The sequence below is a fragment of the Apostichopus japonicus genome, chromosome 3 (assembly GCF_037975245.1).
Source record: "Apostichopus japonicus isolate 1M-3 chromosome 3, ASM3797524v1, whole genome shotgun sequence".
NCBI lineage: Eukaryota > Metazoa > Echinodermata > Holothuroidea > Aspidochirotida > Stichopodidae > Apostichopus > Apostichopus japonicus.
Genome location: NC_092563.1, coordinates 25,507,047 through 25,568,003, shown reverse-complemented (window position 1 = coordinate 25,568,003; position 60,957 = coordinate 25,507,047). Strand labels below are relative to the sequence as shown.

General features: G+C 36.7%; 2 protein-coding genes, 1 long non-coding RNA gene and 1 pseudogene across 6 annotated transcripts in view; 3 read left to right on the top strand and 1 right to left on the bottom strand.

The window, feature by feature from the left end:
* The first annotated feature begins 638 nt into the window (after positions 1 to 638).
* Positions 639 to 36,816, top strand: LOC139965616 (glyoxylate reductase/hydroxypyruvate reductase-like). Of its 4 annotated transcripts, XM_071968165.1 has the most exons (6): positions 639 to 1,775; positions 10,936 to 10,963; positions 15,065 to 15,473; positions 16,492 to 16,666; positions 34,527 to 34,705; positions 36,317 to 36,816. In XM_071968165.1, exons 2-6 carry the CDS (start codon positions 10,961 to 10,963, stop codon positions 36,568 to 36,570), a joined length of 1,020 nt encoding a protein of 339 aa, XP_071824266.1. In that variant the 5' UTR covers positions 639 to 1,775; positions 10,936 to 10,960; the 3' UTR covers positions 36,571 to 36,816. The 4 variants fall into 4 exon arrangements, with proteins under 4 accessions (XP_071824266.1, XP_071824267.1, XP_071824265.1 ...); XM_071968166.1 differs by lacking the exon at positions 10,936 to 10,963 and having other exon boundaries at positions 639 to 1,808; XM_071968164.1 differs by lacking the exon at positions 639 to 1,775 and having other exon boundaries at positions 10,831 to 10,963.
* On the top strand, positions 651 to 864 carry LOC139965863 (U2 spliceosomal RNA; annotated as a pseudogene).
* Positions 20,404 to 25,500, bottom strand: LOC139965617 (uncharacterized). Its single transcript, XR_011792351.1, has 3 exons — positions 25,242 to 25,500; positions 22,275 to 22,390; positions 20,404 to 21,384 (listed from the first exon to the last, which is right to left on the bottom strand). It is a non-coding gene; the product is annotated as an uncharacterized lncRNA (long non-coding RNA).
* A 14,748-nt stretch (positions 36,817 to 51,564) lies between the features above and the next one.
* LOC139965613 (probable 2-ketogluconate reductase) overlaps positions 51,565 to 60,957 on the top strand; it is a 14,471-nt gene continuing 5,078 nt past the window's right edge. The window contains exons 1-3 of the mRNA XM_071968155.1: positions 51,565 to 51,951; positions 56,881 to 57,286; positions 58,324 to 58,498. Of these exons, the coding sequence (XP_071824256.1) occupies positions 51,949 to 51,951; positions 56,881 to 57,286; positions 58,324 to 58,498 (584 nt within the window). The 5' untranslated portion in view covers positions 51,565 to 51,948. The remainder of the gene's footprint in view (positions 51,952 to 56,880; positions 57,287 to 58,323; positions 58,499 to 60,957) is intronic.

Genomic DNA, 60,957 nt, shown 5'->3' with positions numbered 1-60,957 from the left:
TTTTTTCATCTAAATCTCTTTCATGTACAACAAATTCCTCTCCACATATGATTCGCCCAGGATCACAAATTACTTTACCCATATATAGCAGCTTCATTTGAATAAATAATTTTTACTTTCAACCACAACTTTTTACCGTGTATACAAACTGTTATTTGGTAAATTAACGGAAACATTCTGTCTAGAAACGAAAAAAGTTCGACCAATATACAAAGGGTATTTTGAATGTTACATCACTTTTTCCATGTTGCCACATAAAATTCTACCTGAATAAATAGAAGTGAATCTGTTTCTACACAAACCGTAGTTGTGCATTTACAGTTGCTGTTGTACACTGATGAAAAAACAGATGGAAACTAATTGACAGCTTTTCTTTTGTAAATATACAGAGAAATTTTTTACAGTGTATATAGATACGGGAAATAGCTTTGTGAAAAAGAAAGGTTCACTATATAGGCTGTTCATACTAGGGTCTTAACAAGACTAGTGCAGAACATGCTACCCGCATAACTCCGAACCAATCAAATATGCATGCTGCCAAACAATGTTTAGTAGAAAGTCATAGCTTGAGATAGGAATACACAAGAGAGCTTCCCATAGCCTTTTTTTTTAGTACAGAAAACAGTCTGCATCAACTAACCACCTTTCCCAGAGCTTCTCGGCCTTTTGGCTAAGATCATGTGTAGTATCTGTTCCCTTCGGGAATGGTGATACACACCTGACGATGATCACACAGTCACAGTCCCGATGCAAGGGGACTGGGGCTGAGAGCGGATCAGTCGTTTGGTAGTTTGGTTTTCGTGCCCAGGTTCTTTCCTGGGTGACTTTTTCTTAAAAAGTACCACCTTTCCCAGAGGAGTTCATGTAGACTTGTATTGTCTTCAAAAATTTGTTATCATTCAAAAGTGGTCGTTTTTTGACATTTTGGCCCTTTTGTTTTCAAAAAAACATCGTGAGATCAGTAAGTGCCGTCAATCAACTTTACCTTTATCAGGAGCCTCAAGGACATGCATTGATTGGTAGCTCTGTAATTGGGGGAAATATCTCTGAGAATAGCCTGGTATTTCACCGGTTAATTAGCAATGAAGACAGGAGATACAAAATCTGAGATTACTATTTGACGTACAAAATTCAATAGTAGATAGTATTTAAAACCAACTTTATAGAAAAGCAAAATGTCAATTAAAGACAGGTATATCGACGATACTCGATAGGATGTAGTTGTCTTACTACGTGGGGTGATTTGCTTTCTCATTATATGATGTATGCCATAATGTGTTAACTTGCCGACAGTGCCAGCTTGACAAAGTAGCCGGATTCTCGTTTATGTAGTTCTATAGCTTATGCTCGTGCAGCACTTCACTGATTTTTGTATCTACTATATATATATATATATGTATGGTTAGATTCTTCCAACACTGCAGCGTACGGAAACGTTGTACTCAAAGCCGAAGCCAAAGTGAATTCAGCAGGTCACACATCCTGAGTCTATGTATGCTGTATACGATTTCGTACTGTAGCTTCAAATATCCCCCTATATAAGGGGATAGTTTCAAAAATAATTTCTCTGTGATTATAATTCTTCAATCAAAAATAGTTCGAAGACATGACGTGATGGTCCACAAAATGCAGTGGTGTGTAATGTCATTGTTATGTCTCTTCTACGCTTCCGTACTTAAAGACTTGTAATAATCATCGTAGTAATTTTTCTTGATTAGTTTTGGTCGGACGCACAATTGGGATCGCAACCTATTTTCCAACTCAACTCAACTCAACTCAATGCTACATCGTTTGGAAGCAATAATATGGTAAGTATGGTATGGTATCTAGGCTAAAGATAACAATTAGGGTATCACGTTTCATTACTGTCTGCATTTTGTAGCGACACAAACAAAATGTCACTTTCAAGCAACAGAAAGTTAACTTTTTCAGCTGACCGCACGCGGTTTGGGGCGAGTCTTCAATGCCTTTAAAGGGTGTGAAGACTCTCCCAAAAAGAAACATCTAATGCCGGTAATCTGACCTAGTTTCGAATATGGTGTAACATAAGTGTTAGATATCACCATCGATCCCAGAAAATACACACACAGCTTGCTTCCGTCGGTAATAAGACACTTGTGTACAGTCAGTACATACATCTTCGTTCAATATACACATCGAGTGTATAAAGGATATACAGCGATGGACATCTCAGGTCCATCTAAAGATAACAAAGTATCACGTTTCATTACTGTCTGCATTTTGTAGCAACACGAACAAAACTTCACTTGCAAACAACAGAAAGTTCACTTTTTCAGATGGCCGCACGCTGTTTGGGGCGAGTGTTCAATGCCTTCAAGTTAGACTGGTACTACTTGGATAGGCTTCATAATTATCGCACTTTCGTAATTGAAGCACCTTCAAATATTACTAGCAACGATACAGCAGTTACATCTTTCATGCGTTTGCATCCATATCAGGCATGTGCTGGACAAATTGTGGTTTGGCCATCCTCCCCTCAGTTTTGCACGTATTTTTGACATTTGGAAATCTTACTTGTTTAATACAGTGCACTTGTATATCCGTTTGGGATTAATTTGGATCTCATTCATTACTTTCACCGGATTCAACCTTATCAACCTTAACTGACTGGTGTAAACATCTTTCATGAGTTTGCATCCATATCAGGCATGTGCTGTACAAATTGTGGTTTTACCACAATATATATAAATAAATATATATATATATATGGCTACGAGAACATAAACAAATACTGAGAAGCGTTGGACAACAGAACGTTGTTTAATTTTGAATACTTAATATAGTGTTTCACACGAAACTACTCTTAATATTGTTGTAAAACCAACATTTTCTATGTATGAGGTATCACTTAGCTTTTCTAGGATAAACGAACCGCTGGGGTATTGAGTAAGCGTGGCAGTGTAAAACAAAATGTATGTAGAAACACTTGTTAATCTTGTGCAAATGGTTTCAACGTTGCGTATTACCTGAACTACATGCTATAACCTGGTTAATATTTAAATCAAAGGTATTGATAATTTAGCCGTATACACATATTAATTAAAGGAAGACGAAACTTTGTGTAACTTTGAAGAATTACATTTATTATCAAGCTTATACTTGAATGTGTTGTTGAATTTCTTGTACTGTGTCTTTATATTGGTAGGATAGCCTCTATTCAAACATGCCAAATTGTACCCTGCTCTTGCAAGTGACACCCTAAACATAACCAAAATTACCTCAACATGATACCTCTACTCTCTGGGACCTGACCTGTCTGAGTTTGAAAGTTCAGAGCATAGCAAACAGCATCCAGAGTCAATACTTACTCTTAACTTATCGACAAATGTGTCAATTTCGGGGGGTATGAAAGAACTTGACACAGCAAACATTTTGTGATCAAATTCTGCTCAATTGTACTTTGCTAGTCACAGAAACAATAAATATCTAGAGATCATTACATTTCTGAGGAACTACACATCTGAAAAACGCATACTGTTGAGTGATTTGGATTTTTCCTTGATAAACATTCATGTTGATCAAATCCTTAAAGGTTGTGAAGACTTGCTCAAGGCCTAAACACTGATGCTTTGTTCAAGAATGGTACTCAAATAGTCATGTTTCTTTTACTTCATTATTTAGAAACAGGCATTCTTTTTGTGAAGAATTTCTGGGCATTGTTACAGCTTTGGGAAGGATCATGGATAGTACATGAAATCAAGATACAATTCCGGGACACTATTTATCTAATTTCCTAATTAACCAAGCTAACGATGAAAATTTGTGCGCATATATATTTTTAGCAATTTAAGTCCTTTTATAAACCATCCTATTATACTCTGTATACCATAATGTAAATGTAAACTTGGTTAGGTAAACATGTGCAGAGTAAAGCTTCTACCCACATCTTTATAATCTAGCCAATTGGCTTGATCAGACATGATAGAATGTGAATATATTGTTTGCCCTTAATTTAATCACTTGTGGCCCCAATATTTGTGCTTGCTTTAACTGGTTTCAAAGTGACTGATACTGGTGAAATTAACACCAAATTGAACATATAGCATCTGATGTATGGTGTAGTTCAGCATGAAGTGATGTGTATCTTGAACTGGTATACTAAATTTCTCTTTAACTTTCATCTACTTCTTGGTGTTAAAAAGGTGACTCTGCTGGAAATTAGACGGGAAATTTCCTTCTATAGTCAACAAAACTTGTAAGCCATATTTGTTTTTGGTCTCTGATATATTTAAGATCACGATTACTTCATTATTTAGAAACAGGCATTCTTTTTGTGAAGCTTTTCTGGGCGTTGTTACAGATTTGGAAGGATCATGGATAGTACATGAAATCAAGGTACAATTCCGGGACACTATTAATCTAATTTCTTCATTAGCCAAGCTAACGATGCACTGGTTAGGAAGGCTTATAAAGAAGGCATTCTTGTTGAATCAAAATATATTCCTAGAGCTGCAACTAATGTTCAATTGCTGCAGTGAAACAAGGAAACATTGATTTTGTATTTTGAGGCATTTTCATGAATTGTTCCACCCATTGTTTGGAATTATAAGTAAATTTTAGGTTCCCGGACAATTTCCCCCTGGACGATTTCCCCCCGGACTATTACCCCCCGGACGATTCCCCCTCGGACAATTCCCGCCCGGACAATTCCCAACCCTGACATTTGCCCCCCGGACAATTCCCACCCGGACAATTGCCAACCCTGACAATTGCCCCCCCGGACAATTCCCACCCGGACAATTGCCAACCCTGACAATTGCCCCCCGGACAATTCCCACTCCGGACAATTCCCACCCATGACAATTGCCCCCAGGACAATTTCTCCCCGGACAATTTCCCCCCGGACAATCCCCTTCCTCGGAAATTTCGACGATTGATTGACAGCCGATGTAGGCGGGGCTAAGGAGATTTCAGTTTTGGTTTCGATGGCAATCGTAACAATTCCTGTTGCCTCTGGCAAGGCATAAAAAAGATTCAAATAAAAGCCTCTACCCGGAAACAAATGCAGCTAAAGTGCGCGCGAAGTGCGCAGAAAATGTTAAGATTATCTAGCTAACATACATGTGCAAGGAGTAATTAATTCTCACAGCATCAATGCAGCTTGTGCGCGCGAAGCGTACCAAATCTCTTTTTTCCAAAAATTTACCAAATTGACGCCCAAAATATTATCATTGTGTCAGTTAAGCTATAGTATACACAATGCACGCGAAACAAGAAAGTGTTTTGGTACTTTGTCCCTAAACTACAGTCGTTTTGCTATTTAAGCTTTTCAATTCAACTGTGGTCGTATGTTTTCTACATTGCAAAATTATTACATTGGTAGCGTGACAGGACGGAAGTGGTTATTCAGATCTCTATGTAAGTAGACCAAAGTAAACCCATATCTCACTCCTTTATGTTGAAAAAAATTAAGCGAAAGTCAGTCTCTACAGGGCAGACATGGTTTACACACAGAAAGCGGAAATAAATAAATATATCACTAATGCACGAGAATCTCGCACAAAGGTACGCGTTGTTCGTATCTTTAACTTCGTGAATATTTTTTCTCAAGTGAGTTGGACCTGTTGGTTATGCTAATATAAAATAATATCGTTCACACGCACAGTTTTTATTGGTACTTAGCGTTATAAAATCGTCCCAATTGGGTGCTCCCGATTGACAATTTTCTTTGGGCTATTGTCAGGGGGAAATTGTCCGGGGGGGGGGGGGGAGAATAGTCCGGGGGGAAATTGTCCGGGAGGGTTATTGACCGGGGGGTAATTGTCCGGGGGGAAGTCGTCCGTGATGGGAATTGTCCGGGGGGGAATTGTCTGGGGTGGGAACTGTCCGGGGTGGGAATTGTCTGGGTGGGAATTGTCCGGGGGGTAATTGTCCAGGGGGGAGTTGTCTGGGGGGTAATTGTCCGGGGGGTAATTGTCCAGGGGGGAGTTGTCCGGTCACCAAATTTTAATGTATGTACAAAGTAATGGGGCTAACAAACTTGTATTTCAATCTATCGGATACTGAATCGAATCAAACCATCAATGAACCTACATAGATGAAGAATAGAACTAACTAAGGGAGATATTGACTAAAGCTGTCATTTAAAAGAAAATTTTTGCGCATATATTTTTAGCAATTAAAGTCCGTTTATTAACCATCCTATCATACACATGTATACCATAATGTAAATGTTGAAACAGGGTTAGGTAAACATGTGCAGAGTATAGCTTCTACACACATCTTTTTAATCTAGCCTTGGCTAGATAAGACATGACAGAATTTGAATATATTGCTTGCCCTTAATTTAATCACTTGTGACTGATACTGGTGAAATTAACACCAAATTGATCATATAGCATCTGATGTATGGTGTAGTTCAGCATGGGAAGAGATGTGTACCTTGAACTGGTATACTAAATTTCTCTATAACTTTCATCTACTTCTTGGCCTTAAAAAGGTGACTCTGTTGTAAATTAGACGGAAACTTGCCTTCTATAGTCACCATAACTTGTTAGCCATAATTGTGTTTGGAATCTGATATATTTAAGATCACGATTACTTCATTATTTAGAAACAGGCATTCTTTTTGTGAATATTTTCTGGGCATTGTTACAGCTTTGGGAAGGATCATGGATAGTGCATTAAAGCAAGGTACAATTCCGGGACACTATTAATCTAATTTCCCAATTAACCAAGCTAACGATGAAAATTTGTGCGCATATATATTTTTAGCAATTTAAGTCCTTTCATAAACCATCCTATTATACTCTGTATACCATAATGTAAATGCAAATTTGGTTAGGTAAACATGTGCAGAGTAAAGCTTCTACCCACATCTTTATAATCTAGCCAATTGGCTTGATCAGACATGAAAGAATGTGAATATATTGTTTGCCCTTAATTTAATCACTTGTGGCCCCAATATTTGTGCTTGCTTTAACTGGTTTCAAAGTGACTGATACTGGTGAAATTAACACCAAATTGATCATATAGCATCTGATGTATGGTGTAGTTCAGCATGGGAAGAGATGTGTATCTTGAACTGGTATACTAAATTTCTCTATAACTTTCATCCACTTATTGGCCTTAAAAAGGTGACTCTGCTGGAAATTAGACGGGAACTTTCCTTTTATAGTCAACAAAACTTGTAAGCCATATTTGTTTTTGGTCTCTGATATATTTAAGATCACGATTACTTCATTATTTAGAAACAGGCATTCTTTTTGTGAATATTTTCTGGGCATTGTTACAGCTTTGGGAAGGATCATGGATAGTGCATTAAAGCAAGGTACAATTCCGGGACACTATTAATCTAATTTCCCAATTAACCAAGCAAACGATGAAAATTTGTGCGCATATATATTTTTAGCAATTTAAGTCCTTTTATAAACCATCCTATTATACTCTGTATACCATAATGTAAATGTAAACTTGGTTAGGTAAACATGTGCAGAGTAAAGCTTCTACCCATATCTTTATAATCTAGCCAATTGGCTAGATTATAAAGACGTGGGTAGAACAAGACTAGTGCAGAACATACTACCCGCATAACTCCGAACCAATCAAATATGCATGCTGCCAAACAATGTTTTGTAGAAAGTCATAGCTAGAGATAGGAATACACAAGAGAGCTTCCCATAGCTTTTTTTTTTAGTACAGAAAACAGTCTGCATCAACTAACCACCGTTTCCAGAGGAGTTCATGTAGACTTGTATTGTCTTCAAAAATTTGTTATCATTCAAAAGTGATCGTTTTTTGACATTTTGACCCTTTTGTTTTCAAAAAAACATCGTGAGACCAGTAAGTGCCGTCAATCAACTTTACCTTTATCAGGAGCCTCAAGGACATACATTGATTGGTAGCTCTGTAATTGGGGGAAATATCTCTGAGAATAGCCTGGTATTTCAGTGGTTAATTAGCTATGAAGACGGGAGATTAAAAATCTGAGATTACTATTTGACGTACAAAATTCAATAGTAGATAGTATTTAAAACCAACTTTATAGCAAAGCAAAATGTCAATTAAAGACAGGTATATCGACGATACTCGATAGGCTGTAGTTGTCTTAGTACGTGGGGTGATTTTGATGCCATTCTAATATGCTAACTTGCCGACAGTGCCAGCTTGACAAAGTAGCCGGACTCTCGTTTATGTAGTTCTATAGCTTATGCTCGTGCAGCACTTCACTGGTTTTTATCTACTATATATATGGTTAGATTCTTCCAACACTGCAGCGTACGGAAACGTTGTACTCAAAGCCGAAGCCAAAGTGAATTCAGCAGGTCACACATCCGGAGTCTTTGTATGCTGTCAGGGCGTAGCAAGGATTTTCAAAGTTGTAGGCACGACTATCTGAGCGGATCGCCACCATCAGTTGGCACGGAGCGTAAAAGAAAATTTTTGGTTTTACAAACCCCCCTGATGACCGGAAACGGCCCTTCCCGAGTGTTCATTTTGGTTCCCTGGCCTCTTATAAAGTAACTTGAGACACATCATTCAATATCACTTTAACCCCCCCCCCCCCAAAAAAAGAGTTAAAAAAGTACTTAATTCAATACTACATAATGTATTTAAAATTAGCAAGGTATATGTACAGAGTAAGCCAGTAACAACAGTGCTGCAGCTCTATAAAGTCTGTTAATCAACGATAAGCTTATTTGATTGTGGAATGTTTCTCAACTGAAATATTATCTGCGTAAACGGGTTCTAACTAGATTAACTAGTTACAAATCTGACAAGATCAGATCCTAGTCTTTTTCAGCGGGTAGAGTGTTGATTAAAACGGTACGCGATAGAAATGACAGCCTAGATGACAGAGAATAGGTCACCTAATTTAGCCATATTCTTGCTACGTTCATTTCAATAGTTTTTCCTGTCTAGGCTCTAAAACTCGTCCAGCAAGCTTATGGATTTGAGTTATGGATGTTTAAAAAAAAAGTAAACTTGGCTAAAAAAAGTGTAGGCCCGGGCCTACAGTGCTACATACTGGCTACGCCCCTGGAGCCTGTATATGATTCTTTCATAAGTTCGTCCTAAGTATTTCCGGGACACATTTCGTACTGTAGCTTCAAATATCCCCCTATATAATGGGACAATTTCAAAAATAATTTCTCAATGATTATAATTATCCAATCAAAAATTGTTCGAAGACATGAAGTGATGGTCCACAAAATGCAGTGGTGTGTAATGTCATTGTTATGTCTCTTCTACGCTTCCGTACTTAAAGACTTGTAATAATCATCGTAGTAATTTTTCTTGATTTTAAAGACTCTAGGCCTACATGCAGCCAGGGACGTCGCTAGAGGGGGGTGTGGGGGTGTCTCCCCCCCAATCTTGGTAAAAATGACGATAGTTGGAAAATTTGAGTGCGACAGTCGGAATTTCCGACTGTCGCCAGCTTCAATTCGGAATTTCCGACTGTCGCGCTCTAATTTTTCTGACTGTCGCACTCTTATTTTCATATGTTCTTGTAATTTGTGAGTGACATAAAATTTTCGATCAAAATTGACCTCAAAAGGGGGGGGGGGAGCGACTGCTCCCCCCCTTTTGAGTGTCGAAAAAAATGTTTAAAAACTGTTGTTTTTTAGCATGGTATTTTGTCAGTGCTCTTTTGATCTTGAATACTCGTCAACTCCGTTAACTCGATTATAATCGTAATAACATGCAGGCCTACTGATCCAACTACTTACTTAGTTTGGCAGATGCAATTAGATAAATTTAGCCTATAGCCTATTTCAAACCTACAGTTGGACACTGCGTAATAAAATACATATTGCCTACCTAACCTCACTCGATGGAATGTCACGAACCGTATGCACAACGACGACGACAAGTTCGTTCTCATCCGTTCTATGATTCGTCCTAAGTTGTTGCACGAACAGCATGTTATAAAGCTAAGCTAGCAATCGTACGTGATACGCACTTCCTATAAACAATTATTACACTGTTAATACACGGAGATAACGATATTTTTTTAGGCCACTGCAAATCTGGCTGTCTTACAAAATATGAAAGTTTATATTGTCCATCAATTAAGTTCGTCAAATGTATTTAAGTCCAGACATTGGACAATAAACAAGAATCATCCTTCTGGAAAAATTGTAAAAGAGCACTATGTTTGTCTTTCTGATATATTATGTAAAAGAACATGTAAAAGAATTCAAACAGGAAACAAAATCTGCTGATAATATGATATCATATGATAATGATGAAACTGGCAACAAATTGCACCAGATCGGATCTAAGAACCTTCAATTGTTCAAAAAAAATCTCGGACACCCCCTCCCCTTAGACCCCTCCCCCATATCAATCGCAAAAAGTGCTTCCCCTTTCAAATTCCTGGCTACGACGTTGGTATATACATTGTCTCTATGGTATACAATTAAAACACTAAATGCTAATCTACGGAAGTTTAAAAGTACCATCAACATAAGCAAAAACTTTGCCCCATAAGGTACAAATGTATTGAAAAAGTTCGAAACAAAAGTGCAGTCGCTAAAGATGGGGTGTCTGACTGACACTGACCGTATCGTTGACGATGAGTGCGGGGGGGGGGGGGGGGTTACAAGGCAGCAGTCGGAATTTTCTGACTCCAAAACCCATCCAGTTGGAATTTCAGCCACTACACCCCCAATCATCAGGCCTTAGCTACGTCCCTGCATGCAGCCCCATATTAGCCTCCAGTGGGGTCTTTGAATCGTCTGTTACAGCTCCCTGGTCATATATGTAGGTGACTGAAAAGATGAATTTCTCCGAACGGTCGGACGCACAATTGGGATCGCGACCTATTTCCCAGAGATGACAGACTCACACTTGACCTTTGTTAACCACGATGCGCTATGTGCACGCAGGGGAACATTTTTTAGCCTAACTTGTTTTGCAATGGTAATGAGCAATGTACTTCGAAATGTGAACTTGCTGATTTCAACTCAATGCTACATCGTTTGGAAGCAATAATATGGTAAGTATGGTATGGTATCTAGGCTAGATCGCTCGCTGTATTGTCCTTGGATCAGATTTACGTAAACGTACCCAAACCTGGCCAATACTAATTACTTGTATTACTCACATAGTCTCAAACTGTTCAAAGTGTGGTAGCTTCATAGAGTCTATGGGTAGCTTATACTTTATACCAGCCTATTTACGTAGAGCTAGTACTAGTAACTAGTAGTAGTAGCAAGGTGGGCTCATAATTGACGCACTTAATTTTAATGGGTGTGAAGATTTGCGCAAACAGAAACGACTAATGCCGGTAATTTGACCTAGTTTCGAATGAGGTGTAACAGAAGTGTTAAACACCACCATCGATCCCAGAAAATGCACACACAGCTTGCTACCGTCTGTAATTAGACACTAGTGTACAGTCAGTACAGCTCTGCTGTCAATACCCACAGCACAGTATACAAACTATATAGGGATGGACATCTCAGGTCCAGCTAAAGATAACAATTAAGGTATCACGTTTCATTACTCTCTGCATTTTGTAGCGACACAAGCAAAACGTTTCTTTTTGCGCAAGTCTAATTCACACCTTTTAAGGATTTGATCAACCATGTTTATCAAGGAAAAATCCAAATCACTCAACAGTATGCATTTTCAGATGTGTAGTTCCTCAGAAATGTAATGATCTCGAGATATTTATTGTTCTTGTGAAGCTTATCCTAGTTTGTTATGGTTATTATGACGTCACCCATGGCTCGCGCATTGGTGGTTTGCGCTGTGGTGTGGCGGGATATGAATCTCGCGCTATTAGAAGCGTATGTTTGTTTTAAATGATTCGGGGTTGGAAGACAGCCAAACTGGTTCAAATTGGTTGAGTGCCCATTTGCATGTGCTCATCTGCATATCAGGTTGGCACTCAACCAATCAAGAGTTTGGTGAGGGGTGAGTTATAAGTTTAGACCAATCGGGTTCAAGGGCAGAGCGTGTGCCCTGTGCATCGCGTCGTAATTTGTTATTTTGGAATCAGGGATTTAAGTGTCTCATAAAGACATATCGGGGAGTTTAAGTTTATCATCCAAAGTCTACGGACGTAGAACAGTAGGCTCCCTAATTATATTTACGTCTGTAGACTTCGGGCTCTGTACATTTTAATTATCCAAAGTATAGTTTTATTCAGAATCAATCAAAGAAGATATATATTTATCAAGTACCCGCTTTTCCCTTATTATTTCCTGTTTCACACTCGGTTAGACGTTATCAGTGTAAGGCCCGGCTTACCGTTCCCGAACTACCTAAATAAGCCTTACATTCTGTGCCTAGCAAAGTACAATTGAGTAGAATTTGATCACAAAATTTTTGCTATGTCAAGTTCTTTCATACCCCGAAATTGACACATTTGTCGATAAGTTAAGAGTAAGTATTGACTCTGGATGCTGTTTGCTATGCTCTGAGCTTTGAAGCTCAGACAGGTCAGGTCCCAGAGAGTAGAGGTATCATGTTGAGGTAATGTTGGTTATGTTTAGTGTGTCACTTACAAGAGTAGGGTACAATTTGGCGTGTTCGAATAGAGGCTGTCCCACCAATATAAAGACACAGAACAAGAAATTCAACAACACATTCAAGCTTGATAATAAATGTAATTCTTCAAAGTTTCGCCTTCCTTTAATAAGTATGTGTATAAGGCTAAATTATCAGTACCTTTGATTTAAAATATTAACCAGGTTATAGCATGTAGTTCAGGTAATACGCAACGTTGTTCAAACCATTTGCACAAGATTAACAAGTGTTTCTACATACATTTTGTTTTACACGGTAACGCTTACTCAATACCCCAGCGGTTCGTTTATCCTAGAAAAGCTAAGTGATACCTCATACATAGAAAATGTTGGTTTAACAACAATATTAAGAGTAGCTTCTTGTGAACACTATATTAAGTATTCAACGAGGTTCCGTTGTCCAACGCTTTATACAACAGTATTTGTTTATGTTCTCGTAGCCATATAGATGTTTACACCAGTCAGTTAAGGTTGATAAGGTTGAATCCGGTGAAAGTAATGAATGAGATCCAAATTAATCCCAAACGGATATACAAGTTGCACTGTATTAAACAAGTTAGATTTCCAAATGCCAAAAATACGTGCAAAACTGAGGGGAGGATGGCAAAACCACAATTTGTACAGCACATGCCTGATATGGATGCAAACTCATGAAAGATGTAACTGCTATATCGTTGCTAGTAATATTTGAAGGTGCGTCAATTACGAAAGTGAGACAATTATGAAGCCTATATTCTAGTAGTACCAGTCTAACTTAATGGAATTGAAGACTCGCCCCAAACAGCGTGCGGTCATCTGAAAAAGTGAACTTTCTGTTGTTTGCAAGTGAAGTTTTGTTTGTGTCGCTACAAAATGCAGACAGTTATGAAACATGATACCTTAATTGTTATCTTTAGCTTGACCTGACTGAGATGTCCATCGCTGTATCGTTAGTACACTGTGATGTGGGTATTGACCGCAGATGTATGTACTGACTGTACACTAGTGTCTAAGTATAGACATACAGACACGCAGACAATTTTCACACTATTATTTCCACATGTTAGAAATCCAATTCAAAAATTTTCAATTTTTCTTCCTAGAATATTTGATATGAAACATACTAACATAACATGAACACAGTGTCTATCTCAGGCAGTGAGTATAAGTGGTTAAAGACTGTTGTAGGCTGCCTATATGCAACAGATGGAGTGAAATTGAAACTGAGGTAAGAGGCTGAATCCTGGAAGGATCAAGAATATAATAGAGAGCCTAACTAATACAGAAGGAACATAAGCTAGGAAGGGCAATGCATGGGTTAGGCAGGGGGTACAAGTGGAACCAGGATTTAAGTTCAAGTTCAAGTTTATTTGTACCATCATCATTAATTTATATTTTATAACATGATTATTAGTAAATTAATATACTTATATAATAAATGATTTGCAATAATCAGTATATATATATACATATGATGGGTAGAGGAGTCAGAATGAGCAAAGCTTTTCGAGTCTGACCCCTACAACAAAGAAAGGAAAAGAAATAAAGAAAATAATTAGCAATGTGCTAATTACAAAAGAATAACAGCAACATTAAAGCTTGGTCTAAATTTGCATACATATGATGTCGACATCAATTTTTTCCTCAACCTTTTTTTAAAAGTATATAAAGTAATATTAAATTCAGTGATATTAGATGTGAATTCCAGAGAGTAACACCACTTGAAAGAATCTGGGACTGTCTAAATCTAGTTCTTGAATATGGAATGTTTAGAGAATGCATCGATCTAGTGTTGTAATGATGCATATTATATCTATAATGAAAATATGAGTTGTAAATAGGAGGAAGATTTCCATTATTAAACTTAAACATAAAAATACCTCGCTGATAATTAAATAAATCAAATATAGTTAAGACTATTTTAAGACTAAGATTAGTTATATTGATGGGAATGTTAGTAGTATCATGTAATTTATTGTCGAATATAAGAATATTAGTTTTTAATAAATTCAGAGACAACTTATTTGCATTAAGCCAGAACATATGAGTAAACTCTTTTTCGGCTTCTAGAATTGCATCAGTTATATTATCCTTCTGAAATAAGATTGTAGTGTAATCAGCAAATAGAACAAAGTTTCCCTTATTAGAAGAATGAGAAATATTATTAATGTATATAAGAGAAAGAAGTGGGCCTAAAATAGAACCCTTTGGAACACCAACATTAAAAATGGAATAAATGCAGATGTAACTCTGTTATAATAAACATAGTTTATACGATTACTTAGATAACTTTGAAACCAGTTATAGGAAATTCCACGTACTCCATAAGTAAGAAGCTTTTTTAATAAAATAGAATGATCAATGGTATCAAAAGCCTTTGATAAATCAATAAAAATACCAACAGTAGACATCATATTATCAGGCTAAGCCACATGATATACTATCAATTAAGTCGATAGCTGCAAGATAAGTTGAATAGTTTTTCCGAAAACCATACTGATGTTCATTAAAGGATGCAATGGTAGTAAAGCCAATTATTATCAAACAATTTTTTCAAATCTTCTCTATTCTTATATTATCAACAGGGTGACCATAAAGAGTCTCAGCAGCTACCCCGGTCTGAAACTGACAAGCAATGTGTCCTCCTGCCACTCCAGGAAGCTTTTCCAACATTTTACATCAAGAAGTTAGCAGCTCATTTCAACTTGATCTCCTTTAAAAAGTTTGACAGTGATCGCGAGAAGTATGGAAAAGACATTGTGGGATTTATTTTTTTATTTCCTGTCATGCCTATTGTGATCAATAGAGAGCTGCTTATGTCTATGCCAAACCTCAAGGTTATCACCTTATTATCTGTTGGATATGAAGCTCTTGACTTAGAAATGCTTAAAGAACGTGGAATCAGGGCGTCATATCTTCCAGATGTGCAGTCAGATGCCTGTGCTGATGCAGCGATTGCATTGTTGCTAGCTGTCTCCAGGAGAATAGTGGAAGGTTTGGTTGTTAAACTTAATGCTGCTTTACAATACTGATGCCACACTGAAGGCAAACTGGGGATGTAGGTGATGGTGAGGGCATGCGTGCATGGGTGGGTGCGTGTGTATGAGTGATATGTGAAACCTCTGTTGCAATTGCGCAGTACATAGCTTACATTGTCCAGTGTGCATAAACTCCTAACTTGGTACACACATATAGATGGCCCTTAGTGATTTCTCAGCTGCTGTTCTCATTGATGGTCCAGGGTTTTAGACGTCACAAATGGCCAAAACCTGACAACCTTACAAGCACACTTGCTCAGCAAGTAGGTACAGTATTGGTGATCTCAAAGTCAGGAGGGATGTGTTAATGAGCAGTACGCCTTAGAGTAGGATTGATTGGTGGAGACAAAATATGGAAAGTCCAGCTTGTTTTGAATCTCATATACATGGTATGTTGATGCTTTTCACTGGTTGTTGGAAGCAACTGTGTTTGATGTGGACAAAGTTGTCATACTTATTGTGAAGGTCTTGTTGGCTAAACTTCTTGTTATGTTTGGTGGAGGCCAAAGGTCATTTGTAAGTAATATTCAGAATCTATACATCATAGGCTGTGGCTTACTCATTGAGTTCCACTTTCTTGAATCTCTTACTTGGTTGTAGGTGCTTATTAATGACTTATCAGTCGCCATCATATCATTGGTGGGGATGAAAGGTCATTTTCAAAGAATTTTTGCCCAAAAGATACACATAGATTAAATACCCTGCCATCACTCTAATACTGAGAGTTGTGTTGGTTACGTATAAATCTACGCATAGATTAAATACCCTGCCATCACTCCAAAGCTGAGAGAGTTGCATTGGAACCTACACATAGATTAAATACACTGCCTTCACTCCAATACTGAGAGTTGCGTTGGTTACCTATAAATCTAAGAATAGATTAAATACCCTGCCATCACTCCAATACTGAGAGAGCTCTGTTCTGTTAGGATTTAGATTATAACATGATTGTTGTTGTTGGTGTTCTCCTACAGCTGCCGTTCAGTACAAAGACAATGTTGATATCATATCTGAGCCATCACGTTTCGTGGGTAGAGAAGTCACTGGCTCAACCATAGGCATTTTTGGACTTGGAAGCATTGGAATTCAAGTTGCTGAACGAGCTAAGGGATTTAGAATGAAAATTTTGTACCATAACAGGAGGAAAAGGTGAGTTATGTACATTAGGATTTTGTTTGATATGAAATATAACATGTCAGTAATGATTCCAGTAATGGTTATCACTGCTTCTTTGTAGTCAGAACATCATCCATTCTTATCAGCAACTCAAAAAGTTCATGGTGGATTAACTTCATACTGTACGTGGTGTGTGGATCGGTCTTATTGAGTTAAAAGATCAAAAAGTACATCTTTGTTGAACTTCATACTTAGTATGTAGAACTAACATAGCGAGTGCAAGACCATTTCAAAATTGTTAGAGGTCAAAGGTCACATAAGGTCAACATCTGTCAAAGTACGTAACCCTTGTAAACATGTTAACTCCAAACTTAACGCTGCAATTAAATCTGTGAGTCCTACCATGCTATGATTTTCTTTTGGTGAATATAGTATCATCAATTTCAGTTCAGTTTAGTAATGGCGCCCAATATAAATAGATCTCAAGAGATCTTCAGCTATGCATGATATATAGCCATCTAGGAAGTGAAATCCCCTTCAAATAGTTCATACTCTTTGTGTTGGATGCAATGGTCAGAGTGGGACAAGCCTGAGCTTCAAGGGGTCAACAGGTCATCTCAAATTGGCTTAAAATTGGCTGAAAGGGTCAACAGGTTGTCCCAAATGGTCTCCTAATTGGCCTTATTTCTCTTGTGATTTTATTCTAGATGAGTTTTGCTTTGGCAGTGAGTTGTGAACATATTCACAGTGTATGAACAATGTGATGTAACTTCCATTCATTAGTTACAACTATTAAAGGGATGGTTGGTGCAGGTCTGATTTTATAGCTCAAAATGAGAAAATGTAATTTTGCTCATACATCTATATATGTGTCAATATTTCACCTAGGAAGACTGTTCTTTCTGGATAATGAAACATTTTGGAATAAAAATTATATACTGAACAATCCTGATCAGTAAATTTGTTGGTTTATACCCACCAGAGTGTACTACAAATAAGAGATGAACATCTGTAATCTTTTCTGGTTCTCACTTAATTCTTGGACAAATTTAACTCACTTGCTCTACATCAAGTCAGGTATGTGGAATATTGAGCAACTTATATGGCAAGAACTCACAAAACAACTAGCTTTCTTGTTCTTATTTATAGTTTAAATGGTTTCTCTCTTTGCATGATGTTTTGTGTATAGTTTACATGGTTTATTTGTGCACAATTTACATGGTTTGTTTGTGTATAAATTACATGGTTTGTTTATTCATAGTTTACATAGTGTGTTTGTGCATAGTTTATTGGTATATTTGTGTTTATTTTACATGGTTTGTTTGTGCATAGTTTATATGGTTTCTTTGTACATAGTTTATATGGTTTCTTTGTACATAGTTTACATGGTTTGTTTGTGCATAGTTTACATGGTTTGTTTGTGTATAGTTGATATGGCTTGTTTGTGCATAGTTTGCATGGTTTGTGTGTTTATAACTTACATGGTTTGTTTGTGCATACCCTTACCCAACACGAATAACTATTAGCTATATAGCTATATAGTTGGTATTTCAAAAATTTAAGCATTCAGACTTTAGAATAACTAATTGAATACTTAAAATAACTATTCCAATAGGTATTCGAATACTTCTTTCCTTCGAATGCTTAGAGAATGCTAAATATAGCTATTCCAATAAGTATTCGAACACCTATTTCATTGAATGCCTATTCGAATACTTATTTCCTTTTGTAAGATGGTCAGCTCTTACATAAAGTTTTGTTTGTACCATAGTTTTATTGTTTATTAGGTGCATTGTGCACTGAATAGAGGGGCTATACATTTGTACAGTATATTTGTATGTTGTCTTGTGGATTAAAACCTCTACACTTCTACCTCTTCTAGGTTGCTAGGCAACTATCTTGTTCTTCCTGGAAATTAGCTCTCACAGAAAATTGGGTCTGTGTGTGTATATTTTAGTAACAAAGGGAGTTTTGTGAGGGGTATAAGGAGTTAGGCAGTTGGCTATAAGTATCTGAGCAAGGCATTTGCAAAAGAAGAGAAAGATAGTTTTAATGGCTGGATAGTTTGTTTTAAACCTTAATTTACATAGTTCAAGTTACTGTAGTCCTTATCATTTTAAGGAAGTTGGGATATTCAACTGACAGTCTGGGACACTATTTTATTATAAAGGATATTATTTTACAATAAAGTATATTCCAGGACACCATTTCTTATAAAGGACATTATTTTACTACAGAGGATATTGACATTATTTTACTGAAGGATACGGGTCACACTAATTAGCGTCAACAGGCCGATTTCACGACAACTCACGACAACTCAAGACAACTCAAGACAACTCAAGACAACTCAAGACAACTCAAGACAACTCAAGACAACTCAAGACAACTCAAGACAACTCAAGACAACAAGTTTAAAATACTAGCAAATACAATTGATGTTATCAGAGTATATCTGGAAACACGTTTAAAACTGTCTTGAACCAGCGTGCATACATATTTTTCACGGGGAAAAAAATGTTTTTGTCGTAAAAATCGTCAACTTTTTCCTAACGTTGAATTGGACGACGTGATGCTATTGCGCTTGCGCAATGACATTGGACGAACCGTTACACTACAGGTAAAAGCAATTTTTTGACGGAGAGAATAATAAAACCAGGCAAAATGATAGTAAGCAAGACTCTGTTAAATTAATAATAACATATGTAAATTACAATAGAAAAACAAAAAGAAATATTCATTAAACTAAAAACATTCAATGATTTGACGGAGAGAATAATAAAACCAGGCAAAATGATAGTAAGCAAGACTCTGTAAAGTTGATAATAACATATGTAAATTACAATGGAAAAACAATGAGAAATATTCATTAAACTAAAAACATTCAATGATTTGACGGAGAGATTAATAAAACCAGGCAAAATGATAGTAAGCAAGACTCTGTTAAATTAATAATAACATGTAAATTACAATAGAAAAACAAAAAGAAATATTCATTATTTTAAAAACGTTAAATAATTTGATTTGTAGTTCATTCACCATACTTTGGTGCTTTATTACTACGTCAACCCACCTTACCGACACTGTACACAAGGCAGTTCCCAAACCTAGCACAAACCCACCCATATTATAATGGTTCGGTCCGATGGCATTGGGCAAGCGCAATAGCATCAAGTCGACCAATTCAACGTTAGGAAAAAGTTGGCGAATTTTACGACAAAAACATTTTTTCCCGTGAAAAATATGTATGCACGCTGGTTCCAGTCAGTTTTAAACGTGTTTCCAGATGTACTCTGATAACATCAATTGTATTTGATGGTATTTTAAACTTGTTGTCTTGAGTTGTCGTGAGTTGTCGTGAAATCGGCCTGTTTAGTGTGACCGAACGATACCCTGCGACAGCGTTGCTTATAAATTGAAGGATAATACTTTGTTGGGATCGGACATTCATACTGTAATACCATTTATTGTGTTAAACTATTTCTGATGTTGTGGAATATCTGATGTCGTGGAAGATATGATGTCGTAGAATACTTGATGTCACCAGCAGGCCAACTCACCAGAACAGACTTTTAAATAAAGTGTATTTACTTTAACATTTGGGTGCGCACCTCACGACTGTAAGTTATTTTATTTAATTCTTTGACTGGGCCCAGATCAGCTGAATATTGTTTGTTATTCATAATTATAATTTTTTTTGATCCAATCCGGTTGAGTTTTCCAGTTTTGATGTATCTGCTCTGTGTTTGGTCTTCCAACCAAACCCAGACCCAGCAAACACAATAACGTTTTAAAAATATCAGGAAAACGTTTGGTCAAACGGTATGAAAATGTTTTGGAATAACGTTATAATAACGTTAAATGTTGAGTCTTAGAAATAGCGGGAAAACGTTTTAAAATGTTTTGTTCCAATATCATCACACCGTTTTTATAACGTTTTCATGATGTTTAGATGAAATATTTTAAAACGTTTTCCCGCTATTTCTAAGACTCAATATTTTACGTTATTATAACGTCTTTTAAAGACATTTTCATAACATTTGACCAAAACATTTTCCTGATATTTTCATATAACGTTTACCTAACATTTGATCAAAACGTTTACTTGATATTTTAATATAACGTTAATAAAATATCCGACGAAACGTTTGGAAAATATTATGTTAACGTTTATAGCAAATGTTATGATAACATTATTTCAAAATGTCATCAAAATGTCTTGGAAATGATCGGATGACAGCGACAATACGTTATTAGATATCCCCATAACCCCGCCCCCCCCCTTTACCTCACATCTGGGTCGTATGTGTCTCACCTCTTCCCCTGGCCATGCGCAGCTCGGAACTGACAGTAGGTACCCGAAAATTCTGGCAGCGGGATGCTAGGTCACTGTGGCGTGACAACCGGCGCTCTTGCGAACACAAAGGGGCGGTACTTGAGCTTGAGCTACTTGGTAGCTTGAGCTACTGGAACTACTTAGTGATTGTCGCTGAACTCCCACCCCGATTAGCAAGATAATAAGTCAAATATAAGAGACATTATTTATGTTCAATGTAAACATGTTTATTTCTGACAACACATACTAGAACACTAGAATATTACTAGAAGAGCAAATACAAAAACAGACAACAAAATCTGAGAAAACAATACTAGAACGATGAGGGTTCAATCGCTGGAGTTGCTGGTCACTCATCTGATTCAACCTCAGATTCATACACCTGTGTGTTCCTCTTTTGTGCCACTTGTGATTTCTATAAGATATGGAGAACAATGGTAATATATTTTTATTAAAAATCTTATACATGCATGCAGTTACTGGTGGTTCCATCTACACAAGGATGTGCTTAACACATACATCATCCTGTTTATTTAACATGAACAATTAGGGTTACCTTTCTCATATAGTTGCTGCCTCCTGGCATATTAATTAGGGCATTTCTGAGAACTTATACACATAAACTGGTGATTTTTTTTAGCCTAACACACTGTAGCATAGGCGAATTTAAGGCCTAAAACTATATTTTTTTAAATCTTCAAACGATGTCAATTTCTGTTCGGATCGTTTTATACACAAACTGGTTAATTTTATAGCCTGACACCCTGTAGCATAGGCGAATTTAAAGCCTATACGTATATTTGAAATCTTCAAACGATGTCTTTTTTTATTCTCATCATTTTATACACATAAACTGGTGAATTTTATAGCCTAACACACCATAGCATAGGCTATTTTAAAACATATATATACATATACTATCCCCCAAAAGGGCACCTTGATTCCACAACAATATGGCGTATCGCTTTGCGATGATGCCTTTGACAGAATGTTCTGTCACATAAATTTAGCACACCCACATCTAACATTTTGCCTCAGGGTGCTATCTCCCCAAGTCCAAATCTGAGGGGGTGGGGAATGGTGGTTACTCCAGATTTGGCCGGTAAAAAAACGGTATTTGATGATAATTTTTCAGAACATTTTGCAGATATCACTCTTCTGCTCTGCCATGCAGAACCAAGTGCATTAAGTTTGTGCCGAGTCATTTGTTTTTTAACAATATTGTTCCACTCACATCTACACAAACACTAAGTGCTTTAGAGACATGATCTTGTTTATTTCATTAATATAAACAATTCCAATTACCTTTCTCATGTAGTTGCTGCCTCCTGGCATATTTCTCCTGGCATTTCTAAGAACTTCACCGATTTCAAACAAGAAATCGCTCCTCTTCCCATTTTTGATGCATTTCCTTAGTGCTTCTGTACAAATGAAAGGAAACAAGTATTAAACATCTGTTTGAAAAAAATTGGCTAACATATTTTATACATACCCGTACCCATACTCATGAGTCTGTACTGGTACCCATACTCACAGTTTCATTTTCCTTGGACCCGTACTTACAGTATAGGCCATTACCCATACCCGTACTCATGAGCCTGTACCCATGGGTCCAGCACTTGTAGTGCTGTTTAATATGTATGCAATGTAAATTTTATGACACATAAATATACTCAGTGACAGATCGATATATTTTTGTTTGTACATGTAAACCTGGGGACACTATGGTATATACACAGTTGGATGACTTTTTCAGGTTAATTTCAAAACTTGCCAGTGGGAGAATATCGGGCAACCTGGAACCAGGGTTGTTGATTTTTTTTTTTTAAATCAGATTTTTTTTAATTTAAATCAGATTTTTTTAAATTTTGCAATAATCAAAAGTTCAATTTCCTCTCAAATGTTACCTAAATCTTCCTTAAACACCTATACCCACCCATATTACATACGAGCAGTCAGCCCAATGCTTTAATTTGATTTCCAGACAATCAACGGAAGTCATGCTGTCTTGTATATATTATTTCACAATTAGGCCCTATATCCCCCACTAAGGGGCCAATGAAACCAATTTCCCTTTGTTGAACACAGACACTTGTTTGTACCCAATGAGCTACTTCACAACCATAGTTTATGCAATCTACTGTCTATACACAGGAAGTTAATTTATTCATGATACTCAACCCCAGTAAGGTTTGATTGGGGGTATTATAGGGAATTGTATTCTATGTGGTAGTTGACACTTCACTCTGAATAGGGAGTACCACAGAAGAAGTGTGCATGGGCTCATACTAGGCTATATATCTTTAAGTGCACCCAATTCAGTATTATCCAAGCTCACATACTTCATTGAGTCTCTATCAAACAGGTCAACTAGAGGGGATTCTTGCAGGCAATTTCTAGAATTGTTCAATTTGTTTTAGTACGATGGGACACATGCCATACCAGTGTGACAGGATTTTTCTCACTGAAAATACCTCCCACCCCCGGGGGGAATAAAACAGGTTTAATACAAGTTCATTTGTTTGATAAAAGTTTGAATAAAGTTCCACTAAAGCAAGAGACTCGGCTCTTTCCTTTCTACAATCAAGACTATTTGCTTTGGTATTTAATTATACGAGTTTCATTATTGCAGTTTAATCAGTGCCATGGGCTATATATTACATATATATGGGACAGATATTACTGGGATTTACTGAAGTTGCTTTGATACTTGATTGAGACTCTACTTTAATACGAATTGTTTGATTTCAGAGATTAAGCTGACCACAATTCAACTTTTCCTGCCAAGAATTAGAAAATTGATATCTTCCTTGGCTGGATATATGCTACTGAATACAAATGGTGAAAGTTGCATCTTATATACTCTTTTACAATGGATTACAAGAGGATGGGACAGGATGTTACTCTGTCTACATAAACAGTGGTTAAGCTGCTGTGAAGCTGACCACACATCCTGCTGAAGATTACATAATAATAGGTGCACAAACAGGTGTAGGGTTTTGGTTGTAGAAAGTTACACTAGAGGTTACAGTGTGGATGATCTCCTGGAACTAATAAGTTGGAGGTTTCTGAGAGGTGTGATGTAAGAACTTCCTGTCTGTGCTACTAGCTAAGATATTGTCAATATGTTCCTAGGGTAAGGGGAAGGTGAGATAACAGTAAAATGCTCTCTGTTACAATTGTTACAGGAAACTCAGTTAGATGATGCTCCTGTTTGGAAACAATTATATCGATGTCAAAGCAGATATGTCTTGAGAAAATTTGTACCTTTTGAACCAAGAAAATTATGTTCTAACTCATTCAATTTATCTGCAAATGTTCTGGTTAAAAATAAAAGGGCTGGGACCATTTAATAAAAAAACAAAGAAATTAGCTTCTTCTATACTGTATTATTCAATAGGATATTAGTGTTACATATCACTGGAACATTTTAAGCTACGCCTGACATGGACCAATTTCTTGACAAATCTTGTACCGATACCCCAAAAAAGTTATAAACAAACTCAAACAAGTCATCTACACATGAATGTTCTGATTGCAAACCATTGCAAACCAGGGTCCGAACCATTTTCAGAAAGGTAAAAAATATAAAACTGACAAAGAAATATGCACATTACAAAATCGAGCCCTAACTTTTGGCGGCCATTTAAGTCGGCTGTCTGAACTTAGCAACAATGGACGTTATTGGCTCGATGTAATAATGCGTGCACCTGTTTCCAACAACATGTACAGTACCCTAACCTATAACACTAAAACCAACTTTGTTGTTTATTTTCTGTACTAATAATCAAATCAAACAGTAAAAAAAGGAATAAAAATAGTGTGAAATATATCTAAACCCTAACCTGTAATATAATCACCCACATTTTCTTTGCAAGGTTTAACCAAAATCAGGTAGCCTATGCCTGGCCTACACATTATTAAATAACAAGCCCCAATCTCTTTGGTTTTCCTGTACAAAAAGTAGCCCTAGCCTATATAAATTTTCCTAAAATGTTGAAACTTTCACAATTAATGTCTGCTAAGCTGACCTATAAAAGGGTGAACTTTGTTTCATACAGGTATTTTTTTAAGCTTGAAAATTCCCTCTGATCCTCTTACGTGTCCGAACTTCGCAGGGTCCATCATACAAAATACGTGATAACGTGCATATCGTGGTAGGGTAGGCTAGGCCTGTAACGTTAGTGGTACACCTTAAGTTAATGCTTTAAGCCTATACTATAGTACGGTAGGCTGATTTTGCATTATTTATGAAAAATACAATAAACTTACCTAATTATTTCTTGTTTTCGATAGACTTACTCCTAACTCCTGATGAAAAGTATCAAAGAATCTGGATAATTCACAGACTTGAATGAGTAATTCTTACTGCAGTAACTAGAGCAGTACGGGCTTGAAGTTGAACTTTGAAGTTGAAGGCAAAGTTGGCAGAGTTGGCAAAGTTGATGGCAAATGAGCAAATCAGCGTAACCAGCGGCACATGCCAAAAAACGCTAGATTTGCAAAAGTAAAATCCCAGAAAACGCTAGATATAGATATGAATGCTCATGTAATGTAGCCTGTTACCTCAATCACAAATTGCACTTACTTATATGATAGACATTGCTATGAATATGATTATTTTAAACAAACTTCAAGTCATAATGGCTCAGAATCATAACAAAACAACTGAAGAATCAACAAAAATACAACTAATTCAGACGATTCTCGTCTCAATCCGCGGTAAGGCTGTGTACGTAGTGTATACATAAACTCACAAAATGGCCCACAGTTCCGCTCCTCACGTTTACTACATGCAAACGTACGCCTCAGCTGTACGTACGTTCTGCATTATTCATTTTAAATATATCGACCGCGATAACATTGTGTAAAAGTAACATATAAATAGCGGTTCAAGTGTACTGCGAAGCGGGAATTTCACCTCGAATGTTTCGGATACGGTCATTTTTTGGGAACCATCAATTTTGATACGAAAAAACGTACGCTAGGACACCAGAAAAATCTAAAACACGCTAAATCTAGTGTAAAACGCTAAAGCTGGTAACACTGGTGGTAATGGCTTTAAATTTACCGCGTATACGTCGTACGTACGAGATTTTTTTTTTTAACCAATCAAATTCCTGGAATTCATACATGTGACACTAAGTTTGAAACTAAGTTTGAATCTATTTACTTCTATTTCGGGATTATGAAAGAACATGCTCCATTAATATTAACCCTTGGGAACCTAACCGAAACCTATAATCATAACTTATTTTAAACGTATCTGTGATTAACCACGGTAGTCTAATTATTATAAACGTATCTATGATTAAACACGACTGCAAACCGCGGCCGCTTCAAGTGATGCTCAGTGGAGCGTGACCTGACGGTCTGACGTCACTCCCTAATGCGGATAAGGGTTATTATAAACGTATCTGTGATTAATCACTATCACGTGATCTACCACAGATACGTTTATAATAATTAGACTACCGCGATTTATCACGACAGTCTAATTATAAACATTATGATATAACGTTTTAAAAAAACATTATTGAAACATTTTAAAGATATTTTGTAATGCAAAACGTTATAAAATGTTTTTAAAACGTTTTTAATATAACAGTTTGTGAACCTATTTGAATCAATTTGAGGATGCAGGCAATGATTGTTTTTAGTTTTTTTTTTGCGTATATACCAACAACGCATAATTTTATCTGACTTCATTAGGAAACTAGATATTTGAACAACATTTTGATATAATGTTGTAGGTAAAACATTTTTTAAACATTTTAAAAACATTTTCTTACAAATGTTATTGTATAACGCATTGAAAACATCATGATATCACGTTTTAAGAAAATATTATTGAAACATTTAAAGATATTTTGTGATGCAAAACGTTATAAAAATGTTTTTAAAACGTTTTTAATATAAAAGTTTGTGAACCTATTTGAATCAATTTGAGGATGCAGGCAATGTTTGTTTTTAGTCTTTTTTTATAATTTGATTGCGTATATACCAACAATGCAAACTTTTATCTGACTTCATTAGAAAATATTTATATGATATTTGAACAACATTTTGATATAATGCTGAAGGTAAAACATTTTTTAAACATTTTAAAAACATTTTCTTACAAATGTTATTGTATAACGCATTGAAAACATTATGATATCACGTTTTAAGAAAATATTATTGAAACATTTTAAAGATATTTTGTGATGCAAAACGTTATAAAAATGTTTGAAAACGTTTTTAATATAAAAGTTTGTGAACCTATTTGAATCAATTTGAGGGTGCAGGCAATGTTTGTTTTTAGTCTTTTTTATTTAATTTTATTGCGTATGTACCAACAATGCAAACTTTTATCTGACTTCATTAGAAAATATTTATATGATATTTGAAAAACATTTTGATATAGTGTTGTAGGTAAAACATTTTTAAAACATTTTAAAACATTTTCCTCAATGTTATTGTATAACAAATTAAAAACATTATGATATAACGTTTTAAGAAAATATTATTATAACATTAGGAAGATATTTTATATAGCAAGACGTTTTAAAAATGTTTTTAAAATATTATTATTAACATGCAAGTTTATTAGCATATTTGAATCACATTTGATGAAGTGCCATTGTTTTCGTAGTTTTAATGCATCATATACCCACAATGCATATTTCCATCTAATTAACGTTAGAATATATTTTTATGATATTTTAACAACATTTTGAAATAATATTGAAAACAAAACATTTTTTAAACATTTTTAAAACATTTTTATGTTATAAAATAACATCATGATAACGTTATATAATATAAAAATGTTTTGTTATAACGTTTCTACGATCTTTTAAAAATGTTATGATAATGTTATGTGTTTGCTGGGGAGTTCTCTGATCAAGAACAAACATTTTTTTTCAGTGGCTAACACCCTTACACTTTGAACAGCGCAAAAATATTTGAAATATACCGAGGAGGATTTAAAAGCTGAAGCGTTTCCAAAATTTCATCGATCATATTCATAAGACCTACACTGTAAACAATAGTTAGTCAATATGACTAAAAAAAATTAGTCACAACGATGTCTCTATTGACCAGTTTCTTCTAGTCATTTGACTATATAACCTTAGTTTTGTGACTAATTAAATCGAGTTTTCTGACTAATTAAAATTAGTCCTTCTACGATGCCTCTATCGACCAAAGCTTAGTCCAGTGACCAAAAATATTAGTCATTGCAACTGTGACTACTTATTTAAGTCACAAGGCTAGTTTAAGATTAAGTACTTTTTAGTTAAGAAATGAGATAGTGACACACATTGTAAGTTTCATGGTAATTTTTATTAACATTCAGTATTAATGCAAAATGTGACAAATAAGCATTTCATTTAAAAGTCATTTCATAAAGAACAATAACAAACACTAAAGGTTAAAGAACAGTTAAAACTAAAATAAATGTTTATGGGACAATTGGGAAAACTTATTTTTACAAAATTGTCAAAATCTTTTCTGACAAAACATCTTGAGAATACTTATGGTATTACTTTGAAATGCTCCTAAGTCATTAAGTTGGAAGTGTTCAACAGTTTTCAAACAATTAGAACCCCTGATGACCTATACCTATACAATTTCTTAAAGACCCTCATTGTCCACTGACCATGCATCATTATGGGCTCCATCAGTTTCATCAAAATAGCAGCATGGAAGAGATGTGGAAAGACAGAAAAAGGGAAAAATGCAAGTACACAGCTCAAATACAAAAATAGAAGTTTAGCTAAATAAATTATCTTAATTAATATTTAAATATAAATATACATAACATATATTTAATATACACAAAATAATATATCATATTTATAAATTTATTTATAAAAATAATACCCCATGTCAAATCAAATGGTATAAAAAGGCCTTGAGTAGCTCTTTATGACCTTAGCTGTTAAAAAGGGCCCGAAAATATCCTTATAATCATCATCTCGAATTAGGAAGTTGGGAGAGATATTATTATGAGTTTCTGACCATGGATGTGATGGTACAATATTAATGCAGAACATGTAAGTTGAATATGTTATTATCCTTGAAGCAACATTAGGGTGGAACAGAAAACAAAGTAGTTAAAATATTTCTAAAAGTACTTTTTCACAAACTATAAGCTATGTCTTGAATGGTAGAAACTTACCTTTTAGGTCATTTTTTGGGGTACATTTTAAATGAGGTCCCCACATTCAATCACACTAACCTCATTTAATGTAATGATTGTAATTTTGGCCAAGTACACTGAAGTCCATGTTAAAGACTTGCCCGATATATCGAACATCATTTGCTGATAATCTGAACTTTGCTTGATCCCCAAGGTGTGCGCAAGTACACAAACAATGATCTTATACACTACACTTATGTGGGGCTTAGGCATGCAATATATATAGCATACTAGTAGTATGACCGGTGTACATTATTTAATATAACCGGTGTGCAGTATTATGTGTACGTATATGTTACAATTTCTGCTACGAAATGATTTGTCATAAGTTTGGTTTATGACTCACCACAGTTTTTCTATAAATCAATGATGAATACTCAAGTGAACTATCTCTTTGCATTACACAAAAAAATATCCTTCCTTTTTCACTTTTGACATACAGTTTTGGCAAAGTAACAAAGGCCTAAAGACATTTGGCTAAGTATGTAACATTTGTGCTAGCCGCACTCTGTAAATGTAATGTAAATTAGCCATTTATATTGCAACATTAGCACAGTATTTACGGAACACTATCTATGGTCCTTGGTAACACATATCAGACATTATGCTCACTATGCTGAGATACATCTACATGTTCCCCAGGGGACATCCCATATCATTGCAGCCATAAAGCGGTGCAAATGTTACACCTCCCAGGGTACCCTATACACCTGGGTAAACAGAGGCAATTGAGATTAAGAGTCTTCATTACAGATACATACTTGCCCTAACCATTCCGCCACAACTTCTCTATGTCTTTACGTACTGTGGTTATTTCACTGATTGCATAATGCGCACTGTATATCACAGATTGTTCCTTATATTTAAGTTAGCATACGCCTATTACAAGCCCCATTGACTTACACACTAAATCACAAAAGTAATGTGGTCTCTAAGTCTAGATAGAAGTTTTCACTAGCTGAATGCTACCTATCACCGGATAGCTGACAAGTTGGCCTTTCAAGGCCCTTACAATTTTCTGTATCATGACCATGTAGATATTTTGTTATTCGACCCGGAAGTTTTTGTCACTTGTAAACAAACCTCTTCACTCAGTGGTAAACAATTTTCCTACGCTGCTCCTGTGAAGCCTAAAGGGGTCTAAAACTGCCTCAATTGACCCAATGTACCCACCATATGTACTTCCATATATGCTCTTCAACATGCAAGCCACAAAAAACTAAATTATGATTAATAACAGGTCAAAAAAAGATGTTCTCCCGCTGCTTTTTGGCACTTTTCCTGAAGGAGAACAATCGAGGGAATGGATATAGACTCTAATAGGAGTATGCAACCTTAAGTGAGAGATGAATTTTTTTCATACCAAAATGATACTTTTTATAGTCGTTACAGTATAAACCACAACAGAATTCTCTGCAATTATCATTTTTTGTCCATAAAGATGTCTTTTCGGAGATTTCAGTATGCACTGTGCAGTGTGTAAATACACATATGAGCAATACTGTGTAAGCATTAACCAGGTCTACGTCTGCAGAAACATTTCTAGTCACCAATTTTGATAAGCTTGACCAAGTTGGGTGCATTTATGATTCTTGCAGGTTTTATTGGTATCCGGATCACAGTCCACTTGGTCTGGCTTGCCATACTGCAGAAACATCATCCAGAGAAGGGTCAGCGGGGAGGGCTTTTTCGTCTCTGGCTCTGAAATGTGATGAAAACTACTTTTGTTTAGCTAAGCTGATTCCTCCCAAACTGACCTACAGGACATACCCCAATGTATTCCTGATCTGTTTGGAACATGTTAAACTGATGCCTGTCACTCCAGTGCAACTGTTAAGTTACTCAGAATAAGAGAATAAAATTGAAGGTGTTCTTTGCCAAAACTGGATCATTGGGATTTGTAAACCACAGCCTAACTATAACAGTATGTACTTAGTCTAAAGGAAAGCTTACTGAAATGCTATCTAGGTACACAGTTCACCTCAATAACATATCCAGTCCATTTAAAGGTTTATGCATAAGTTGTTACACTGTATTAAAGACAGGTATAGGGGACAAGAGATAGATAGGGGGCATAATTTGTGATAAAACATTCAAATTTGTTGCTCGTCAAATTACCTTAATCTGCATGGGTGGCAAGCACTGGTTCCTATAGTTACTACAGTAGATCTCCCATGGAAGTATCAGGATATCTATTTCTGCTGTCAGAGTTGTTTGGAATTTGTTGTTACCTCATCTAACCAGTTGAGTCCATTGATACCACAGCCATTCAAAGTATATAGCTGTGAATGCTGAGGACTTGGCACATCAACTTTCTCTGCAAATAGACAAACAACAGAAAATTAATGATAGGCTGAGTAGGCTCAAAACCCCTTGATGCACATATGCAGGAGCAGAAAATGCATACCTTTGTGGAATATTTGCTAAATAAGACTCAAAACATTCTCTGTCCAGGGTATTAGCACTCAGCAGCCACTCCACTTAGGATACAGAACCCTACAACATTGCTACAGCTAGTGTAGACTTGGTCTAGGAGTAGGAAGTAGGATACTAACATAGCGCCACTATGAACCTGAGGCCTAGGCCTAAGCTAACAACATTATGGGTATTTCATGCATTGAAACTGAGTTTTTGTCCTTAGTTAAACACCAGGTTCTTCCAAGTTTAGCAAAAATATCTTAAAATATGAGTACCATGTACTTTAGCCTACAAGAGCAGAAGGTAAGTCCCACTCCGAAGATCTTCAGTTCAGAGTGCACGAAATGCAGACGGGGTTGGTGGTCGACGAAGTGTCTAGAAACTTGACGTATGCTAGCCTACACCACAGGCGCTCTTAACATTATACTAAAAATATAGGCCTAGTATACTAGCTAATAATACACATTTATATAAAATATGTCATAGAAGTGTGTATTACTGCTACTATAGTTCTATACATCTACGAGCGCATGTGGGCTACACCAGGTAGACTAAACTCCTAGCCTAGCTTCGTCCTAGCGTTAGCAACAGTTTTGCTTACTAAGGCCTAACGTTAAAATTTTACCCATACTTTCCAGCCAAACATATCGCGGATATTCAAACCTTCCTTGAACATTATGTCAATTGTGTCAATTATTATTTATCAGAATTTCAGTTGTGATTGAACTTACGTAACTGACGACTTTTTGAAACTGTTTCTGACAGTTTGCTAAATGATTAAGAATCTTCTCATTTTGTTGATAGCCCTGTTCTATCTGCAGTTAGGCAATGGCCGCAAGTACGACGTACGACGTACCACGTACGTGCATACAGTATATATGTAATCGCCGGCCGGCCGGCGTCTGAATTTTTGATCTCTGATCAGCTGAGCACACGGTATTCTACGGTACGATGATTGGATAAAAATAATGACGTCATTGGTCAAAGCTGAAGGTTATAGAAAGTAAACAAACAGAAGACTAGAACATTCTCGTCACGCTTACATACATGACATGCTTAGTGAGTGTCAAAAAAATTTCATACAAATTTATGTGACTAATTTATGTTAGTCGAACGACCATGCAAATTGGTCTGCTACTAACGAATTGGTAATAACTAGCTAACTCTAGTCACTGTGACTAGATTTTTGCCATTCGTGACTAACTAATGTTTACAGTATACTGTTTTAGTATTCTGTGCTTAATACTCCATTTCAAATAGATATTTATTCCTTGTGAATGTTATTCAACTTTTAATAGCAGATTTAATCAAGAAGCTAGGACAACAAGCTGGCCAAATTCCTAACTCTCCTTACTTAAGCCTTCATAACATAACTAATTAGCATACAAGTATTCGAATACTAGCGAATAAGTATTCGAATAACTATAAGTATTTGTCAGAGCCGAATTATTTAAATGAGCGAATACTTATATGTAAATGAGCTAAGTATTCAAATAGCTATTCCAAAAGCTACTCGAATACCTATTCGAAGAGCTATTCGAATACCTATTCGAATACCTAACAGGTATTCGAATACTTAACTCATTTACATAATTCGGCTCTGACGAAGGCTTATAGTTATTCGTATAAGTATTCGAATACTTATTTTGTACTGTGTGTTATATGGTAGATTTTCTGAATACTAAGGAAATCTTTGAATACTTATCGAATACTTATCGAATATTCGTGTTAGGTAAGGGTAGTTGCATAGTGTGTTTGTGCATAGTTTACATGGTGTGTTTGTGTATAGTTTACATTGTGTGTTTGTGCATAGCTTTCATGGTTTGTGTGTGTATAATTAACATGTTTTTGTGTGTGTATAGTTTACATGGTTTGTTTATATGGTTTGTGTGTGTATAGTCTCTGTAGTGAAAGGGTAAATTTGCATCCGTCAGATGAACATCGTGTTTCACAGTCTGGTTCCCAGCCTGCAGTCCTGTAAAGACTGAAATGTTGCACAATGTTTGATGATTACATGCGATTTCATTAAAACAGCATTTGAAGATCGGGAACACTTTTGTTCACAAAGTGAACATGAAGGAAACTGGTGTGATGTCATAGAAGCATATTGGCAAATTTATGTTTCCCCTTTAACTTTACACCATTGTTGCTTTGATCAGTCAAAAATACATTTTCACATGGACTGTTCTTTAACAGCACATGGACTCCTTATTTATAATCACTAGCATGTAGCGATGTGTATTCAATTTTAAACGTAGTACATCTTTCATAGTTTCGCTGTGAACCATTGATAACGGCTCAGGCACAACAGATCTTATGATTTTGTCTATGTAGGGACTCTTTAAAGGGTGTGAAGATTCGCGCAAAAAGAAACGTCTAATGCCGGTAATTTGACTTAGTTTAGAACATGGAGCTCCCAGTTTATAGCCCCATGTTTAGAATGAGGTGTAACAGAAGTATTAAACACCACCATAGATCCCAGAAAATACACACACAGCTTGCTACCGTCGGTAATTAGACACTAGTGTACAGTCAGTACATACAGCTGCGGTCAATACCCAGCACAGTATAAAAAAGATACAGCGACGGACATCTCAGGTCCAGCTAAAGATAACAATTAAGGTATCACGTTTCATTACTGTCTGCATTTTGTAGCGACACGAACAAAATGTCACTTGCAAGCAACAGAAAGTTAACTTTTCCAGAAGGCTGCACGCGGTTTGGGGCGAGTCTTCAATGCCTTTAATTGCTCTGTTTTGGAATGGGCCAACATTTTTGGGAGAAAGTATTTTGTCATGTTTGTGTGATAGTTTACTTCACGTTTGTCTCCCCAAACGATTTCGACCATTGGGATTTTGTCATGATTTAGTTCACTAGAAATTGATTTGACTCAATAGCACCAGACCTCCTAGTACGTACCAATTCCTACTTTTACTGCCATTTGCTCTCTGCAGATCTGTAAAGGATGATTTTGACCTTGGTGCGGTGTATGTATCCAACCTCTATGATATGCTACCACAGGTTGATTTCCTGGTGCTCTGCTGCCCTCTCACATCTGCAACCAGAGGAATCATTGGGACCAAAGAGCTTGAGGCCATGAAATCATCTGCCATTCTGATTAATATTTCTAGAGGTGTGTATGAAAAAAACAAACTATTTTTTATCTATTTTGGCGAAGTTGAATCACCCACCTTTCACACACACTTTTTGAGGTGTAGCTTACACCATGAGGGATAACTTTACCTTTGAGGTGATCATAAATTTGTCCATAGTAATGGATTTTACGTCGTCCTTCCCTATCTAATCTCTATACTTTGAAAAACGTATACTTCAAAGTTCTTGTTGCATGAAACCTATTTTCAAAATCGTTGACACTTTATTGAAATTGTTGGGTTTTCGCTTTGCTTAGCAGAGAACCTGACGATAAGATATAGCCTAAACGCATGGTTATAGCAGCAATATGTCACATTGCTATTAATAAATTCTATACACAATGCATTTTCACTTGTTTCAACATAGCAAAGTTGGTGGCTATGGAATGCAAAGTCAACTATGAACATATTTAATTTTATTACCAGCAAAATAAATTCACTGCCAATGGCCTTTCATGAACTGAAATAGTAATGAAATATCCAAAATGTAAATTTAAGCACTGGAATGTTGCTGTTCCTGTTCCAGTTAGTTCTTATTGGTTGACTTTCAGTAAATCATTTCCAATGTGACCTACTAACTTCTGCCTTATATCAATTATCATTCATCTGGTAAATTACCTCAAAATTTGGAAAATTGGTAAAAAGGGCACAACATGACCTTATATGGAACCATTACAATATTAGTTTTTTGAGTCCTAGCGGAAGGCAAACGAAATCTATGTGTTGGGTGTTTTAAAAATATATGTTTGTCTGTGACACTTTGACTTATAGTAAACTCTATATAACTCACAAAATGCATTGTGGGTTAGCTTTTCATTCTTGGTCTATGGATGCAACTTAACGAGTGCAAGAACTTTATTGTTTCTGTTGCCATCAAATGTCACCGAGGTCACCAGGGGTCACCAGAGGTCGATGTCCTGTTGGCGTTACAGAGCTGTAACCTAATATAGTTATAAACTCATGCTTCTCTACTCCTGCAGTATATCATACATCAAGCATACTATGTGTGTATTGCTATAATACGGTACACTTATAGTAGCATGGTGGCAGTATTACTAGTACTCTAACAAATATTTTTTTTTTTTTCCCGTTTGAAATCTGTGTTGTGCCTCAGGAAGTCGCTAATTGCTACTACCAATTTATCATTCCAAAATCAGAAATTTTGTGATACTATTTTTACATTTTTAAATTCCTGGATTTGGTGAGCAGTTGCATGATCCAAGCAATGTCTGCCCAACATGAATCGTTTGCCGTCAATGACAATTGGCAGTTATAAACAAAACATGGGTCTTTTATATTGAATCAATTATAATAACTCAGAAGGAACTCGGATCAGGAAATTAGTCATACTTGGTACTAATCGCTGCACTCAGACACTAGTAATGGAACACTGTAGTGTAACCTCATATAAGACCGTTATTACCAGAGCCTAGTGTAGGGGGGATGGGGGTGGGGGACAATCCTGATAGTACCACAGCAGAAGAACTCATGTCAGTTCTATGGTTGAGAGGTATCTCCTTTTGGTTTGTGGTAGAATATGCATGTAGCCTTAATTTTATGATAATAGTTGATTTCTTGCTTCCTATTTACAGGAGGAGTGGTCAACACTGATGCTTTGGTCGACGCTCTCCACAGAGGTGTGATAGGGGGCGCTGGTTTGGATGTCACCGACCCTGAACCACTGACTAAGGATCACCCACTCTTTGATTTGCCAAATGTAGTCGTCATACCCCATATGGCAGGTGCTACTTTAGAAACGAGGAACAGAATGATGGATTTGAGCATTGAAAACATTGTTGCTGGTATTGAGGGAAAACCAATGCCTTCAGAAATACCCATAAAATAACGTCATTCAGATAAAGTGTTATTTGCTACAGACAGGGAAGATCGTTGTGTTGATACCTGTATCCAATCATCACTTAGTAGTGGAACAGTTGGATCGAGCCTTGGATGGTTGGAGGGAGCTATTGATGGTTGGATGAGCTTTGGATGGTTGGAGGGAGCCCAGGTTGGTTGGAGGGACGTATGGATGGTAGGAGGGAGCTTTGGATGGTTGGAGGGGCCTTGGATGGTTGGAGGGAGCTTTGGATGGTTGGAGTGAGCCTTGGATGGTTGGAGTGAGCCTTGGATGGTTGGAGGGAGCTTATGGGTGGTTGGAGGGAGCTTATGGGTGGTTGGAGGGGCAGTGGATGGTTGGAGGGGCAGTGGATGGTTGGAGGGGCAGTGGATGGTTTGAGGGAGCCCACTGGAGGTACAAAACAGGGAAAGTAAAGAAAAGTCAAAGAATGAAAACAAAAATGTGTGTGATTTTATTCTCTTATATTTCATTGGTTGGATAATTGGAGATGCCATTGATTTTAATGTACTAAGTCCATGTTTTTTGTACAGTTCACATCTAGTAGATTATAGTGCTAAGAATTATGTAGAAGGGTTTGTGTGCACTTTTGTTTTGGTAGGTTTTGAAGAAGATCCATATATATAAGTTACTACAGGGATACAGAGTGTTAATGCAATGCAGGTTAACCACTCCTGTGGTCCACAGAGGTCAGAGTCTGAAAACCTTATATACATGGTAATTTAAAAGTAAAGATTGGATGAGCATTATACATAGTTTATCAATCTACCTTTATTTATATTTTGATTTAATTATTGTGCCAAATTATTGAGAGGGGTAACTCGCGGAGGCTAATCTTTCCCAAGGCCCTCTTAAATATACATTTCAAAATGCGCCATTGTAAACTACGGCCAATAAAAAAAATGTGGATACATAACATCGCGGGGCACCAACAAAAAATCTATCGCGCCGCGCCGCTTGCCGTATTCTTTTTTGGTCCCAAAGTTTGGTCCAAAGAATTTTTGTCAAAAAAAAACACATTTCGGGTCACAAGCAATTTTTGGTCACGAGCAATGTTTGGGTCACAACAAAATTTGGGTGACATTTTTTTAGGGGGGGGGGGATTTTGGTCCCAAAATGTTGGTCATTAAAAAGTGTGGTCCCAAAATGTTCGTCATAAAAAATTTGGTCCGAAAAATGTTGGTCAAATTTTTTTGGGGGTCCAAACAAATTTTGGTCACAAAAATATTGAGGTTGAAAACTGGTTTTCTTGGTACAAACGATTTTTGGATAAAAAATTGTCCCGAATTATTCTTTTTGTTGGAACATAGAGACGTCGGAATATAGAGACGTCTGAACATAGAGATGTAACCGATTTTACAAGTTATTTCCACTGTTGTTAATGGCATTTGAGTATTATATTGTAAGCTATGATACAGAGCACTGCATATTTCTGTATGGTCTGAGTAGGGCTATATTGTATTTTTCATTTGCTACTCTAATTAACAATTTGACGGCTAAGACCGATAGATACATTTGAGTTAAAGCTAGCCCATATTCGTTTAGGGTTCTGTCCACTGCATGTAAAACTGGCCATGGATTAAATAGAGGGGTATGCTACGACATAGCACTATTTCTTTAATTGTAGGTAATGGTATTCCATTGGTGATTTAATATAAGCATGGTACTGAGTTATGTTCTAAGTACTTTTTCCAAGCTATGTTACATAAGCTAGTTTCTCTCTGTTAATCAGTTTAGTTGTAATATGTTGTCATACTGTGTTGTTTGAGCTTTGGGAGTGAAAGGAGGATAGCGCCCTCTTTTTGTGGTTTAGAATTCATCTTGCTGAATTATTTCATTGTATATATGTTCAGGTAATAATGTGTTAATTCTAATCCTATATTGACACTGCTTCCATAGATGTAGAGGGTTCGAAGGACGCTGGCTATCACCTTTAATTAAAACTGGGCCGGTGAGTTTAAGACAAAGAATTTTAAGAGGAAGGTTAAAGGGACATTTTGCCATTCTTGTAATTGTATGTATGTATTTTAGATCCTCCTGCAAGCAGGAACTCGCGAAGAAGCCTCATTGGCTTATCAAAGCCGCAAGCTGACCGAAGTCAGTCTCTTACATTCATATTTAACGTCCATGATTATTGACTAAGTTGTTGTGGTTCTTACTGTCTTAAATGATAATTTAACTGATATGCTGGTACTCTGGGAGTTCTCATTTCTTATTTTTATCTCAATACATTACATGTATAGAGATATTGTAACAGTAAGTGGGACTCTCTCTTCTCTTAAAAATTTTTCAGCGTCTTCATACAAAGTTCTTTTTCTCTGGAATTTCCAGAGCAAGCATATAGGCCAACAAAAGTTACTATTTTTTATTCCAGAATTGTATGACTTTTTCACCGATTTATGTCCAAATTTGGCCAAATCCCTCTGAAAAACAGTTGAAATAAGGCCTTTTTGCACACGCTCCAAAACTTGTTTGTTTCATTGTTTTTGATGATTAAGCCCCGCCTCCAAGTCTTGTGTAGCAGATTGGCTATGACTCAAGCCCCGCCTCCAAGTCTGGTTTGTAGCAGATTGGCTATGCCTCATGGCAGCTACATGTTAGATATACGAAAATGGTCACCCTCACGACCAATTTACTGTACTGTTGTGAGATGCTGGTACTGATCGTGTATTGCACACTAATTCCATATACACATTGTTGTGCATTTAATTTTTATTAGGACTTCGTCTGTTTATAGCTCCATGGTTTTAGTAATATCAATTTAAGGATTGTTCTTTTGTTCAGGTAGTTTTTCAGAGCAAGAGTCATGATAAGTTTGTTTGATTGCCCATCAGGTATTTTGTATAATTACATATACACTTTGTTGTGCTGCTGAAGGCTTTAAGATAGGCCTAATGCATTCTATATTAGGCCTTCTTTTAGTAATAGCCACATTAGCATTGTTCTGGTGGTGTTCAGGCAGTTTTGGGCCATGGTAGAGTAAGTTTGTTTGATTGCCTTACAGTGTGTTTTAATTTTTAAGTTAAGTTTCTAACTTATATATTAACTGTGACTCCATAAATTTAACATAATGTTAATGGGATAATACAACAACTATTCATTTGGAATAGAGTGTATATTGTGCATTTCTAGAATGAAGCATCATTATGAATTAACAGCTTGTTTGGTATATTTCTTTAACCCCCCCCCCCAAAAAAAAGAATTAAGTACAAAAATTATAATCTATCACATTTTATTTTCACTGGAGTATGTATAAAAGAGGAGCCGGCCATAGCATTACAACTTTTATAAGACTATAAAAATTGGATAAGGTTATGTCTTATTTATAAGGATATAATAAGGTTATAAGAAGTATGTTTAGCTTTCTTTTGAACCTGTGATGTTTGACATCAAATATTCAAAGAATTAAAAGAAAATACTAAAGTGGAGAGGAACTGGGGTGGCTATTAGGGGAGGAGGAGGCCACCCATCACTTTCAATTTAAAACTTATATTCTATATATGTACATTATTTTTTCCAAGTCGTAAATCCACGAAATCTTCATGTCAAAATTATTGAGATGGAAAAACGTGGGTTGTTTTGATAATTGGAAGTGTACACAGTTTTGATGGTAGTCACCACTACAGTCTACAGTAGGTCGATAGGCCTAGCTTTCTCAAGGCGGGCATCAAGAATATGGTCGAGTTGTTCGCCTCTTCTTATTTGACTGCTGTCATTGACGTCAAACTATATGACCAAAAATATTATATATATTGATATTGATAATTGTAGAGACAGAGCAAAGATAAGAAACTAGGAATCGAAATTAGAACTTCCAGTATTGAGATACTGCGTCATTGATGCTCTTGATCAATTTGCTATTGTCTCAGGTTTAATTGCGATAACTTGTCATCTCTGTCGCTTCAGTGTATGATGAAGGAACTTTGATTTGTTTTAACCAGTTACAATACTGTGGTCGGTTGCTATATGTTAATAATTATCTAAGTTTGTTTTCTAATCAATTCAGTTTCCATTCAGGACAGTTTTCCATGTGGTGTATTTCTGGTCGATATGTTGTATATCATTCATTTGCTTATATGTATTTGTTTGCAGAGGCTGTTCTTAAGAGTTCTTAACTTGTGCTTTAATACACAGATGAAACTGGATACTATTGCGTTGTGCTGTATTTCGTACTGCTAGGACCCCTTCCACAACCCCCCCCCCCCACTGGGCGCGTCTCTTTTCATCACTATCTATTTTTATTGCGCATTGGAGGCTTGTCTTATTGACTGGCAGCTCAAGTCGTACGAATCTCATCCCGTTTTCAACGTTGGCAAATTCTGAGTATAGTATTTGTGATTCCATGCAGTTGGTTCTAATATGGCAGCCATATTCTTCCAATTTATTGGAAAGTTCTTCGTCACTTTATGTACGTTGAAGGTCAAGATATGTTTTGTAACACCCATTACATCACGTAGTTCATCTCCAATTTGTATTCCCGTTTCTTGCAGCATGCCTGCATCCAGTGGCGGAGTTAGGGGTATTGGTCAGAGGGGGCGAGAATGGTCTGTATGGGCGCTTTCGACTTTATCTAAGCGGAGCGCCACCACAGGTTGGCTCAGAGCGTACAGAAATTTTTTGAGTAAGATACTCCCTAGATCGCCGGAAATGACCCTTTCCGGGCCTTGCTAATTTGCAGATAAACGAAGAATAAATAGGTGTCATCGCCAACAAAATGTGACAAATGTCAATAGGTAGATGAGAGCGCAATAAAAAAGTAAATAATCGCGAATAAGTAAAAAGTGGTGAATAGCTGAAAAGGGCGCCAGCAGTCCATTTGAGTCCGTCGGGGTGGGGGGGGGGCATCCGCCCCCCTGACTGTATGGACGCTCCGCCACTGCCTGCATCGCTTCCGTTTTTCAAAGTAATAATCCATTGACCCCCGATTTTTACACAACCGAGTGTGTTAATATGCCCGACATCTTCCGAAATTGCATTTATTACATCTTGAGCGATAAATCTATGGTCCAATATTCTCACACTGTTCTCTTTCTTTCCTCTCTTTTGCGACATAGTAGGGGTCTGGCTAGATTTCATGTTGTCATTATCTCCTTTAACAGGTTTCGCGCAACACATTCCAACGTAACAAAGTGCTTGCCTGTGTCGCAACTACACGGCAGCTCAGGTTGACAAAAGTGTTGTATCTCGTAAATAGGAAATTTGTATCGGCTGATTCGAGTAAATAGTTACAATTCACTTAAGAGAAACTTACTATGGCAATTTCTTGCCAAAAAGAACGGGAACTCGTCCCGGGAAACTCCACCATCTCAGCCAGGATATGTAGATCATATTAACATATTTTTATTTACATATATACATACTTATATTTACATATTTACAAATTATCCCCGAATCAGCGTCTAAGTAAGTCCCTTATACACGCAATATACACCTAATACTGCTCACTCGAACCTGTTTTGGGCTTGAAGGAATAAAAGTGCGACGCGACGGGGCATTTACCCCTAACACGTAGCTTCGAGACATCATCCACACGTAATACACCTGCTGGAGGCGACTAGATAGCTTCGACACGAGGAATAGATGACGTAATCACTGCAATTGCCTATAGACTGTCGGTAATAACTATTTATTGACCGTGAAAATATGAAAACAAATTATACTTATTTAGTGGTTGTTGGACGCCGGAAACTCCCCAGTTCGGAATGAGGGCAGCAAACTGTGCAAAGCTGCTAAATTACTGGAATAAACTTTTGTGAACCTTGCAAATGTTATTTATAGGCTCTTTCACAACTAATGTAAAGACCTTGAAACCTTGGTAATTCAAACAAGTTCATACTTTTGCATCTGTCAGTGATGTAACCTTCGTAGTAGCAGGTGTGGGTATGTACCATATTCTAACATGCAAGGGGACTGGGGCTGAGAGCGGATCAGTCGTTTGGTAGTTTGGTTTTCGTGCCCAGGTTCTTTCCTGGGTGACTTTTTCTTAAAAAGTACCATATTCTAACACCTGCGATCACTGGCAGATTTTAGGAATTGCGATAAATTATACTATATTTATGAACTTTATTTCTTGACTGTTGATTGGTTCTGATACATGAATAAACATACCCCCAAGATTAAAAGTAGGCGGAGCTAAAAATCACTTTACGGTAGTATAGATATTGTTGTAAATTATGAAACTTGGCTAGGTCTCCGTTACACAGCAGTTTATCACCGGAGTTGTGCTTTCGGTCAACTTTTCCATCGACAAAATTCACTGAATTTGGAAAAGTCCTTTCAAATGCATGTATTACCCTTCGATTAGTTAGCAATAATTTTCTCGAAGTAGAAGAGAATAAAGACAGTGTCGTTATACACAGCGGAATATCTTTTGAAATTGCGGCGATGATTTTCCACACACACTGGACGTCGTCGTAGGTTGGGTGTCGTGATATGCCAGAGATTTGAATATTCATATTGACGTTCGTATATATGTATTTTAATAGCGTACAATCTGTACGCAGTTCGAGTTGAAAATCCTGTGAATGATCGCGGACGGTGGTATTACGGATACAGGTAATCGGTGCAGGAGTGATACACGTCTGCTGTGCGGGAAATCAGGGATGAGGACATCACATAATTCGCGAAAAAGTACAATTTTGTCGGCCATTAACTTCAGAGGTCTGTTTCGCAAGAAACTAAGATGCACAAACGTGCTGAATATGCATGATCCCAGAAAAATGTAACACCACAACTATACAGACTGCCATTGGTCTTTACGTGGTTCTGCAGGAGCCAAACACCGAGTACTCAGTGGAATCCTTGATTTCTAAAAGCCTACAAGCAACTCCTTTCTGCACTCTTCAATTATTGCATACCGCATATCGACTCTGTCCATCATTCATGTGGAGGCACATCGACAATTGCAAATACCTCCTGGGTGTGTTTGCCGCGGAAACGTTTCCTGCATAAGTGGTTAGTATCCATGGTCTACTCAGAGTAGCAGCTCCCTGGGTTAACTATTGATGGTACCGCACCACAATTAATTGCTCCCATTGACTTACACACTAAACTCGTCACTTTCCAAGACCGATAGAGCATATTTTTTTCAGCTGAAATGTCCTGCCCACCATGTGGTAGCTAACAGCTTGGGCTATCAAAAAACAATCAACTTTTGCCACCATGACCGTTTAGATTTTGAGCTAGAACAGCTCAAAGATCATCACAGTGCTCCCCTTCCCATCTGCCAGCTGTCGCTGAGGAATCTTCTTGTTTTCACCCAAGATTTTCTAAAATAGCTTAAATCAACTTAAATCCTCCAGATTTTTAGACCATCAGTAGTCCTAGTTTATTTCATCCTCTTCAACATCCAAGCATCAAAACGAATGACGATGACTCAGAAAATGCCACAAAAATCAATATAGTAGGGCACTTTGGAGCTATTTTCCGACAATGGTTTACTTCTCAGGCGGACGCGCACTACTCTAATTGTAGTGCAATACCTGACGCAAAACAGATGTGTGGGAAGAGTAAGCCGAAGACTGATTTTCGCCTCACTGAGTAATGCTGTCGCTTTAGGCTGGATATATCGGCTGCTATTGGAACTATTACCCTTTAATTCTTTCATGGTCTGATAGAGTTTGGATCAGCTCCACGTGCCTACATTCCTTGTAGGGGAACCGCGTGATATACACACCCGACGATGTTCACAATGTCACAATCTCGATGCAAGGGGACTGGGCTTGAGAGCTGATCAATTGGTTTGTTGTTTGGTTTTTCGTGTCCATGGGTGAATTTTCTTTAAAAAAAAGTATCCATCGATCTCGATATGCAAGGCAGTTTCGAAGATATCTTCTTGTAAAGCTGTATTCAGGGCAGATTAGGGTAATTAAAATGACGTAATTTAACATGATTTATATCAATAGTTATATAAATCCCACCCATTTATGCAAATTACCCGTAATCGTACGAGGAAACAAATTCACGGGCACTACATTAATACGGGTGGGTCTATAACTTATCTAGGTCTATAAGTGCTAAGTCTGAGTACGGCGGCTTACGCGACAATTCACGAGGAAAGGGTAGAACATTTTTATGAAACTTATTAAAGTTTTAATAATAACTTTAAATTAGTTGAAAAAACAAAATGACACTTAACAGTTGCTCACGAAACAGATATTGCATATATATATATATATATATATATATATATATATATATATATATATATATATATATATATATATATATATATATATATATAAAACCTATAATGAAAAACTATAGGAACTGTTCTTACTGGTCACAGGTATCATGAATGACCACTGTCAGGCATTTTCAGTTGTGGGAAATGCCCGCCAGACACCCACATAGCATAAAAGTACGTTAATATTCTTTAACTTGGGCAGGTAAAATTTGGCATGAATAGTATTGCATCTAGTTTTACTTAACATTGTACTGGCAGACGGGTTGAAAAAGCCTTGTCTTTTGTTTCTCATGATATCATTTTGACTTCCGTCCAGAAAATTGTACCCATTAATCTTTTCTCAAATATGTTAAGCGGCTGAAAATTAACCTTTGTTTGAAACATTGTATCTCTCTAATGCTGCCGAATGGCAGGTGTACGTATCCGCAAAAGAATAACCAGCAGATTTTCATGGCATTATCCTTCAATGCGGTTTGCTTCAGAAACGGGTCGTAGTTACAAAGTAGATCGACCCCTGTTTAGGATAGCAACACCTGTTTAGGGTAGTAGCATCGCCTGTTTAGGGTAGTAGTACCTCCTGCTATAGGGTAGCACCTCTTGGTTAGGTAGTAGTAGTAGCACCACCTGTTTAGGGTAGTAGCACTTCCTGTTTAGGGTATAGTATAGCACCTCCTGTTAAGAGTAGTAGCACCTCCTGTTTAGGGTAGTAGCACCCCCTGTTTAGGGTAGCAACGCCACCTGTGGTCCTTTTGGCGTTCCATATAAGACCCTAGCATCAAACGAAAGCGTTGCCGCGGGCGTTCTCTGGGTAGTATAGCAAATATATAGATACGGGAAATAGCTTTGTGAAAAAGAAAGGTTCATTATATAGGCTGTTCATACTATGGTCTTAACAAGACTAGTGCAGAACATGCTACCCGCATAACTCCGAACCAATCGAATATGCATGCTGCCAAACAATGTTTTGTAGAAAGTCATAACTTAAGATAGGAATACACAAGAGAGCTTCCCATATGATGTATGCCATTCTAATGTGTTAACTTGCCGACAGTGCCAGCTTGACAAAGTAGCCGGACTCTCGTTTATGTAGTTCTATAGCTTATGCTCGTGCAGCACTTCAATTTTTTTGTATCTACTATATATATGGTTAGATTCTTTAAACACTGCAGCGTACGGAAATGTTGTACTCAAAGCCGAAGCCAAAGTAAATTCAGCAGGTCACACATCCGGGGTCTATGTATGCTGTAAACGATTCTTTCATAAGTTCGTCCAAAGTATTTCCGGGACACATTTCGTACTGTAGCTTCAAATTTCCCCCTATGTAAGGGGACAATTTCAAAAATTATTTCTCTGTGATTATAATTCTCCAATCAAAAATTTTTCGAAGACATGAAGTGATGGTCCGCAAAATGCAGTGGTGTGTAATGTCATTGTTATGTCTCTTCTACGCTTCCGTACTTAAAGACTTTCATCGTAGTAATTTTTCTTGATTGTTTGGTCGGACGCACAATTGGGATCGCAACCTATTTCCCAGAGATGCAATGGTAATGAGTAATGTACTTCGAAATGTGAACTTGCTGATATCAACTCCATGCTACATCGTTTGGAAGCAATAATATGGTAAGTATGGTATGGTATCTAGGCTAAAGATAACAATTAAAGTATCACGTTTCATTACTGTCTGCATTTTGTAGCGACACAAACAAAATGTCACTTGCAAGCAACAGAAAGTTAACTTTTTCAGATGACCACACGCGGTTTGGGGCGAGTCTTCAATGCCTTTAAAGGGTGTGAAGACTCGCGCAAAAAGAAACGTCTGATGCCGGTAATCTGACCTATTTTCGAATATGGTGTAACATATGGTGTACAAAATGCAGACGGTAATGAAATGTGATACCTTGTTATCTCTAGCTGGACCTGAGATGTCCATCGCTGTATCGTTTACATACACTTGATGTGGGTATTGACCGCCGCTGTATGTACTGACTGTACACTAGTGTCTAATTACCGACGGTAGCAAGCTGTGTGTGTATTTTCTGGGATGGATGGTGGTGTCTAACATCTCTGTTACACCTCATTCGAAACTAGGTCAGATTACCGGCATTAGACGTTTCATTTTGCGCAAGTCTTCACACCCTTTAAGCTGAAAATCGCAATTGCATCCAGTTGGCAAGGCCTAACACTGATGCTATGTTCAAGAATGATAGTTGTGCCGACAGCACATACATACATACATACATACATACATACATACATACATACATACATACATACATACATACATACATACATACATACATACATACATACATACATACATACATACATACATACATACATACATACATACATACATACATACATACATACATACATACATACATACATACATACATACATACATACATACATACATACATACATACATACATACATACATACATACATACATACATACATACATACATACATACATACATACATACATACATACATACATACATACATACATACATACATACATACATACATACATACATACATACATACATACATACATACATACATACATACATACATACATACATACATACATACATACATACATACATACATACATACATACATACATACATACATACATACATACATACATACATACATACATACATACATACATACATACATACATACATACATACATACATACATACATACATACATACATACATACATACATACATACATACATACATACATACATACATAGTCAAATAGTCATGATTCTTTTACTTCATTATTTAGAAACAGGCATTCTTTTTGTGAAGATTTTCTGGGCATTGTTACAGCTTTGGGAAGGATTATGGATAGTACATGAAATCAAGGCACAAGTCCGGGACGCGAATTTTTTTTTCCCAAACAGGTTCTCAATTACGGAGTTTTCAGCCAATCAGATTGCTCGTGACGTCAGCATAAATAATAATCATCGCTTGGAAGTTCGAAGACATATACTGAGTTACACACTGACACTTAATTAAGTCTAGTTAAAGGGTTTCCCTTCAAACGCCCTAACTTTACTTTTAATGCTTGGATAACATGTTGACCTTACTTATGATACATACGCTACATTCTATCGGTTTCGTGTTTACGCCATCCAAGATTCGTCAGCCGTTCTATTGAAATCGGAATTCGTTTCGTGGAATGGGTAGGCCTACACCAAAATCAACTTCACGACGCGAGTTCAGCCTTGAATGAATTTACGCAAAAGAGTTTAGTGTATAGTCAAGGCTTCATAATTGACGCACCCCCGTAATTGACGCACCTTCAATTATTACTAGCAATGATAGAGCAGGCCACCTAAACTTTTTGCAGTCAAGCAGAATTACATATTTCATGAGTTTGAATCCATTTCATCTATTTGATGACCAAATTGTGGAATTTTTAAGCTTTTAACACCCTTCCCCCGGTTTTGTACGTTCAGTTTTTGGGCATTTGGAAATCTTGCACCCTAAAAATAACCAACATTTCCTCAATATCATGGACAACACTACTCTCTGGGACCTGATCTGTCTAAGCTTAGAGGCTCAAAGTATAGCAAACAGCATCTAAAGTCAATGGATGTATACTAAAGCCTTCACTACAGTTAGCTTATCGACGAATGTGTCAATTTAAGGGTATGAAAGAACTTGACACGGCAGACATTTTGTGGTCAAGTTCTGCTCAATTGTACGTTGCATATGCACAGAACAATAAATATATTGAGATCATTACATTTCTGAGGAACCACACATATGAAAAACACATACAGTTGAGTGATTTTGATTTTTCCTTGATAGAAATCGTTGATCAAATCCTTAAGTGCGTCAATTATGAGCCCACCATGCTACAGTATGATGTATTTCCGTCACTGCACTGTGTACACAGTTATAATACATATAGGCCTAATTCGCATGTGTACCCCTGTACGAAACTTTCACTGTGCGATGTTATCGATAAATGCCTTCACAGAAATCTTCGATCAAAGTAGATCATACAATACTAGTGTGCTCATTATGTCTAAACCAATTCCAAACACATCTACATATATTTACGAAAAGCTGCGGGTAATTTTGAACGGGTATATCTTCGTTGCAACGAATGGATGCAGACATTTTGATAACCTCGAAGTGAAGGGTTTTATTGTTATGACGTAACTTTTCCGACCAATCATGAGCGACTATTTATACACAATTGAGAACCTGTTTGGGAATAAAAAATTCTCGTCCGGGACACTGTTAATCTAATTTCCTAATTAGCCAAGCTAACGATGCACTGGTTAAGAAGGCTTGTAAAGAAGGCCTTCTTGTTGAATCCAAATATATTCCTCAGAGCTGCAACGAATGTTCAATTGCTGCAGTGAAACAAGTAAACATTGATTTTGTATTTTGAGGCATTTTCATGAATTGTTCCACCCATTTTTGGGAATTATAAGTAAATTTTAATGTATGCACGAAGTAAGGGAGTTTACCAACTTGAATTTCAATCTATTGGATACTGAATCGAATCAAACCATCAATGAACCTACATAGATGAAGAATAGAACTAACTAAGGGAGATATTGACTAAAGCTGTCATTTAAAAGAATTGTTTGCGCATATATTTTTAGCAATTTAAGTCCGTTTATTAACCATCCTATCATACACATGTATACCATAATGTCAATGCAGGAACAGGGTTAGGTAAACATGTGCAGAGTAAAGCTTCTACCCACATCTTTATAATCTAGCCAATTGGCTTGATCAGACATGAAAGAATGTGAATATATTGTTTGCCCTTAATTTAATCACTTGTGGCCCCAATATTTGTGCTTGCTAAAATTCCGGGACACTATTAATCTAATTTCCAATTAACCAAGCTAACGATGAAAATGTTTGCGCATACATTTTTTAGCAATTTAAGTCCGTTTATAAACCATCCTATTATACTCTGAATACCATAATGTAAATGAAAACTTGGTTAGGTAAACATGTGCAGAGTAAAGCTTATACCCACATCTTTATAATCTAGCCAATTGGCTAGATCAGACATGAAAGAATGTGAATATATTGCTTGCCCTTAATTTCATCACTTGTGGCCCCAATATTTGTGCTTGCTAAAACTGGTTTCAAAGTGACTGATACTGGTGAAATTAACACCAAATTGATCATATAGCATCTGATGTATGGTGTAGTTCAGCATGGGAAGAGATGTGTATCTTGAACTGGTATACTAAATTTCTCTATAACTTCCATCTACTTATTCGCCTTAAAAAGGTGACTCTGCTGGAAATTAGACGGGAATTTTCCTTCTATAGTCAACATAACTTGTAAGCAATATTTGTGTTCGGTCCCTGATATATTTAAGATCACGATTACTTCATTATTTAGAAACAGGCGTTCTTTTTGTGAATATTTTCTGGGCATTGTTACAGCTTTGGGAAGGATCATGGATAGTACATGAAATCAAGGTACAATTCCGGGACCCTATTAGCTAATTTATGAAAATTTTTGCGCATATAATATTTAGCAATTTAAGTCCTTTTTATAAACCATCCTATAGTATTATACTCTGTATACCATAATGTAAACGCAAACTTGGTTAGGTACACATGTGCAGAGTAAAGCTTTTACCCACATCTTTATAATCCAGCCTTGGCTAGATAGTGCAGAACATACTACCCGCATAACTCCGAACCAATCAAATATGCATGCTGCCAAACAATGTTTTGTAGAAAGTCATAGCTTGAGAAAGGTTCCATGGCTTCTTTCGCGAGTTCCTGCTTGCGGGAAGATGCATATACATACATACATACACCCATACATACAATACAATACACAAGAGAGCTTCCCAAGCCTTTTTTTGGTACAGAAAACAGCCTGCATCAACTAACCACCTTTTCCAGAGGAGTTCATGTAGACTTGTATTGTCTTCAAAAATTTGTTATCATTCAAAAGTGGTCGTTTTTTGACATTTTGACCCTTTTGTTTTCAAAAAAAAAAACATCGTGAGACCAGTAAGTGCCGTCAATCAACTTTACCTTTGTCAGGAGCCTCAAGGACATGCATTGATTGGTAGCTCTGTAATTGGGGGAAATATCTCTGAGAATAGCCTGGCATTTCAGCGGTTAATTAGCAATGAAGACGGGAGTTAAAATATCTGAGATTACTATTTGACGTACAAAATTCAATAGTAGATAGTATTTAAAACCAACTTTAAAGAAAAGCCAAATGTCAATAAAAGACAGGATATCTCGACGATACTCGATAGGATGTAGTTGTCTTACTACGTGGGGTGATTTGCTTTCTCATTATATAATGTTTGCCATTCTAATGTGTTAACTTGCCGACAGTGCCAGCTTGACAAAGTAGCCGGACTCTGGTTATGTAGTTCTATAGCTTATGCTCGTGCAGCACTTCAATTTATTTTTATCTACTATATATATGGTTAGATTCTTCAAACACTGCAGCGTACGGAAACGTTGTACTCAAAGCCGAAGCCAAAGTGAATTCAGCAGGTCACACATCCGGGGTCTATGTATGCTGTATACGATTCTTTCATAAGTTCGTCCTAAGTATTTCCGGGACACATTTCGTACTGTAGCTTCAAATATCCCCCTATATAAGGGGACAATTTCAAAAATAATTTCAGAAATGATTATAATTATCCAATCAAAAATTGTTCGAAGACATGAAGTGATGGTCCACAAAATGCAATGGTGTGTAATGTCATTGTTATGTCTCTTCTACGCTTCCGTACTTAAAGACTTGTAATAATCATCGTAGTAATTTTTCTTGATTTTAAAGACTCTAGGCCTACATGTAGCCCCATATTAGCCTCCAGTGGGGTCTTTGGGTTAACTGCCAAATGGAATCGTCTGTTACAGCTCCCTGGTCATATATGTAGGTGACTGAAAAGATGAATTTCTCCGAACGGTCGGACGCACATTTGGGATCGCAACCTATTTCCCAGAGATGACAGACTCACACTTGACCTTTGTTAACCCAGGGAGTTGTTGTGGAACTACTCTCTGGTTAACCACTGTGCGCTATGTGTACGCAGGGGAACATTTTTTAGCCTAACTTGTTTTGCAATGGTAATGAGCAATGTACTTCGAAATGTGAACTTGCTGATTTCAACTCAATGCTACATCGTTTGGAAGCAATAATATGGTAAGTATGGTATGGTATCTAGGCTAGATCGCTCGCTGTATTGTCCTTGGATCAGATTTACGTAAACGTACCCAAACCTGGCCAATACTAATTACTTGTATTACTCTCATAGTCTCAAACTGTTCAAAGTGTGGTAGCTTCATAGGGTCTATGGTTAGCGTATACTTTATACCAGCCTATTTACGTAGAGCTAGTACTAGTAGTAGTAGCAAGGTGGGCTCATAATTGGCGCACTTAATTTTAATGGGTGTGAAGGATCACGCACAGTGGAGTAGGAAGGTACTTTTGTTTGGGGGGGGGGGGCTGAAGACTGATGGCCGGCCTGGGGGAGCTAGAGGTCTAAGGGGAGGTGGCCTCAGATGCAATTTGGTGCAATATAGCACACTTCAATACCCACTCCATTTTGTAAACTTAATTTTGTATTTTCACCTGGCCTTAGATGCAATTTGGTGCTTCAAATGAGATTTTATTTTCGCATTTGGAAATTGAAAAGGGGTTTTCTGACTTGCGAAGCGGGGGGGGGGGGGGCGGAATGATACTTCCGCCCCTCCACATTTTTCACTGGGGGGGTCACGCCCCCAGCTCCTATACGCCCTTGCTTGCGCAAAAAGAAACGTCTAATGCCGGTAATTTGACCTAGTGTCGAATGAGGTGTAACAGAAGTGTTAAACACCACCATCGATCCCAGAAAATACACACATAGCTTGCTACCGTCAGTAATTAGACACTAGTGTACAGTCAGTACTGCTCTGCGGTCAATACCCACAGCACAGTATACAAACGATACAGGGATGGACATCTCAGGTCCAGCTTAAGATAACAATTAAGGTATCACGTTTCATTACTCTCTGCATTTTGTAGCGACACAAGCAAAACGTTTCTTTTTGCGCAAGTCTAATTCACACCTTTTTAGGATTTGATCAACATGAATTTTTATCAAGGAAAAATCCAAATCACTCAACAGTATGCATTTTTCAGATGTGTAGTTCCTCAGAAATGTAATGATCTCAAGATATTTATTGTTCTGTGCCTAGCAAAGTACAATTGAGCAGAATTTGATCACAAAATGTTTGCTGTGTCAAGTTCTTTCATACCCCAAAATTGACACATTTGTCGATAAGTTAAGAGTAAGTATTGACTCTGGATGCTGTTTGCTATGCTCTGAACTTTCAAGCTCAGACAGGTCAGGTCCCAGAGAGTAGAGGTATCATGTTCAGGTAATTTTGGTTATGTTTAGGGTGTCACTTGCAAGAGCAGGGCACAATTTGGCGTGTTTGAATAGAGGCTATCCGACCAATATAAAGACACAGTACAAGAAATTCAACAACACATTCAAGTATAAGCTTGATAATAAATGTAATTCTTCAAAGTTACACAAAGTTTCGTCTTCCTTTAGTTGATATGTGTATACGGCTAAATTATCAATACCGTTGATTTAAATATTAACCAGGTTATAGCATGTAGTTCAGGTAATACGCAACGTTGAAACCATTTGCACAATATTAGCAAGTGTTTCTACTGTACATACATTTTGTTTTACACTGTAACGCTTGCTCAATACCCCAGCGGTTCGTTTATCCTAGAAAAGCTAAGTGATACCTCATACATAGAAAATGTTGGTTTTACAACAATATTAAGAGTAGTTTCGTGTGAACACTATATTAAGTATTCAAAATTAAACAACGTTCTGTTGTCCAACGCTTCTCAGTATTTGTTTATGTTCTCGTAGCCATATATATATATATATATATATATATTGTGGTAAAACCACAATTTGTACAGCACATGCCTGATATGGATGCAAACTCATGAAAGATGTAACTGCTGTATCGTTGCTAGTAATATTTGGAGGTGCGTCAATTGCGAAAGTGCGACAATAATGGCCTATTCTAGTAGTACCAGTCTAACTTAAAGGAATTGGAGACTCGCCCCAAACAGCATTCGGCCATCTGAAAAAGTGAACTTTCTGTTGTTTGCAAGTGAAGTTTTGTTTGTGTCGCTACAAAATGCAGACAGTAATGAAACATGATACTTTAATTGTTATCTTTAGCTTGACCTGAGAATCTGAGATGTCCATCGCTGTATCGTTAGTACACTGTGATGTGGGTATTGACCGCAGATGTATGTACTGACTGTACACTAGTGTCTAAGTATAGACATACAGACACGCAGACAATTTTCACACTATTATTTCCACATGTTAGAATTATCCAATTCAAAAATTTTCAATTTTTCTTCCTAGATTATTTGATATGAAACATACTAACATAACATGAACACGGTGTCTATCTCAGCCTCAGGCAGTGAGTATAAGTGGGTAAAGACCTTTGTAGGCTGCCTACTGTATGCAACAGATGGAGTGGAATTGAAACTGAGGCAAGAGGCTGAATCCTGGAAGGATCAAGAATATAATAGAGAGCCTAACTAATACAGAAGGAACATAAGCTAGGAAGGGCAATGCATGGGTTAGGCAGGGGGTACAAGTGAAACCAGGATTTAAGTTCAAGTTCAAGTTAATTTGTACCATCATCATTAATTTAGATTTATATTTTATTAAAGATTGGTCTAAATATGCATGTAATTATATGTAGTATGACGTCGACATCAATTTTTCCCTCAACCTTGTTTTAAAAGTATAGTCAGTTGGGGTAAAAAAAAAACAAGGGGGTAGTTGGGGTAAAAAAAAACAACCCCTTTTTATAGAAGGGGAATATTTAGCCAAAGTTCCAATTTATTTTGGGTGATAGTCCTATATGTCTAGTTTATTATTACATAATTTCTGGAACTCTATGTCACTTCGCTGCCAATCACCGCTTCATCGAATCAAGCGAATGCTAAACTAGCAAAATTTGAAGTTTGTACCACATATCCGAAACTTTCTCCTGCATACCCAGCTTATATGATGTGGAGATTATTCCAGCAGTTACAGCATAGCAGTTAGTGATATTACACTCCCCCATGGTAGAATTACTCCAACTTCATTCACGCTTCATGGGGGGGCCTTGTTTTTTTTTACCCCCAAAAAATGATGCGAATGGGGCAAAAAAAAACAAGTACTTTCCGGCTCCAATGTACTCCCTTTTTTGCCCGAATGGATGAATTTTTCCATAATGTTGATTTTAGAGGTTAGGCAAATACAGTAGTTTTCATGTCTCTCATATGTCAAAAATGTTAAATACTGTAATTGGGCAGAAGTAACTGAAATTGGCTCAACTCTAATGTTTATACTATATTACACCACATTTATGTAGCATCATATACACACTGTACAGTATGAATATGGCTGAGCATGACATATGACACGAGCCATCCATACTTACGAATTAAGACAATTTCACAATTTTTTTCCTTTTGCATGTAAAGGTAGTAGCTCATACTTAGATGTAATTATATGCAAACATGATTTTAAGAAACATTCATGAAGAAAATAGCTGCTTTCTAGCATTGTTTTTTTTACCCCGGCATTGTTTTTTTTTTACCCCGAATTAAGCAAATTTTGGGGGTAAAAAAAAACAACATTTTTTGCAAAAAACGACACTTTCCATTTACAAAAAAGTTATATTTGTTAGATTCTCTTTAAGAGAATCCCACTCCACACACTTGAACATTGGAACCGAAACAATACCTCTTACTCATCAATTTTTAGAGCAAACTTTAGGTAAATTGTTTTTTTTTACCCCACTTGACTATATATAAAGTAATATTCAATTCAGTGAGATTAGATGTGAATTCCAGAGAGTAACACCACTTGAAAGAATCTGGGACTGTCTAAATCTAGTTCTTGAATATGGAATGCTTAGAGAATGCATCGATCTAGTGTTGTAATGATGCATATTATATCTATAATGAAAATATGAGTTGTAAATAGGAGGAAGATTTCCATTATTAAACTTAAACATAAAAATACCTCGCTGATAATTAAATAAATCAAAAATAGTTAAGACGTTCAGACTCTTAAAAAGAGGACCAGAGTGAGCAATGTATGGCGCAATACAAATGTCACGAACTGCACGTTTTTGCAGTTTATATAATTTATGCAACAGTGATTTATTTGCATCTCCCCAAGCAAGTAAATTATAATTCAGGTGTGGAATTATTACAGTATTATATAAAGTCAATAATGTATCTTTCGGAAGAACACGTTTTAATCTATAAATAATTCCATTTGCACTGGCAATTTTACTACAGATATATACTGTATGAAATATGATTTTTCCAGTGAAGGTTACAATCGGTAATAGTACCGAGAAACTTATTAGTTTCCGTGTTATTACAATAGTGCCATAAATATTGATGGGAATGTTAGTAGTATCATGTAATTTATTGTCGAATATAAGAATATTAGTGTTTAATAAATTCAGAGACAACTTATTTGCATGTAGCCAGTTAATAATATGAGTAAACTCTTTTTCGGCTTCTAGAATTGCATCAGTTATGTTATCCTTCTGAAATAAGATTGTAGTGTAATCAGCAAATAAAACAAAGTTTCCCTTATTAGAAGAATGAGAAATATTATTAATGTATATAAGAAAAAGAAGTGGGCCTAAAATAGAACCCTGTGGAACACCAACATTACAAATGGACCTTGCAGATATAACTCCGTTATAATATACATAGTTTATACGATTACTTAGATAACTTTGAAACCAGTTATAGGAAATTCCACGTACTCCATAAGTAAGAAGCTTCTTTAATATAATAGAATGATCAATGGTATCAAAATCCTTTGATAAATCAATAAAAATACCAACAGTAGACATCTTATTATCTAAGCCACATGATATACGATCAATTAAGTCGATAGTTGCAAGATTAGTTGAATAGTTTTTCCGAAAACCATACTGATGTTCATTGAAGGATGCAATGGTAGTAAAGCCAATTATTATCAAACAATTTTTCAAATCTTTTCTATTCTTATATCATCAACAGGGTGACCATAAAGAGTCTCAGCAGCTACCCTGGTCTGAAACTGACAAGCACTGTGTCCTCCTTCCACTCCAGGAAACTTTTCCAACATTTCACATCAAGAAGTTCGCAGCTCATTTCAACCTGATCTCCTTCAAAAAGTTTGACAGTGATCGCAAGAAGTATGGAAAAGACATTGTGGGATTTCTTTTATCTCCTGCCATGCGTATTGTGATCAATAGAGAGCTGCTTATGTCTATGCCAAACCTCAAGGTTATCAACTTATTATCTGTTGGATATGAAATTCTTGACTTAGAAATGCTTAAAGAACTTGGAATCAGAGCCTCATATCTTCCAGATGTGCAGTCAGATGCCTGTGCTGATGCAGCGATTGCATTGTTGCTAGCTGTCTCCAGGAGAATAGTGGAAGGTTTGGCTGTTAAACTTAATGCTGCTTTACAATACTGATGCCACACTGAAGGCAAACTGGGGATGTAGGTGATGGTGAGGGCATGTGTGCATTGGTGGGTGCGTGTGTATGAGTGATATGTGAAACCTCTGTTGCAAGTGCGCAGTACATAGCTTACATTGTCCAGTGTGCATAAACTCCTAACTTGGTACACACATATAGATGGCCCTTAGTGATTTCTCAGCTGCTGTTCTCATTGATGGTCCAGGGTTTTAGACGTCACAAATGGCCAAAACCTGACAACCTTACAAGCACACTTGCTCAGCAAGTAGGTACAGTATTGGTGATCTCAAAGTCAGGAGGGATGTGTTAATGAGCAGTACGCCTTAGAGTAGGATTGATTGGTGGAGACAAAATATGGAAAGTCCAGCTTGTTTTGAATCTCATATACATGGTATGTTGATGCTTTTCACTGGTTGTTGGAAGCAACTGTGTTTGATGTGGACAAAGTTGTCATACTTATTGTGAAGGTCTTGATGGCTAAACTTCTTGTTATGTTTGGTGGAGGTCAAAGGTCATTTGTAAGTAATATTCAGAATCTGTACATCATGTGAATAGGCTGTGGCTTACTCATTGAGTTCCACTTTCTTGAATCTCTTACTTGGTTGTAGGTGCTTATTAATGACTTCTCAGTCGCCATCATCATTGGTGGGGGTGAAAGGTCATTTTCAAAGAATTTTTGCCCAAAAGTTACACATAGATTAAATACCCTGCCATCACTCTAATACTGAGAGTTGTGTTGGTTACCTATAAATCTACGCATAGATCAAATAAATACCCTGCCATCACTCCAAAGCTGAGAGAGTTGCATTGGTTACCTATAAACCTACACATAGATTAAATACACTGCCTTCACTCCAATACTGAGAGAGTTGCGTTGGTTACCTATAAATCTAAGAATAGATTAAATACCCTGCCATCACTCCAATACTGAGAGAGCTCTGTTCTGTTAGGATTTAGATTATAACATTATTGTTGTTGTTGTTGTTCTCCTACAGCTGCCGTTCAGTACAAAGACAATGTTGATATCATATCTGAGCCATCACGTTTCGTGGGTAGAGAAGTCACTGGCTCAACCATAGGCATTTTTGGACTTGGAAGCATTGGAATTCAAGTTGCTGAACGAGCTAAGGGATTTAGAATGAAAATTTTGTACCATAACAGGAGGAAAAGGTGAGTTATGTACATTAGGATTTTGTTTGATATGAAATAAAACATGTCAGTAATGATTCCAGTAATGGTTATCACTGCTTCTTTGTAGTCAGAACATCATCCACTCTTATCAGCAACTCAAAAAGTTCATGGTGGATTAACTTCATACTGTACGTGGTGTGTGGATCGGTCTTATTGAGTTAAAAGATCAAAAAGTACATCTTTGTTGAACTTCATACTTAGTATGTAGAACTAACATAGCGAGTGCAAGACCATTTCAAAATTGTTAGAGGTCAAAGGTCACATAAGGTCAACATCTGTCAAAGTACGTAACCCTTGTAAACATGTTAACTCCAAACTTAACGCTGCAATTAAATCTATGAGTTCTACCATGCTATGATTTTCTTTTGGTGTATGTAGAATATAATAGCATCAATTTCAGTTCAGTTTAGTAATGGGGCCCAATATAAAATAGATCTCAAGGGATCTTCAGCTCTGCATGATATATAGTCATCCAAGACGTGAAATCTGCTTCAAATAGTTCATACTCTTTTTGTTGGATGCAATGGTCAGAATGCGACAAGCCTGAGCTTCAAGGGGTCAAAAGGTCATCTCAAATGGCCTTAAAATTGGCTGAAAGGGTCAACAGGTGTTCCCCCGAATGGTCTCATAATTGGCCTTATTTCTCCTGTGATTTTATTCTAGATGAGTTTTGCTTTGGCAGTGAGTTGTGAACATATTCACAGTGTATGAACAATGTGATGTAACTTCCATTCATTAGTTACAACTATTAAAGGGATGGTTGGTGCAGGTCTGATTTTATAGCTCAAAATGAGAAATGTAATTTTGCTCATACATCTATATATGTGTCAATATTTCACCTAGGAAGACTGTTCTTTCTGGATAATGAAACATTTTGGAATAAAAATTCTATACTGAACAATCCTGATCAGTAAATTTGTTGGTTGATGCCCACCAGAGTGTACTACAAATAAGAGATGAACATCTGTAATCTTTTCTGGTTCTCACTTAATTCTTGGAAAAAATTTACCTCACTTGCTCTACATCAAGTCAGGTATGTGGAATGTTGGGCAACTTATATGGCAAGAACTCACAAACCAACTAGCTTTCTTGTTCCTATTTATAGTTTAAATGGTTTTTCTCTTTGCATGGTGTCTTTGTGTATAGTTTACATGGTTTGTTTGTGCACAATGTACATGGTTTGTTTGTGTATAGTTTACATGGTTTGTTTGTGTATAGTTTGCATGGTTTGTTTGTGTATAGTTTACATGGTTTGTTTGTGCACAATTTACATGGTTTGTTTGTGTATAGTTTACATGGTTTGTTTGTGTATAGTTTGCATGGTTTGTGTGTGTATAACTTACATAGTTTATTTGTGCATAGTTTATATGGTTTGTTATTGCATAGTTTGTATGTGTATAAGTTACATGGTTTGTTTGTGCATAGTTTACATGGTTTGTTTGTGTATAACTTACATGGTTTGTTTGTGCATAGTTTACATGGTTTGTTTGTGTAAAGTCTGCATGGTTTGTGTGTGTATAACTTACATGGTTTGTTTGTGCATAGTTTACATGGTTTATTTGTGAATAGTTTGCATGGTTTGTGTGTGTATAACTTACATGGTTTGTTTGTGCATAGTTTGCATAGTGGGTCTGTGCATAGTGGGTTTGTGCATAGTTTACATGGTTTGTTTGTGTATAGTTTACATGGTTTGTTTGTGCACAATTTACATGGTTTGTGTGTGTATAACTTACATGGTTTGTTTGTGCATAGTTTATATGGATTGTTTGTGCATAGTTTACATGGTTTGTTTGTGCATAGTTTACATGGTTTGTTTGTGCATAGTTTACATGGTTTGTTTGTGATAAGTTTGCATGGTTTGTGTGTGTATAACTTACATGGTTAGTTTGTGCATAGTTTACATGGTATGTTTGTGTATAGTCTGCATGGTTTATGTGTGTATAACTTACATGGTTTGTTTGTGCATAGTTTATATGATTTATTTGTGAATAGTTTGCATGGTTTGTGTGTGTATAACTTACATGGTTTGTTTGTGCATAGTTTGCATAGTGGGTCTGTGCATAGTGGGTTTGTGCATAGTTTACATGGTTTGTTTGTGCATAGTTTACATGGTTTGTTTGTGCATAGTTTACATGGTTTGTTTGTGCATAGTTTACATGGTTTGTTTGTGATAAGTTTGCATGGTTTGTGTGTGTATGACTTACATGGTTTGTTTGTGCATAGTTTACATGGTTTGTTTGTGCATAGTTTACATGGTTTGTTTGTGATAAGTTTGCATGGTTTGTGTGTGTATGACTTACATGGTTTGTTTGTGCATAGTTTACATGGTTTGTTTGTGCATAGTTTACATGGTTTGTTTGTGCATAGTTTACATTGTTTGTGTATATAGTTTATATGTTTTTTTTTGTGCATAGTTGACATGGTGTTTGTGTATAGTT

Excerpts from the sequence above, each read along its gene's own strand:
- LOC139965616 (XM_071968165.1), top strand. Across the intron at positions 15,474-16,491 it reads CTCCAGGAGAATAGTGGAAG|CTGCCGTTCAGTACAAAGAC; the intron begins GTTTGGTTGTTA and ends GTTCTCCTACAG. Across the intron at positions 16,667-34,526 it reads TACCATAACAGGAGGAAAAG|ATCTGTAAAGGATGATTTTG; the intron begins GTGAGTTATGTA and ends TGCTCTCTGCAG.